At 32.6% G+C, this 72,089-nt stretch overlaps 6 protein-coding genes across 6 annotated transcripts; 2 read left to right on the top strand and 4 right to left on the bottom strand.

Moving 5' to 3' along the window:
* Positions 1–1,211: 1,211 nt before the first annotated feature.
* LOC122606899 (probable disease resistance protein At4g33300) lies at positions 1,212–4,924 on the bottom strand. The gene is made up of 5 exons (XM_043779785.1): positions 4,183–4,924; positions 3,578–3,981; positions 3,105–3,460; positions 2,817–3,022; positions 1,212–2,221 (listed from the first exon to the last, which is right to left on the bottom strand). Exons 1-5 carry the CDS (start codon positions 4,856–4,858, stop codon positions 1,389–1,391), a joined length of 2,475 nt encoding a protein of 824 aa, XP_043635720.1. The 5' UTR covers positions 4,859–4,924; the 3' UTR covers positions 1,212–1,388.
* Positions 4,925–25,753: 20,829 nt separating this feature from the next.
* LOC122608069 (protein OSB1, mitochondrial-like) lies at positions 25,754–30,790 on the bottom strand. Its single transcript, XM_043781155.1, has 4 exons — positions 30,383–30,790; positions 28,723–28,861; positions 27,437–27,497; positions 25,754–26,352 (listed from the first exon to the last, which is right to left on the bottom strand). The coding sequence occupies exons 1-4, from the start codon at positions 30,673–30,675 to the stop codon at positions 26,072–26,074; spliced, it is 774 nt and encodes a 257-aa protein (XP_043637090.1). The 5' UTR covers positions 30,676–30,790; the 3' UTR covers positions 25,754–26,071.
* Positions 30,791–34,879: 4,089 nt separating this feature from the next.
* On the top strand, positions 34,880–38,342 carry LOC122608910. Its single transcript, XM_043781981.1, has 4 exons — positions 34,880–35,583; positions 35,694–35,963; positions 36,028–36,458; positions 36,562–38,342. Exons 1-4 carry the CDS (start codon positions 34,880–34,882, stop codon positions 38,340–38,342), a joined length of 3,186 nt encoding a protein of 1,061 aa, XP_043637916.1.
* A 32-nt stretch (positions 38,343–38,374) lies between these two features.
* LOC122608909 lies at positions 38,375–38,764 on the top strand. The gene has a single exon (XM_043781980.1). The coding sequence runs from the start codon at positions 38,375–38,377 to the stop codon at positions 38,762–38,764; it is 390 nt and encodes a 129-aa protein (XP_043637915.1).
* Positions 38,765–49,831: 11,067 nt separating this feature from the next.
* Positions 49,832–50,633, bottom strand: LOC122608423 (transcription factor MYB77-like). The gene is made up of 2 exons (XM_043781530.1): positions 50,606–50,633; positions 49,832–50,570 (listed from the first exon to the last, which is right to left on the bottom strand). Exon 2 carries the CDS (start codon positions 50,543–50,545, stop codon positions 49,832–49,834), a length of 714 nt encoding a protein of 237 aa, XP_043637465.1. The 5' UTR covers positions 50,546–50,570; positions 50,606–50,633.
* A 14,868-nt stretch (positions 50,634–65,501) lies between these two features.
* LOC122606538 (UPF0481 protein At3g47200-like) lies at positions 65,502–67,002 on the bottom strand. The gene has a single exon (XM_043779386.1). The coding sequence runs from the start codon at positions 66,983–66,985 to the stop codon at positions 65,555–65,557; it is 1,431 nt and encodes a 476-aa protein (XP_043635321.1). The 5' UTR covers positions 66,986–67,002; the 3' UTR covers positions 65,502–65,554.
* Between the last annotated feature and the right edge of the window lie 5,087 nt (positions 67,003–72,089).

Below are 72,089 nucleotides of genomic sequence, written 5' to 3'. Positions count from 1 at the left end.
ACCTTTTGAATATCTAGATAAATAATTTTTCTTTACTATTGTATGTGTCTAGAAGTTCTCTTGTGGCCATGTGGTCCAAGTGTGAAAAGGAAAACTATACTTTGCCCAAAGAAAAAAAATCCAAAATCTTTTTTCTCACTTACGAAATTATATTAAAAAGACCAACATCTTTATACAATGTCTCTATATTGCTCAAATTCTTTTTTATGAGGATATTATCGAGTTGCATGTTACTATCATATGAGACCAAATTTCATGGTCAAACCATGTAACGCGTTTTCTTGTGCTTTCATTAAACATCATTCAACAAAAGAAATTCTATCACATATATATTTCTAATACATATTGATATCGATTGATAATATAAGATCTATATATACTTGAGTGGTATTCTTGCTATTCAACATGTTACTCTATCTACGCAATATGTGTGCGTGAATGAGTTTCTATCTTTTAAAGTTAAATATAAATCTGGATTTGCGGTAAATAAATACGACTAAATGTGAAGTGGATGAGGATCGTGAGTTATGTATCAACTTGATAGATGAAGTTGTGGTTATTGTGAAATATATGGGGTCTCTAAACTGGGTTTAGACCGTATAGTTTTTTTTCTATCTTATTAGTTTACCGTCTCTCACAAAATTACTTGACCTATTAAGTATTATCTTTTTATTCTCAAAATAGCTTATTTTATTATGACTCGTTATACATTAACAAACCTACCATAATTTTGTTGTTTTTATGATTTTGAATTTTAAGACTAATTGCTTTATAAAATAACAAGATAGTAAAAATCCGACAAATAAAATATTTAGGCATATAATTATCAATTGTTTCACCTTTTTCTAAGTTTGATGTTTTTTATTAATCGAATTTTTAGTTATTGCTATCTCTATCAAATAGTTAAACTTTTTAGCATGACAGCTACATGAAATGATACGTTATATTTGATGTGAACAAAATCAATGCCACATCAGTGTTTTACAACTCACATTATGACAACTACATATAACAAGAAGGCTTGATATATACGATACAAGCTTGACATTTTGGTTAACGAACTTAATGTAAAACTAACAGTCCTTAAAAGATCCCCACAAAAAAGATTCGGAAAGGTGATTTTAACCCTGTTTTTTGGGCACTAACTTATCTTTCTTAAGACTAGTGTCAAGCAATGTGCACTTTAAGTCCGGATTTGATCCTGTGACCTATTTTCACAAAAGTTCGTTATAATGATCTAACACCAAAAGGCTCTATCCTTACAAGATCCAAACACCAAAACAAGAGTGCTTAGAAAACCACTTTTATTTCTATAACTATTTCATCTACCTAACTATCTACTTAAAATATTTACAAAAGTAATAAAAATTAAACTAACAAAACATTATTTACTCTTTAAGCCAGTCAAGACCAAAACATTGCTCTGCTACTTGAACACACAAACCAGACAACTCTTTTTCCATCTGTTTCCACAGCCAAAAAATCTCTTCATCACATCTAACCCGTCTCAAAGATCTCAAACCCGATACAGATCGTGGCAACCTTTTAATTTGAGGACATTCGCGCATGTCAATCACTTTTAAACTCAAACAACCACTAATTTCTTCATTAAGACAATGAAGATTAACACATTGAGAAATATCAATATGTTCTAACCACATAAGGTTCTTAATCCCAAATGGTAGTGTTTTCAGCTTCGGACACGCGCAAACTCTCAAAATTCTTAAAAAAATAAGTTTACCAAAATCAAATGGGAGTTCTTCAAGACTTTCACAATTGGTGATGCTTAGACTCTTTAAACTTTTAACTTGGCAAATACTTGATGGCAGTTTGGTCATTTCAATGCAGTGGTCCATTGTGAGCTCTTCAAGGCGAGGGAATAGTTGAGAGAGGTCTAGTTCGGATTGGTCGTTAAGGTTTATCTTGCAAAGTAGTAACGAGATTTTACGAAGGTTTGTGAGGGGTAAAATGGCTTTTTCGGGTAGTTGAGGAATGGTCACTTTTTCAAACCAAAGGCTTGTCAAATTGGTTAAACTACTCAAGATAGATAAGTTGTGAAGCACTGCGGTTTTATTGTTGTAGTTTATTAACACTAAGGCTCTAAGTCTAGGCATGTTTTCAATGAAATTAGGCAAAAAATACTCAGTTGAATCGAAATTTAAGATGAGCACTTCAGCTTTAGGAAATTCCATCTTCAACCAATTCATTTCTCTCATTTCACCTGACATAATAAAAGTTCAAGAATTTATTTCCTAGGAACATACACAGTATACATTAGAGGTAGCAATTTAGAGTCAGACACTTACAAATGGGAAGTGATAAACCTACTACCATTTTTGGTTAACTCTATATATAAAGAGTCAGTAATACATATATGTGGTATATGTCTCAAATCTAATGGTAAGAATATCATTTCCCAATATTAAAGGGTCGATTTGGGTTGTATTATTTTAAGCATGTCATATCAAAACACACTCGAGTCTAATAGAGAAAATGGTCAAACGGGCCGAACAGATTAAAGTCAAGTAAAATTTATTCTAAATGCATATGATTTCCTATATCTTCTGATTTAAAAGATCTATTTTTATAAAATTGTTTTGGTTCTAATGCATGTTTAACTATGAAAATAAATGCAAAGAACAATTAAATGTTAAATAATCAGCATGAACCTAACTGTTCAGTGTGTATAGTAAATAATGAACAGTTTAAATCCAAACCCATTTTGACTCATTACCCAACCCACCCATCCTACCACATCTTGTAAACCTTCACTAATTAAAATAATAAAGATTGAAATCCAAAGGTTTGAGTTCTACCTGTATGAATAGAAACAATTCGTGCAAGAAATGGCTGATCGGCGTTCCTCTCCCATTCTTTAGGTACCCCATTTTCTCTCCTCGCCATAACCAACCTTTTCCTCTTATTTACGCTCCCGACACTACTCATATGAATAGCAAGATCTCTCAACACATCATGTTGAGAGACCGAGATCTCACAGTAGCTACTATACGAATCACCGTCCCTGAAAAGTTTAAGCATAAAGATCAATTCAAGAACCAAAGTACATACATAAAGTATAACGAAATTCGTTTATAGATACATACTTTGAATCTTTCACAAGTGTGAGAAGATTCTTGTTTGATAGCTCCACAAGAATAGCATAAACCTCTTCTTCATCAATGTCATGAAGCTCTGTCCATATATTCACAAGTACATCTAAAGGTATCCTTTTGTCTTCTGGGAAAGAACCCAAATCCAAAAAGCAATCCCTCACCTTTTCAGAAAGGTAATCAATACTTAGTTTCATTCGGTTAAGTAACTCGCTTTCGTGTGAGTCACTTATCGGTTGTGCCCGTGATAACCGGCTCTTTGCCCCTATCCAGTACTTTTCAGAATGGTCTCTAAGTGAAGCCCCAATCACTTTTAGAGCCAAAGGTAGCCCTTTACATTTCTCCACAATCTATCATTAAAACAATGATTAAATATTACTAACTTTATATACAATAGTTCATATAATTATAGACTTATAATACTTTCTATATTTAGATTTACCAAATTAGAAATAAGTAAAACTTACCTGTTTTACTAGATCCTCATCAAAACCAGGAGGAATTGAGTTTCTGCCAAAAGCAGTGTGACAAAAAAGTGAGACTGCATCTTCTTCCCTTAACAATTCCAACTCATAACTCGAGTTAAGCAAAGACGGAAACTTTATACGCGAAACGACAAGTGTTTTGCAACCCGGAACTTTAAAGATTAGTTGTTGAAGTACTTCAAGTGACCAAACATCATCCAATACAACAAGAGTAGGAACCACTGTGTCCCAATTGTTATACTGAATTGCCCATTGAGAAGTCATGTTTATATCCGGATACCCATTATATTTACTTTCCGAAAGAAACACCCCAATCCTTTGCCTTATTTGTTCCACATTCGGAGATTGTGACACTGTCAGCACCAGAATCTTGTTGTTATAATAACCTAATTAAAACAACACAAAAACATTTCATCATGATACATCAAACCAAAAATTACATTAAAAAAACATCGTAAGCAAACTGATTCACTAATTCAGAATCATCATCGATTTTCACAATTTTTGAAATTAGTGAATCAGTTTGTTTATCAGCGTGTATTTCAATGAGAAACACGCGCAAATATAAATATCTATTTGTAACTTACTTTTGACATCATCATCTCTACAAACTTCTTTAACCAAAGTAGTTTTCCCACTTCCCCCAATTCCATTAATCCCAATAACAACCAAACTATCATCCAAAACCATATCCTTAACTTTCCTTTTTCCAACTTCCATCCCCATATTTACCAAATTACCATCATACATCTCTTGATCATCTTCTTCCATGCACCACTTTTGATAATTATCATCAAAATAATCGATTTTCATTGACCCGAGTCTTTGTTCAAGCCTACGAGCCGATCCTTCAAGCCTATCAAACCTTTCCATCGTGTCGAATCGAGCATGGTGCACGTCAGCAAGTACATGAGCTTGAAGTGGTCCTTGAACAAATCTACTTATTTTTTTTTCAACTTTTTCCATCTTTCGTGAAAGTTGTAGGTTTTTGTACACGTTCCAACGACTCGAATGAAGGACTTTGTTAGCGAGTTCATGGCCGTCGTTAAGTGCACGTGAAATCGTGTCGAGTTGCATTTGACGTATGGATGTTAACTCTACACCAGAGTACTTAATTTCGTTTATAATTGGAAGAAGTTCATTTATGGTGACAATTAGTTGCTCTGCACTTGGTTTGCATAGACAAGCTTTTCGGGTTATGGTTATAAGCATTTTTAGAAGCTCCGTCGCGATTTCTCCAGCGAAGAAATCGGTGACGGCCATTTTATTTTTTTTGTTTGTGTGTTTTGGGTCACCGTGTTTGTGATTTGTAAAGGAGACGTTGGGTAATTGTGTTGTTATAGAAGTCAGTGTAGATATTGGGTTGTTTTGTTAATGTCAACATATGAGGTATATTACGGTTTTACCCTTTTTGTTGCTTTGCTTTGCGTTTGGTTTTATTTGATCTACGGTTTCCTACCCACCTATTTGATTTAATTGATTTAATATCGTTACCAAATGCTTGCTATAACAGTGTTTGTATATCTATATCTATAAACCTTTATAAAGGTATTGGTTTTAAGAAATTAAGCAACTTTTTTATTCTCATGATACTTTTCTTACTTTTATTGTTTTTTACACCTCCTCAAGTATCTACCGAAAGTACCCTTATCAAAAATTTAAACCCACAAAACACACAACATCTTTCTCCTTCGCATTTTTCGATCACCACCACCGCCTTCATTTTATATTGTCCTCATCTTCTAACCGCTGCAACGCGCGGGTACTATGCTCGTTTGTAAAAAGAAGGTTATAGTGTCAATTTTTACCGATTGGTAAGTTTTCGCACCAATTTCCAGCCAATGAAATATCGACACATGGCTATATCAAAATTACCAAAAAATGTCAATATAATAGGACCAAAGTACCATAAGTTACCAATAAAAGGACAAACAAAAATAAGATCTATTTTATTCCATTATGCTATAAAGAAATTGATTACTTTCTTTGCCATTCCTTTTACAGTAAAATTGTGAAGCGAAACTAGGATGAAGCACTAGGGTAAAAATAAAAAAAATTACAATGCATCAAACAGTAAATGAGAGTGTCATTGATTTGAGTGGAATAATCCCTGGTTTCTATAAGGAAGATAGAAGTTCGAATTCCTCGATCTTACCGTTTTTTATTCTGCTTGGGAAATTCAGCATCCACTAGAAAATTACTCGTACTTTTTAGTTATCTTAAGTGTTTAAGCATCTGCCTTATAAACAAAAGGTTTTGGATTTAAGGCTTGGAAAGTACATAGGAAGTCCTTCTATGAAGGTTTGACTTGGGTATACTCAGGTTCAAGTCTGAGAGGCAGTATTTACCCCTATTGATCATCGTGCCTTTGGGCGGATTAGTAAGAGTTTTCCCCTCATCGGTTATTTGAAATAGGCATTTCTACTTCATGTGAGCTCTCTAACACAAACCCGGTTAAGACAACATATGTTAGACCCCCGTTATTAAATCACGACATGAAGTTCTCAAGCGAAATTCACCTATAAAAAAAACTAGAAAATTACTCACCCTTTTATTTTTCTTTTGGGCCAGTAACAAAAGTAAGACAACAGTCCATTTGAGCCTTCTCATTTTTTATTTTTTGGATTTTCTTGCTTTTTACTTATTTTATCTTATAATATATTTTAGTTTTTAATCTTTAGTTCACTTGAATACAGTAAATGAATAAACATATTGTAAACTAGATTATACCTCATGCGATGCATGATAATTACACATTATATTAAATTGATTGCAAATATAATATTTTAAGTAATATTACTTGAAAACAATGATTACCATATATACATCAAAAGTATTAATAAACTTTGTATGATTACAATAATTAAAAAGGATTTTTAATAATATTATACTTTTATTAGGCATTTAAATCTGAAATGAACATACATAAAGTAGAATAAAGCAAGAAAAAAAATATATAAAGGTGAAAATAGAAAAAAATCAAATATAAAACAAATATCAAAAATATGTGTGTGAAATTAATAAAGTAAATATTTAATTTAACATTGATGATATAATCAGAAAGTAAAATTTTAGATAAAATATAATCTAGTTTTTTAATATTGAAGTAAATTATATTTCACGTATAAAGATATTTAAATAAAATGAAAATAGAAAGTAATAAGTTACAAAGATTGAAATTATATTATCATTGTCTGTTAATTAAGTTTAATATTCAATAAATATCTATCGTAGTTTGCAAAAAAATAAACAAATATTAAGTTAGATCAAGTGGTTTATGCATAATATTAAAAGTTAGAGGTCATGAGTTCTAATCTTATATTTGACTTTTTTATGACGTGACAAATTAATTGTCACATAAAAAATAAAAATATAGATTTAAATGTTAATATATCTAAAAAACAATAAAATTATCAAAAAATATACCAAAGCAAAAAAACTTAGTTGGCATGGGAAAAAAATGTGTCACCTATGATAAAAAAAAAAAAAAAAAAAAAAAAAAAAAAAAAAAAAAAAAAAAAACTATTCTCTCGTAGAGAGAATGAGAGATTTTTCAACATGGTTGTAATACTCATAAATAAATATTCTTTAGCAAATATAATTATGATGTAGTGTGTTTTTATTAATCGATTTTTAATTCAATTTGATTAATGTACACAATAACTGATGTCTTGCAACGCTGGATTTGTATCCCTAATTTACACAATATGAGTAAAAGAATGACATAAAATAAATTCTCTTCATTGACAAGATATTATAAGAAAAAATAAAGAGAAAAGATATTATTTGTTGTAACGATAGTATCATAGTAACATATTCGACATGAAATATAAAAAAGAACAGTTTATTGATGCCATTTACGGGTTTTGGCCCCTATACTTTGATGGTATATGAGAGACATTAGGATGTAGACAGATTTTTTCTTTACTTAACATAGAGAGATTATTTTCAGGTTGGACCTAAATGGTTTTACTTCTACCTTTTGCATAAGATGTGGATCAAACCACCTACCTCTATTTTCAAAAGACAAAGTGTTTAGTACTCGTACTAATCCAAACCACTTTAATTTTTATTTGGCATAAAATATCTGTATGTTTATCAAATGGGATTCAACGGCTATCCAAGACAGGTAGCAGATATACATACAATACAATATTGAACTCGTATTATGTGGCTACATTTTGTTATGACATTCTCCCTTACGTCCTCTTGATTTCGTCATATATATTGATTCATGGCTCATCACCAACAAATACATTCTCATTCGTCCCAACTATAATGCCCATCAATACAAACCACTTTATTAAAAACATTCGAAATGTAATGAAGCGACAGAAAAATAAACAAATGTTGTTCATCGATCTTAAATTCTTAATTGGTATTAATTATTAGGGTATTTGAATAAATATCTAAAATAATATTATTAATCTCAATGAATTGATCACTCTCAAACAAATTAACTCAACCCAATCTCAATTGGATTGAATAAAAAAATCAAATATCCACCACTTCTACTCCGGTGGATCACTAAACTTATTTGTTGAATGTTCTATTACAATTTCTATAAATCTCTAGCCCTAATCTAAATATTGATCAAGAACAATATGATCGAGAGAGAAATAGTGAAGAGAAAGAAAATATGTATGAGTTAATTACCAAATAAGTAAATAAATCGTTTATACAAGTATATTTTACTAAACCAACTTTCTCCTCAAACTACATAACTGGCCCTTCCGCTATCTTATTTCCCAAATCAGCCCTTGAGTTTTTCATGATTTACTCTCGTGACAGCTGTTGACCATTCTTTGTATAAAAAAAAACTCAAAAAAAATAAAATAAAAATAAAATAAAATAAAATTGGCTAATAAAGTGATTATTTGTGTTTTAATAAATAGAAAATGCAGTGTTAGAAAAACAGATATAGATATGCTTTTTTCAAAGTATAATTTTAAAAAAACTAAAAATTCATTTAAACTTTTTAAAAACGTAACTTGTACACTTCCTTAAAATATTTACCATACTCCACTTTGCTACATTTGCGATTTTTTTTTTTTTTTAATCGTGAAAGACAATACATATTTTTCTTTTATATGATATATTTTTATCGTTTTTGAATGTAAAGTATGGTTTTTAAATTATATTACTTTATTAGTCAGTGCCCTTTCCGATGTTTTGACTTTTGGTCAAAGTAAACTTAAAACACCCCAGTACCCCATTCCACGTTTTAAACTTTTAATTTCTCTGGAAGACTTTGAAAAAATAAAAAGAAAAAAAACACTTTAATTGGATAAAAATTTAAGCTATTAAAAAAAAGTCTATCAATTCTTGGATCAGAGGATACTTTATTTAAACATATATATATATAACACTAGCATTGTACCCGCGTAATACGGCGGCGGTGACGGCGACGGTGGTTTAGTGGTGTCGGTGACGAGTGGTGATCGATGACATCGACAATTGGTGTCGAGTGGTTTAACCGTGTAAGTTAATACAATGGTGATAATGATAATTTAGAAGATAAGGGTTTAAAGTGTAAATTAATTCATTAAGGGTAATTTTGGTAATATCTAATAACCCTTTCCATAAGGGTTGTTTATTAAGGACAATCTAGTAATTTCCCATCTAATTATTTTCTAACTCTTTCTTAAAATAGGGGGTGAATAATCATTATAAAGAAGTAGTAGATAAAAATTTAAGCTATTAAAAAAAAGTCTCTATCAATTCTTGGATCAGAGGATACTTTATTAAATATATATATAACACTAGTGCTCAGACCTGTCGAATAGACGGGGTAGTCTCAAAATATATTAATCAAAGCTAATATGATTCGACAGTCATCAATGTGACCAATATCACAACTTAATCAATATGAAAGCTAAAGAAGAAACATATGAAAATTAACTCCAAATAAATATTGATTCCAGTTTACTTTTCTTTCTTTTTTTCAAATTTAGTTAAATAAAAAATGTGCTACAAAGTATAAAATTTAAAAAATACATATCAATTCATCAACAAAGACCATCTCAAATGTTTGATATTCTTCGGGTTGTTCCACTCCGAAATAGTCCATATATGCACAGTACGGAGTCGTATATGATGGTTAACATGTGTTCGCTTAAGATTTTCAAGATGAACTAATGTAGTCTTATTTTTTTTTGTTAAAGAAGAAGCCATAACGAACCTATTATAGAAAACAAACTAAATTAAAAGATATAATAACAACAAAAACAATAAAATAAGAATTAAATGTTAAATAATAATAATAATGATTAAATATGAACAAAGTATATAAATAAAAAAAACCTTTTTGTTAGTCAATCGTAGTTTTTTTTTTTGGCCGTAGGTTTTTTTTTTTTTTTTTTTTGAGAATATGTGAGGGTTTTTCTAGGTTGTATATCTATAACTACCTATAAAGCATTTTGGATTTCTAATTTCGGAATGTCTTAAAAATTCAGACTTTCCATATTACCACTCTTACATAATTATAATATATATCATTTATATTTTAATATACTTATATTATCACCCTTTACATCAGTTATATTTACATCAATCACATATACTACTCGACACCGACACCACCACCACACTGCTGTTGAAAACAATGCTAAAATGTGTAGTGAACCTTTAAGGTGAAATGGAAAGTAGGTATTCAAGAGGGGATGTAGGTATTTGAGACAATAATTAATTATGGCCAAAAGGTTAATTTCATTACATGTGGAGGGGTTTATATAGGCAAACTAATTGCAATAAAACCCCTCCTCAGTTACAAACAAGTACATGAATATTTACAAGTCAAACCCTTAGTTTAAACATGATTAATGACAAGGACAATACAAAATCTTATTTACAAAACATGCACTAATATTATTAAAAGCTAACAGTTGTCACCGCCGCATTGTGCGGGCACCCCTCTAGTATTGATAAATAATTTTGGGAGACTTTTATGGATAAAAACAATTTTTAATTAATAATAATGTCGGTCATTTATTAAATTAAATTAAATATTAAAAAATAGAGAATTAATAAGGAGAGGATTGGACTCAAAGAGGGAGATTATGGGTGCAAAGTGTACCCCCAATTTCATATTTTAGTTATTTTATAGATAGTACCCACACGTTGTAGCAGATATCATTGACGGGTTGTTGTTGTTGCTGTAATGTGTACACAAGAGATTGAAGATCCATGAATCTCCTCCATCGTGTAATGGTGTGCAGATGACAAAAAAAGAGGGGGAAGAAGTTGTTGGAGCAGACAAAGAGAGAGGTAGAAGGGAGGGAGTTGTATATATTGGAGGAACGTGCTTGATATTTTGGTGTGTATAAAAAGATAATGAGTAGGGTAAAAGTAAAAACGTAATATTCAATTTCTTAAATTTTCTAAACTTTCAACATATGCCTAATAATCTTTATAAGAGTATATAGATAATGAATATTATATATATATTTGTGTTTGCAAATCCTTATACTTAATAACATTAACATATGACAAATTAAAAAGATAAAATAAAATGAGAAAAAACTATTTTGAAATTGATATTCGAATCACATTATTTGATAAATCTATCATACTATATCCATCTAATAACAAATTATATAAGTATTTAATATATTGTTTGATAAATTTATCAAATTGTATGGTAAGAATATCATTTCACAAAATAAATATATAAATTTATATCATGAAATGTACGTGTAAAAAGATAAATCATACTAATTTAATTCTTATTATCGATTTCCATTAAAATCTAACTCAAAACTAGTTAATAAATTCGGGTTTAACCTGGATTAACTTATTAGTGCTTTGCAAATAAATTGAATGGTATACCAGGTAACTTTAAAATATATTGTCATATTAATTAAAATATATAATAACAAAGTTAAATAATTAAGTTAAAAAGTTGTGAAAAGCTATTATGTAAATAACAAAAACAAAATGGATACAAAAGTTGTGTGGTTGTAGACACACGTTGAAACACATACGTTTGGTAAAAACAAAAAGTAAAACCACTATCCGCAAAAAAAAACCAAATTTTTGGCCTATTATAACGAAAAGTTAAGGAAATTAAAATCTTACTTAATAATGTGAACATTTAATAATAATAAGGGATTAATCACGGGAAAAACAACGTACTTTCCCATTTGTACACAGTTGCCATTATACTTTTTTATTGATGAGGTTTACCCACATACTTTTTTTTTTGTACACGGTTGACCAATATTACCGACTATCACAGGTAAACCGGTCAACTTTGGGTCAACCATGTACAAAAAAAAAGTATGTGGGTTAACCTCATCAATAAAAAGTATGAAGGGCAACCGTGCACAAATGAAAAAGTATGCTGGTCTTTTCGTGATTAATCAAAAAAAAAAACAAGTAGTAATGTATGGCTAAAAAAATATCTTATGGATGATCCCGCATACCTAATACATGCAAATCTTTCTTACTAAAAAGGACTAACAACCAAGTATTTCATACGAAACCCAAAATACAAAAATTTTGAACATTTTGACGTTGTGGATGTTGCATATCATTGCAACCCAATAATAATGAATGTTGGTGCCCGACCTCAAAACATGTTTTTTCTTTGTAAGGAGGTCTTAAGACCGGTGCGTTGTACGTCCGGGATGAATTATATTATTTTCATTTTTAACTTATGGTTTAAAAATGATCTATGTTAGAACGATGTTGAGTTGTGTGTAAGAGTATAGTTAAAATATGGACATAATTATAAAGATAGAATGTAAGGAATTAATTGACAATATAATATATAGTTGTGTTGATTAAAAAGTACATGTTTACGAACGTTGATTAAAATTGGATTAATCACGAGAAGACCAACGTACTTTACCATTTGTACACGGTTGCCCATTATACTTTTTTATTGATAAGGTTTACCCACATACTTTTTTTTTGTACACGGTTGACCCAAAGTTGACCTGTTTTCATGTGAGAGTCAGTAATATTGGTCAACCGTGTACAAAAAAAAAGTATGTGGGTAATCCTCATCAATAAAAAAGTATAATGGGCAACCGTGTACAAATGGGAAAGTACATTATTCTTCCCGTGATTAATCCCTAATAATAATAATATACTAATGATATATATTTAGAAAAGGAATGATATTTTAAATTTTAAATTAATATAATAGGATCATGTCATAATTAATGGTGTGTATAAGTATCACATGAGACAATTTTTATAAAATCTTATATTATTACAACTTTTCTTTTTTTATATAATAGAATAGATACTTTCTGCTACTTTTTTAATTTAATATTACACACAATTTAACACTTATAAAGTTAATATAACTTTTAATTTACTTACAACTCAATTATAATGAAAAGTAGTTGCCATTTTATGCTTTGAATGAAAAGTAGTTGTCATTTTATGTTTCATTCACAGTTCACAATGGCAACTTTGTAAAATTGTGTAACTTTGTGATTATTTCGATAACATGTTTTAAATATTAATGTATACTTTTATACGTTTTTGTTTAACTGTGGTTACTATGACATTGTTCGTTTAGGATTGTGCGCCCGTAATGTTTATTTAATTAACGTAACCTTTATAATTATTTTAATACTATATATTGAAAAATAGCGGATACTTTTATACGTTGTTATTTTGCTATGGTTCATATGTTATGATTCGTGCTAAATAGTATAACATATTTGTAAATCACTTTTTTAATTATCTTAATATCATGTATTATATAATAATAGTTTTTTATGCGATGTTATTTCACTTACAATTATTGTAATATTATTCGTTTGGCCATGTTATCCAGTGTGTTTCTGTAATCAGCGTCATTTTTGTTGCTACTTTAACCACATGTTAAATAGCATATACTATTATACGTTGTTATTTTACTGTATATGTTATAGTTCGTTCTTAATAACATGATATATTTATATGTCGGTTTTTGTAATCCGGTTTTCTTTAACTAAACAAAAACTTATAGTTTGTCAAAAACTAATATACGTAAAGATTTTATTACATATTCCAACATAATAATAGCAAAAAAATTGTTATTGGTTATTTATATTTGATAAGATATATATTCAGATCAAATAGTAAATAATTTGTTTTTTTTCTTAAAATTATGTTTACGGTAAGCTGTTGACGAAATTTAAATATCCGCAACGAAGTGTCAGTAATTACACTAGTTGTAATATCATTATTGATCAAGCTTATGAATACTGCCCTTCGCACACAAAATGTGACAAGTGGCACTATTCATAATCATACACATAGGCGCTTGCGTGACGACATTTGATTGGTGTTACGTTTCAAATTACGTGGTGAGTTACGATTGGTTCATATCTCATCCCATATCACTACTTGAAATTTGCCACATCGTATCCTATTCGGGGTTTTTTTTTATTATTTTTATATCACGGGTTACATCTTTATTTCTTGCACAATTTTTCATTTTGGGTTTGAATACATTTAAATGCTTCCCACATTTTTATCTTTTTGTATTTTCAGCAATATCATTATTGATCAAGCTTATGAATAGTGCCCTGTCACACAAATTGCGACAAGTGGCACTATTCATAATCACACACAGGCGCTTGCGTGACGACATTTGATTGGTGTTACGTTTCAAGTTACGTGGTAAGTTACGATTCGTCCATATCTCATCCCATATCACTACTTGAATTTTGCCACATCGTATCCTGTTCGGTTTTTTTTTTTTATTACGGGTAACATCTTTATTTCTTGCACAATTTTTCATTTTGGGTTTGAATACATTTAAATACTTCCCACATTTTTTTCTTTTTGTGTTTTCAGTTAATATATTAAAAACTTATATTCTAACTTTTTTGTGGCCGAACCCCGTAGCACTATTAGGATTTTGCACATAGCGTCACGTTTGGGTTCCCAACTAATATATTGAAAACTTTTGTACAACTTTTTTGCGATCACAACCCATATCACTAGATTTTCACACATCGCATCCCGCTGTTATTTCTTATAGTCTTATTTTTCTTTCTTTTAGTTTTTCAATTAGTTTATTGGCAAGCTTTCATTTCATTTTTGATTTTTCATTTATTGCACGTATATGTATTTGATATTTCAAAATTTAAATGTTTGTAGGATCTGTTTTAATAAATATTTATTTCATATGTCAATGTTTAAATTAAACGATTAAAGATTCAATGTAAGTAACACTAAAATAACCCAACAATTCAACATGACAATTGAAGCTGCTAGCGGGTCTAAAATTTTCTAGTTTGAACTATGTATATGAAATTAAAAAAAAACAACTTTGACAAATTTTAACTTTTTTTTGTTTATTTAAAAATGATAAAATTCTTAAGGTAATTGTCACTTCTGATTTCAACACAGATGTGACTCATAAAAACTTAAAATCACTATGTGATGTATCATTAAACTAGGAAAAAAATAAGAATCTGTTTGGTTGGAGTGAATGAGATAATGACGAAATTGAATGAATGTGATAATGGAATTAACATTGTAATTGATTGAGTCATTACTGTTCCTCGTAATGTTTGGTTGTTATAATAGAATGGATTGAGGTTGACAAGACCAAAATACCGAATGTATATAATAAAAAGGTTGTAGGTTAATTAGTGAAGAAGTTTGAAGACTATGTATTTATAATCTCATTAAATTCCATGATGAAATGAGAAAAAAGAATGACCTCCTTAGAATGATAATGGTAGTTATACATGAGATTATATTCGCTAAGCAATGAACAATTTCATTTCAAATAAAGTAAACAAACAAGTTTTTTTTATTCAATCGTAATCGTGTATTGCATTCCCCTTTTCATTATGACATAACCAAACGCAACCAAAAAATTCACAAGTAATAACGACTATAATGTAAATTGGAAAAAAAGTAATTCTAGGAAAAAGATCTTCAAAATTTCTTCAACCGACAAACCATCACTGAACTATTCCATGCTATGATTCATCCAGCCGAATATTATAGATCATATTCTTTTTGCAAGTTACCTAAAAGATGAGACTAGTACTTGAAGCTATTTTTCGACTTTGTGATGGGCGACATCAGAATAAAATCTATACTATATTATAAAGTAGATTCTCCATGTCTAAAATTTTAAGTTTTAACATTTACTTCTCAAAATGCTCCTTATATCATAACTATATTTACCAAAGACTATTTCTCTCTACTCAAATTTCAACCAATCATCTTTTTTTTTTTTCTCTCTTCCATAAATCATTTATTCCTCCAATTCATTCAAAATCTTTTATCTCACAAACCGTACATCGATAAATTATAAAATTTATATGGGTGTTCTTAAAATTTCATGCTCTTTCATTATAGATGTCATTCGATATACTTTTGACGAATTTTTAAATCCGATGGCGAAACCCGTACGGTTAAGGCATTTGGCTTTCACATTCTATGACCTATCACACTTTATGACCTATCACTCCCACCATCTCACCGCTGCAACGCGCGGGTACTTACTCTCGTTGTTTTTAAAGGAGGAACTGAGCGGAGCATTGAAATTTTTCATAGCATTGTATCTCAATCATTTCTTTGGATTAATTGTCGTTACAAGAATGATAAATTAGTTTGGCTTCTATGGCAGACTAGTGCGAATTATTTGATGTAACTTTAGGATCTAAACTTTTTGATTTCTGCTTAATACAACTTGTTGTTCAAAAGAAAAAAATATTATAAATCATATTTGATTTAAAACCGTAAAATTTTAAAAATTAAAGAATAAAAATTTGTCAGAACCTATATCGAATGAGCACTCTATAAAAAGGGATGACTGTTTGTTCTTATGGTGTAAAACTTGTTTGATCGTTACATTAACCGTTGAGATAGAACTTGTTTGATCGTTACATTAACCGTTGAGATAGAACTTGTTTGATTGATACATGCATTAACCGTTGAGATATTTATAATTTGAGTAAGTAGCATGATTGGAAAAAGTGGTTAACAAATCTGCTTCTAATGACCGAGGTTGCAAACGCTGGAGGTCTATATATATATATATAAACGTGAAGCAGCCTTTTAGATCACCTCATATTAATAATTTGAGTCAAGTTAAACTTCTAAGATGGAAGTCTACCATACGACCAACTTATTCTTTTCGCACATAGCAACCGGATTCGCTAAACCAATTATTTTTTGATTGATATTATACGAAGTATATATGGTGGCACTGGCAAGTCAATGACTCAATGGACACATAAAACTGGAAGATGCACCTAATAAGTGTCATACTTTGATTCAATGGTTTGTCGAATGTAGATCTAAGACTAAAGCTTTGCAACAAGTGTCTGTCTAGTAAGAAAGGAACACGCGAGTGTTTCAAAAGGTGGATTTACCAAACGAAAAGCTACTTGAATAGATCGTAAATGTAATGATCAGACTTAGGGTTATTTGACTCTGAAATACAAGGCTTGTTTACTTATGATGGATTCAAAGAAATATGAAGACTTCAATTTCTTAATAGTTACGTGATAATGTAGACTTGACTTAGATACAATGGAAACATGTATTTTAATGGTACTAAGAACACTCTTAACAAACCACTGGCTTAAACTTGGTGACTAAAGGTATCTTCTAAATCAACTATGTAGAATCCGGGGGTGAGTTTACCTAAGGTCTCGGGTTCGAGTCTAAAGGTTCTAATCACAAAAGTATTTTTCACGAGGAAGGAGTTGAAGGTCCAGGAATTTTTAATTAAATTTGCCTCTAACATGTCTAAATCAAAACCCACTTTGCTAAAAAAAAAAAAAAAACTATTAACAGTCACTGGATGAAGATTTTCTTAACTAGGAAAACAATTTATCTTATCGAAGGTGTGATGTTGTAACATATCGAAAACTACTAAATAGTAAATCCGACTCATGTTAAAGATACTAAATACTTTCTATACTCACAAAACACAACTTAATATGTCAAGTTACTTAAAATAACTTTCATCGTAGTCACTTAGCCTCATAGTTGTTAAACTTGTACGAGTCACGAGTCGACTCGTACGAGTCGAGTCAAAATAAAGGGAAAACGAGGCGACTCGATGGAATGACTCGTTTTACCCCAGACTCGTAACATGACTCGTGTTTTGTGGTGCGAGTCGGTCCGAGTCATGTACGAGTCACGAGTCACAAAATAATTCTTAAAATTTTTTTATTTTTTTATTTTTTTTTAAATATAACTCTTTTATTTGCTTTTAAATTTACTTTGATTTTAATAGTATTTTTATTTTTAGCTTATCATATTAATAAATTACAATATTTTTACAATAAATAATTACACATAATTACAAAAATATACATTTTCAAATATCCTGACTCTTACGATTCGAGTCACGTTTCGAGTCACGAGCCGAAAAATCAGATTTCGAGTCGAGTCGAAATTTACGAGTCGACAACTATGCTTAGCCCTATCACTTCGTTGATTACTATCTCGTAAACACAACACATCTTTACTGATGCACTAGTATCAATGAACATCATACTTTTTTCATTTTTATATTATTATCAGCCGTCATGTGATAAAAAAAACTATCATATTGGAGTTAGGGATGAGCATATGACCCAAAACCCGTGACCCGACTCAGATCTGCTCACCCACCCGAACCTACCGATAGGATAACGGGACAGGTCACGGATTTTATCTTGTAGCTCCGTTGGTTTCCGGGCCCGGTTAGGCCGGGTTTCGGCAAATGAACAACAAATGTCCTTTAAACCCGAGAATCGAGCTAAACCCGTCCGAACCCTCCCTGCCCGAAAAGGATAACGGGCCGGGTCACGGGTTCGATTTTGTTGCTTTGTTGGTCACAAGTTTGCATGGGTTTGGCCGGTTTTTGAACCATGCTCATGCCTAAGATCTACTGTCCAATCGAGCAACGTTTTTTATTTACGGGCCGGGTTGGCATTGCAAGTCATGCCGTGTCATTTAAGTTAGGCTTGCAAGAGTTGCACCCAATCTTCCCTCTTACTTTTTACAACCTATAATCAATTTTTAAGCCCTTATTTTGTTGGCATTGCAAGCCACAATATTGCTTCACTAAAGCCACACTACACACATATATACCACATAATTATAACTAGTATAATTTGAGTCCCGGGACTTCAATTTTGTTTTCAAATGATTACATTGTTTTCGAGTATCTGTGTTGAACCTCCAACTGCTTAATTAAAACCATTTTGTTATAGATAAGTTTGTTTAAACATATATTTATATAATGACAAAACCACATTAGTTTCTATCTGAGTGTTGTGGAGTGTCAATTATTGTAATTAAAATTTATCTGTAACAATACCACAAACGTATCTAAAAGTTTATAATATCAAATACATATATTTAATATGCTAAAAAAAAGTCGTATGAAAGTTTTCAATATATTAGTTGAAACCTCAAAGAAGAAAGTGTGCAAAAGCCAAATAAGGGTACATAACGTTACATAATATAACCATAAAAAAGTTGCAATATACTGTTTGGAAACCCAAACGGAAAAAAAAGTGCGAAAAAACCAATAAGTAGCCCGTAATAGAAAGCCCAAACGAAATGCGATGTTACAAAATCTGAATAATGGTAATGGTACGAGATACATGCATTAAAAAGTTGCAATATATTGTTTGTGAACCCAAAAGAAAAAAGAGTGCAAAAAACCAATAAATAAGCCGTAATAAAAAAATTTAGACGGAATACGACTTGGCAAAATTTTACAGGATGTTATTTAAATGAATAGTAAGGCGAGTTACTATTCATGTTTTCATTCCCTTTAATAATATATATAATCATTACGATCATATACACAATTATGGTAAGCAATGTATGGCTTCCGAAGTCGTGACCCTCCAAACCGTGCCCACACCATTATTAGATTCATTAACCGTGTTACTTGGGAGAAACCATGATCTCAAGCATCCTGTGATGCCAACCCCGGCCCTAGGTATTCAACCCCGGCCCTAAGTATTCAACAAGGCATTTACTTCATTTCATTGAGAGACCAAATAACAGATCCGATCAACAATTTTGTACGCAAAACGTTTAATACTTGAATGTTTAGGATCTGTAAAATAGTAATTAAACTATAGGAAAATAATTTATCCTCCTAACATTTTAGCCTAATAATCCTTTTAATAGTGTAAAACTTAATCCATTAATTATCTTTTCTCATCATCCCCATTTTTTTCACATGGCTTGATACTATAATTAGGAGGATTATTAGATTCATTAATTAGGAATATCCATCATTCCCCTAAACTATAATATGTTTCAAGACTTTGTTTACTAATTTTTATTTCTTTGATTATTCATTAACAGCATAATTTTTTCAACCTTTTGTTATAATTCTAAAGAATTGAAACTTGGGGGGCGTACTCCATGACTACATGTGAAAGTTACAAATTACATGCCATTACACTGAAAATATTCGTAAAGTTAATTATGAAAATTATGTAACATCTAAAGATTAAAGGAACATATTACATCCTAGCTTCAAAGTTTTTAGATTTACGTTTCTTAGATATGTGATGACATCACAAGTGAAGATCGCATCGCTTACTTATATTGTGATAATGGGTTTCGATCATCAACTAAGTGACCAACAATTCTTATAAAATCGGATCACATGCTTTGTTTAATGGAACTCATGATTCTCATCTCATCATGGATATAGTTTTTTTATTAGATTAATCCCACTAAAAACCCACTCTATATTATAGACTTATAGTGGTGGTGGGTTGTATGTCAATCTATCTATAATTAATATCCGGATAAAAATATATACTTTTTAGAAAATGTTATTGTAATAAATCTACTTTGTGAAAATCTGTTGAATAAACATTCCCCATAATGTACTCGGTATAAATATAAAACATTGCAACTTTGCAAGCTTATTTTTTTTCATGAGCCATTATGTTAGTTCTAATTAAAAAAATGAAAGAAATTTAAGAATCCCTTAATCATTGGTTATTTGGTTATATATGTTTGTTAAAGTTAACTTTACCTAATAATAGTATGATAAAACTATATAAAGAAAAGTAATTCAGGTAATATAACAAATTTCGATATTGCATTTTTAGTACAAACTTTTCAAGTCTTTGGTGGTGATGTTATCATTAGTACCGTAAATGAAACAGTGATGACAATATGACATACGAAAGGAATAATATTGCTAGAATAATATTTAGCCATCTATAACAATACTTGCGTTATACAATTATACAATGTATAATAAAATTTGTACATTTGTTATAGATGGTTAATTTATATTGTAGCAATATCACTCCCCATTTTTATATTAAGTTTTGGTTTGGAGTAGTGTATTAGACGAAATTCACATAGTTTTTTTCAGAAACAGTCAAGTTAACAAGACTTGTCTCTACGCCGTGAGTTGTGTCTTGTGTGTTCCAGGCTTTCGCCCATGGGATATATAGTTAAAAGGGATTAGTACGACATTTTGATGTTTTAAGGTTTATATTTTTTGTACAGTATTTATTAATTATGACACTTTTTATGCTTAAAAACTAGTTATGATTTATTTCATAATCAAATTTGGGTCTCATAATAATTACACATTTTCGCAAAGCAATATCAATTAAACATATATAAGATATAAAATTAGACAAAATCAGAAGAACAAAAATGTTACAGGGTTTAATCGTTAAACCCTGTGATGTGACCAAACCATGTAGACTTTGTTATAGATTTGATAAATTAAAGAGCATTCATAAAAGATGTTATGAAATATGTTTTTTACTTGATTTTTTTTAAAAACTAGACGAATACATGCTTGCAGCGGTGTAGGCGGCGGCGTGTTAGTGGTGGCAGTGGCGACTTGTAGTGGCAACGACAGCAAGTAAGATAGATAAATGATGTAAAATAATTAAGTGATTTAAGAAGTTAATGAAAGTAATTTAGTAAATATAAAATGTATGTTATAAATGTTTTAAAAGACTAGCACGATACCCGTGCTATGCGGCGGTGTTCGTGGCAGCGACGGTGTTAGTGGGTGACGACTATTCGTAGTAGAGGCGGCGTCGAGTGATATAGATAATTGATGTAAAACTTATTAATGTAAAGATTTAATTGAGATATTTTAAAAGATTAAGGACTAATAGTGTAATATATAATTAAGGGTATTTTAGACATTTTCTCCCATGTAACTTTCAATATGGGGCTATTCTTTTTATAATATAGTATAGATTAAAAGATTTTCAAAAATAGAATATCTAGTTTGTTTTATAAGTAATTATAGATTGATATAGTCATATACATGTTTCCGTTAATAAGGCTAACTAATTAAGTTTGTTCCTATCCAATTTATACAATGTTTTTGACCTCTAATTTGTCATATGGTTTATTTTAATGAATGATTCGGATCTTTCTACTATTATTTAATGAATGAATGACGAGTGTTCATTCCGGAACTAATTAACGGAGAAAGCTTCGTAAATGACAACAAGAGAAGGGAAAATGAATATTTTTGCTTATAAAAAATGCTGTAAAAAGCAAAATCAAACAAACTTAGAGGGCTTGAGTGATTTGATGGGTGTGTTCAAGTTCGTTGAATTTAGGCTTTAGAAATTGATTGAAGTCGACATGTTCACATGTTTAATTCGAAGTTTAGAACTAGAGTTAATTAGTGTTATTATTTTTGTGGTTTGGTGGCCAGTTTTACTTGTGTGCTTTTAAGTATTCGACCTCACACAAATAATACTACGAGTATTTGTTTATAAAACTTATACTAAAAGTTATGGTACCACAGTTTAGAAGTGTTTAGTATATGAACTCTGAGCGTAAGAAATTGAAAATCAAATTAAATAGTATCTGAAAATGTTTTGGTTTTCTTTTTGATATTTGGTTTTGCTTGAGACCAAATTAAATTCTCAGTATGGTCTATGATTTTTGAATTTACATAATGGGTTGATGTCTCATTTACGGAAAAATATCTGTACTGCAGACTTTACTTAAGTTTAGGTATTGTCACTTTAAAAAAAGTTACAAATTAAACTTTTGAATTTGATAACATACATAGCCCTTAAATTTTACATAACCTCCCTTAAATTTTATATAATCTTCCATGCTTTACTTAAAATAAGTACTGCATGTTTTACCTAATATTTTTTCTTTATTTATAAGGTTTTTAGACCTTCAGAAAAACAAAATTTGAATCTCACATTCTCACACTTTCTACATTTATAAAAGTGAATTACTTTGGGAGTTTGGGTTTAAGGAACACATCCAAAAACGAGAGCACTAACATAAATAAAAATACTTGACTATTGAATAAAATACCTCTTCTTTGTAGGGATGAAAATTGTATCATTACGGTACCTCCAATATGCTCTAAACCGTATTAATAATAATCATCTCAACAAATCTCTTACCCTTCAAGTTTCCGGTCACTGAATTAAGATGTGGCACCAGGTCAGAGTTATATATGTAGGGTGGGTAAAATCGAGCTACTTAGGAATCAAAGGGCAAACCATCTTAGGAAGGTCGTAACCTGCCATTACATGTTGACTAGTTCCGAAATTTTCTTCACACAATGGGCAGAAAATGGTTGGGACGTCGATGGATAGACTATAGAAATCACCTCAACTTATTTTTAAGATTTGATCTTTGATTTTAATTCAAATGTCAAAATCTAAATGCAATGACGTATTAGTGACAACCATAATTGATGTGTTCAAAACTTATAAAATAACACTCTCTCCGTCCCATATTAAATGTCCAATTTTGACTTGTCAAGTCTTCTCCTAAAAACTTTGACCGTGAAAATATTTGTCTATATTATACAACATTTCATATAAGATATATGGATGGGTTGAGTTTTCAATGTACTTTTCATTGGTATAAATTTTGTACACTATTATATAACACAAAAAAAAAAATATTTATGGTCAAAGTTGCAAACACAAGACTTGACAAGTCAAAATTGGACATTTAATATGGGACGGAAAAAGTAATTGACATAAACTGAACAAATTTTTTATATACTTTCTTAACCAACTTACACGATCTTTGCATTGATAGGCGTCTAAATTAATCTGAATTGTATTATTGTACATTCGTTTTTATGTTATACAGTGCAAAATGATTAACTCAACAAAAAGCTTAAGGCCTCTCCCTAAGGGGTCATCGACCAATTCATCGACGGGTCTTCGACAAAGAAGACATAGGGACTGACCTCATCGATGGCTTCTTCCTTCGTGAGGTTTCGATCGGTCGAAGCATGTTGACGAGGAGAAAGTAGGGCAGCCTTTTCTTTTTCTTCTTTTTTTTTTATTTGATTTTTTATGTGAAAGTCGAATAACTTCTTTTTTTTTTTTTTTTTTTTTTTTGATTTTTATGTGTGTGTAAGGCTGTATGTGCAGGTGAACAAAAAAGAAAGAAGATAAATTTTTATATATTAACATTATTAGTCCCTCATGTTTTACATATATTTATATATATATTTATATAAATTTCAGTTTAGACCTTAAAGTATTATTTTATTGGGATTTGTTAGTGACAACCCTTAGGGTTGTCAGTAAAAATTAATTAGGTGCATTAAAATTTATATCTTGCTGTTAGGAAAATCAGGGAGCAGTTTTTAATATATAATGTACAAGTTTTTAAGCATGTAATAAGTTGTTATGGCTGTCATTATCATTTTCCTATTTTATTTATAATTTAGTTTTGAAAGTTTTCAAATGTTTTAAGGTTAATTATATTATGTGAAAATTAATATAATATTTTTTTTATTAATAAAAATGTTTAATTTATTGTTTGGATAAATTTAAAATAAAATAAATAAAAGTTGTGGAAGAGGTGTGGAAGAGGGGTTATAGGAAGTAAGTGTGGAAGAGGTTGATAAAAGAGGTGTGGTTAGGGAGAGGCCTACTAGGAAACCTTTTGTAAAGGTAATTTGAGGAGAGTCAAAAGTCATTTGAACCCAATGTGAAGGAGACAAAAAAAAAATATATATATATATCTACGTTTTATATCCGGAACCGAAGCAGCCGTTCTTCGACGACTATAGTGACTTATATCATTCACCTAATATTCATTATTCAACCTCTTAGAATTAAATAATTGAAGGCCTACAATAGACTCGTGTCTTCCAAAAGTTACCTATTATGTTCCTATTTGGTCATGCTCAATTAGCATAAACCAGTTTAGTTAACTTTAATGTCATGATCTGGAGAAACATTAATGTTGTGTTTGTGAGTTTAGATTGGGAGGGAAAGACGATTACCCACAAATGGAGTGGTAAAACATTCAAGTTTTTACTCATGAGTTGAGGGGTTCAAACTTTGACGGGACCTCATGGGGTTTTTCCTATAATAGAGTTATATGGTGGGTTTAGGCTACCCAACATTGTTTGCGTTTGTGGGTGTTTGGGGTTGCCTTTCACCATTGAGTTACCCTGGTTAACACTTAACAGGAATTTATTCGATGATTGTTATAAAAAGTTGAGAGATATAGAAAAGAAAAACAAAAAACGAAAAACAGAAATTAATGAAAAATAAACTGATTTAGTTAATTTTCAGATAGTAAAATATAGTTAAAAAAGAAGTTGTTTCTTTTCGATTATTTCATACATGCAAGGAAATTATTTAAATCAGAACACCACATAACTCTCATCTGATCTATCTTATGTTTCTTCCTTGCCATAACACCACATAAGTCCCATCCATATTCCTTTTTGCCTTGCCCTACCTTCATTAAAAGAGCTTGAGAAGATGACTCATGAAGACGATATAATTCAGGATATAGATTTAGCAAAGGTTTAGAATATTACTTGAATTACAAACTGAGTAAATTAGTCTCAATAAGGCTTTGGGTTGTCGAAACCCTATTTTTCAAGCCTAAAAAGTGGTTCATTAAAAAAAATGACTATCGCAAATAGCTGTACTTTGATTACAATTAAAGAAGCCTAAAGTATAACATTAAAATCATGATGATTATAATCAAATTCAAAACTCAAATCCATATAAATGATGATAAACTGTGATCGAATAAAAAATATTTGGATTTTTCTAATAACTGTATAAAAAACTTATAATTTCCATATTAAAAGCCCATAGACTATCATTAACAAAACTCAAAATATTTAAGTGAAATAGTACGACCATGTTTTATCAATATAAAAACAATTCATTGTTTTGATAGATAAATATGAAAGGCCAGCCAAACATGTGTAATAACTCGTTTCAATATCTTAACTCCTACTAATTGTCAATTAAGATTTGAAAGCTCCAATATTAGCCCAGGTGCCTCCTCATCTGTTATGATCCAAACCAGGATCGCAAAGCAACCAAGATACCGATAATTCGAATAACTGGTTGAGTTTACAGAAAATGTATAGTTTATGTACATATTTAACTCCAAACGATATCTTTTCTATAGAGGCTTATACCATGTATTGCTTACTTTGCACTTAAGCCCATGACCAATTCAAGGCGCTCTTTGAGTCTTTGTGACTACTATCCAGTTCAGTTAACTATTCAAATGTCATTATAACACTGACGCAAAAGATTTAAATGGTTCATCTGATGCGAAAGAGTGAGAACCCATGCTACACATTCTAGAATCCTGCAGTTCTAGCTGTCTTTTAACCCATGGTGGATCATGTGGGTTAAGCCAAAGGGCTTCACCACTACCTTTGTGCCTGAAATCGGGTTCTCTTGGATTAGCCTTACACTTTCTTAAATCCTTCCACTCGTATGGATTTGCAAAGAACACTTGCCATAGATAAAGACGCTTTCTTTGTCTTTCTAAAGCTGATTCTCTTTGATCTGCAACATCAGGTAGTGCACCAGATAAGAAATAAGAACTTGAATAAAAGAAATTGAGCTCATGACAACCCATTGCTAAATAATAAATCTATTCAGGTTATATGTTATCACTAATGAATTGAATAAAAAACAGTTAAAAAAAAAGGATGCATGCCAACTTCTTATTATTGCATACAACCTAAATTGCATTGTTTGAAAAATTAGACTTTCATGGTAGTTATGTAGTTTTTGTAATCAAATGTAACACACAATAGTTACAGTATTTTAAAGTATTGAGGACAGAAAGTTTTGGGTCAACCGGGACTTGAGCCAGCTCATTTTGCACTAGGTAAAAAAAAAATCAGGATTAGAGGGGTAAGCTGAGAATCAACAAAAGATATTAGAGGCATATTTAACAATCCAAATGCAAGTAGAAGCTCAAAATTTTCCCAAGTACTTCATTTGATTAGATATTCATCCCCAAGGTTCGTAAATATGCTCTATTTGTTTTGTATATCCACATTAACTAATGCACTAACTCTACGGACAACGATATATTTCCACAATCAACGAGACGCTGATACTTGATAGTTAGTTATAATAGAGTAGGTAACTATGTTATGTCTATATTGAAGTCAGTCTAAAAAGGGGATCATGAATAATCAATAACTCGGTATCATGCTTGATTTTACTAGCCACCTAAAGCTAAATTGAACACCATCCATCATGAGAGAACCTGCCTCTTGGATTGATGGCTGGATCACGAAAGTACACAGATTATGTGTTTTGTTAACATACACAAACAGATAGTATAAAACCATTTTTAGAATCGCGAGCCTTTTTTATAAAACCTGTTTTTAATTCAACACACATAATAGCCCTTTATAGACACGCAAATTAACAGTTTATTAGCATTGCAACAGCTGCAAATTGTCAATTCAGCAGAAACTATTCTACATGCATGCGGATGGAGTCAGTGTATCAAAATACTTTGACTGAAACAGGCCAATAAAACAAATCAAAGTGAGAGGCCGTGGTCGGGTGGGGGTGGGGATGGGGAGATGATGTTTAAACTGAACTATATTCATCAAGACATGGAACTTACCTTCTATGTTCTGACACTGTTGATTGTTATTTGCAACATAGTTGATTTCTTTCACTATAACCTGCAATGGGAGTTGGGAAAACAACCACCAAAAAATTATAAAATAGAGAAATAATATTCAACAGTTCTGACAAACAAGGTTTTCAAATGTATTCGGATAAGTTCCAATAACTTCTCAGAATTAAAAACAGTAAAACACGAGACAAGAAGAATTGAGATATAGAAAAGTCTTTAGGAGATTTTTTCAGTTTTGACGAGAAAGTTACTGACATACTCAGATGATTATTAGGATAACGTTCTGTTTTCTTTTAAAATTTCCCCCTTTTAAGATTTTGCTCGTCATATTCTGTTTTTTTTATTAAAACAAAAACGAAAGAACATTTTAAACCAATATTCTCTTATTTTAATGTCATAGTTTAGACAATGTTTAATTATTTCCCAATTAAGTATCCGAAGTTCTGAACAGCAAGTAAATATTTGAAGAGTATAATCTATTTCCTTTCATTTAGAAGAGCATAAAATTAATGATACTATGGAAATATGAACCTAAGGCACTTATTAAAGCCTAAAGGTAATTTTGGTGTTCTCAACCAATAACAATGGAAATGCCCACCAAAAAAGCACATAGAATACATAACTGAAAGTGATAAGACCTGACTCAATAACAGAATGCATACAAACACAAAGTAGCATTTAGGAATAGGATAGATAGATTAATCGACTAATGGAGATTGATCAGCTCTCTAACTGTTTAATTTAACAAGGTAAACCTAAAATCCCAATGAATCAAAAGTCGATTCTTACTAACCATAACCCTAAACCCCTATATTTTCTTATAATCCCCAAAATCCCAACTAAATAAGATTCTGGCAGTACTGTCTAACTAACAGTAAGATGTCTCTGATAATAGTATCATATCCTTAATTATAACACCTAAATGATACTGTAAAAGTTAATGCAGGATGTTGTGCTACGTCACCTAACAGAATGTCCAAAACAGAGCTAAAAGAGTCACATCTTGACGCTACATACTGGCGTAACACTACACTCAGGAAGATGCAGACTCCTTAAAACTAGGCATTTAAGTTAAAGTGTTAAACATATCCAGACGTAAAGGTAGGAAGCACCATGTCTTTTATTACTTAAAGATAAAAATTTTTCCAAAGTTTCCTTAAGAATATAACTCAAACATTCCAAGCGTTTTCAAGTTAGTTGTAAAGTTGTTTTAACAAAATAGAAGTTCAGGAACTCACACGTTTTTTTTTTAAAGATATATAGTAACAAACCTTGTTTTTCAGTTTGGTGCTTCCATCGTCACAAGTTATAGTGGATGACCTTAAATACCCTGAAACATATATACAATCATTTGGTTTTATATGTTGTATAGATAACTCCGCCATATCATCCCACATGTCCAAAAATATCCTGCAGGAATGAAAAAACATATGTTTGCTTACTAACAACTCACAAAAGAAAATAAAAACATACAACTTTAAAATTATTTACAATGCCATTGAGAATTTATTTTCATCCCAATTGGTGTAAACTGCAAAAGAACATGTACATATTGACTTTTCCAACTACTGACAACGTGAAACGCTTCAAGTTTCAAAATATGACTCCCCATTTGCAGCTTAAGTGGATATTTAATCTTACAGCTATTTCTCTCAATGAAGAATCCTAAAAATCCTAATAAAGAAGTAGCATATGATGCAAGCGTAAGCACAAAAAGAAGATGAATTTATCCATTATCATACGGTACACCCAAAAAAAGATGATCACCGCAGCCATTGATAATGTAATATATGTTAATCTGATGTGACTGAGAGTTGGTTACGAACTACTATATATCGTCTTTTCTTAGCCATGATCTTGCCGCCACTAATTCACGAAGATAAATTTCTCCATAAAGCGATTGGTGTTGCCACCGAAAAACTGTTTTTATTTAGCATGGTTTTAAAGGGCGTCACTTGTCAGACACTCATAGACTATGGCATCTCACAGGATCATGGGTTATGCATCTCAAAGGATCATGGATAGCATCTTACGACGAAATCGTTTTTTAAGTGGCCTAAAAATAACCCACACCTTTTGTATGTTACCCATTGTAAATACAGAACCGTACATGAGATTTTCATCCAACAAAAGAATCCTCTAAAATACTTGTTATACGTGATACCAGTGGTGAATCAAAGCTAAGTTTGACACTCATCATGCTCTGCTTTAAAGGTCGAGGCATTAGACGCTCGACAAATCCCCTTCATTCTTATACCAAAATTCTAACAAACTTAATCACTCCTCCATAACATTTCCACCAATTAAATAACAGTACTTAAATCGACGTTTTACATTTCTACATGACAACATACAAAATCTTTGAGGTTGCCTTTGAACTGCCTTCTATAATTCGTATCCTAGAGTAACTAATACGTTTTAAAGATAATCTCTTCGGTGTTCACTAGAAATTCTATTTTTCTCTTAAAAGTCCAAACTTTCCATAAAAACATTGGATTTTATGAATAATAAACATGTGCATAAAACATAACCGTCTCTAGAAATAAGAGTAAACAAACATTTTGATACAATAGTTTTATCTGTATCCTAACTTATTAACCATAATTAGCAAAATCCTGAAATATTTATTAAAACCAATATGTACAACATTTTATTAATGGGGAAATGTTAGGTAAAACATGCAGTACTTATTTTACGTAAAGCATGCAGTACCTATCTTAGGTAAAGCATGCAGTACCTATCTTAGGTAAAGCACGGAGGTTATGTAAAATTCAGGGCTATGTATGTTTATCAAATTCAAAGATTTAATTTGTAATTTTTTTTAAGTGGCCGTAACTAAGTTTAGGTAAAGTAGGAAAAGTTTGCGGTACGGTCATTTTCACTTTATTAATATACGGAAAAAAAAAAAAAGAGAGAGAAGCATAAACCTACGTGAGAAATTTATTGGGCCCATCTGGTGACTGGACTTTGAGCTGGGTATGAGCAACAAGGGCACCGCCTTCTCTAGTGTAGGATTTAATTGGAGATATAATTGTCCCGATAAAAGAGACGGAATTTAATAATTTTTTTTGAAATTGGATTGTGAGTGGGCGTTGTGTTTTTAGAGTTTGTTGATATATTAAACTACTTTTTTCAACGGATGATGATGATGACGATGAAATGAAACGACTGATGTTTTTGGGTTGTAAAAGTGATCGGAGACGACTGATGGTTGTTGTTGACATGGCGGAATTTGGGGGTTTTGTTTTTCCGGACGTGGTGGTTTTTCGTGGGTTTGTATGTATATGTATATTTATGGGCTTATTGAAGTTTTTAGTTGGATTAAGCCATTTGTTTACAATGTCCAACAAAAAAATATTGTAACAAAAGAATGAAAGATCAAAATAAATGGAAAGTGATATTCCTGTCTTTTAACCATCCGCAAGACTAGCTATAGCCCAGTGATATCAGGTTTTGATTCTTATCAGGGTTTTCTTCTTCTCAAATTTATTTAGGTTTCTTTTTAAGCAAATGCTAAATATAGCCCTAAGAGCTGTATTTAACGTGCATAAAAAAATTTGTACCTTCCATATTAAAAATTCGCCCCTGATTTTCATGGTAAATGTATAAATAATCTATGCACCTTAAACATAGCCCTAAAGGCTGTATATAGCAAACCCCTTCTCTTTAAAGGTATTAGGTATATGATTGTTTCGAAATCACTGAGTGCAATAGATGACGTTGTCGTGAGCAATCATAATTGTATTTTTTTATAAAAAAAAAAATTAACCATCCGCAACAATTAATAATGTTTAACATTTTCTTATATTATCGGTAACAATTAAGTGCATTTCAAACATTTTTTTTTATCTCGAATTAAATTAGATATGTATTTGGATTTTATTTCTTCTTTGAATAGTAAATTTTGGGTCTAACGATATTGTATTTTCACATGTTCATTTTCAATTTTAACAGAAATCTGAATATTTCCAGGAAAATTTATGTTGTTTAGCATGAAAAGCATTTTGCCCACACTCATATTGATATAATAATATAACAACCCTTGTTTCTTTCTTTCGTTTCTCCATAATATATTGCATTCTTTCTTATTAGTATATCAGGTGACTAATCAACCTAAAAGTTATTGATCCAGTTCAAAGATAAAGAAAAAAAAAAAAAACTGTAAATACTAATTCAATTGTATAAAACACACATGGAGTATTTTTTTATATGGATGTATATATGTAACTTGTGCATTTGGACATTTATAAATACAGTGAGTAAAATTAAGGTAATAGATTACGGGAACTAAAATTAACGGGAACAAAAAATAACACTAAGAATAATATTCAGTGGACAGAAAGTTACGGGACCCAAAAATAACATTAAACAATATAACTTTCGAGCGCATTACAGATAAGTTTATACGAATATGTCATTCCTATCAATATGTAACATCTCTTTAAAGAAAAAAATAAACGAACATATCAACATCAAAATAATGTATCTTAGTAGCTACGAATGTATATCAACAAAAGCAAAAGATAATTTAACCATGACCCGATGCAAACCTTAGGCAGAACTAGATTCGAACATATGTCCAATGCCTCTAAGAATCGACACGAAAACGCCGTCATCATTATCACCTCCCGAACTATGAGATCTACTTGAATGAACTTCATAAACATTCGATGCATTCGAAGTACCAAAAGGGAAGGAATCACCTCCCACTATATTGTGACCGTTTGAATCACTTGAAGGAACATCGTAAACATCTGGTGTATTTGAAGTACCAAAACGAGATGTGTCACCATTTTTGGTTACTTTTTCATTAGCCAAATCTATTGCCAATTGGCCTAATTCAACCACGTTGTTTGGGTCAATAAGTTTGGAATCCAAACTAGAATTTTTCACACCATCATGACCCGTTCCTGACCCACTAGATACACAAAGAGGATGAACCATGAAGTTGCATCCTTTGCATTGGTAAGCAAGACCCTTAATCGGGTTATGACAAATTTGACAAGGCGATGTTTGGTTAAATTTTGGTTTCATAACAAAAAGTCTCAATTGGTGAGGGTGTTTGGCTGTAGATATGAGCCATCTTGTAGGACATTTCGCACAATATTCGTGCAAGTTAAACTTACATGTGGTGCAAGTGAACCTTGTCCCTGTTCCTATGACCTTGCAGCCATCACAATGGTAGGTTGTATTGGACGCGAGTCGGGTTAGTCTGTGAGGCGGATGCATGAAGTGTGCGAGCGATGTGGCGGATGGTTGAGCCATCTTGATTGATCTTCTTATTGGTAATGTTTAACCGTGTGATATGATCAAGAGTGTAAGTTCTAATTGGTATTTATAGTTCTCGGTAGTAAAATACTAAAATGTTTGAACAAGTGAAATACTACATAGATTTGAATTGTTCTCTTGGGAATTAGTCTAATTTATCACTCCTCTTGCAAGTGGTTATATAAATTAGTAGTATAAAACAAAAAGAGCATGCCTTAGAAGAATAGTCATTAGGATGATTTATACGGATTTGGTCTTAATTATTATTTAATTACTATATATGTTAATTATCTTCGAGAAATTGTTTTGACTACTTAAAACAAAAGCTTTTTAAGTCATTATCCCCTTAAAACCAAAGGTTTTTACTTAACTATAATTCATTTGTTAGTGTGTTGTGTCGTGATGATATGTGCACTATCATAATTTATCACATATCACTAATAATAATAATAATAATAATAATAATAATAATAATAATAATAATAAATAATAATAATAATAATAATAATAATAATAATAATAATTAGTATATACGTAGTAGAAAATATTCAGTAGTATGTTTGATGGTGTATGGAAAGGAAAACTTAAATGGAATGTATCCCCACCTTTTATAAATATCGTATAACTTGTTATTTTAAGGTTAAGATGATCTTTTATTATTATTATTATTATTATTTATTTAGAACCCACATCCTCTTGTTTAACATATAATCCTGGTGAACGCTAAACCAGAGTCCTTTGATAATATCGTACTTTTTTAGAAGTGTCTTTCATTAGCAAAAGGATACTATCACCGGTCAAAACGTTTACAACAAGGGTCGACAAGAGCTTCTTTGACACTGATAAGTAAGAAAGTATTTGGTGACTTTGAAATATTTAAACTGATGAAATCTTGTGAAAATGAGCAAAAAGTTCACGAAATCGGTTCTTGTTAATCTGTCATATTACATTACATAAAACTTTATAGTCATATTACATTACATAAAACTTTATAGGACTATAAGTCTATAACAAAGAGACCTGGAGAGGTGCACAAAAGTTTACTTGCCTTGCCAATGGCTTGGCAGTTTGACCACATTGTAATCTCATTAATGACAATGTTTATTAATGACAAGGTTTATGAACAGTAACTGCTCTTAACCATCATTTATATAAGCTCATGCAATTATTAAACAAATCAACATTTGGCTGAATTGGTTTCGGCTATTGCCTTTAGATTTGTTGTTCGCGGGTTCGACCCCCATAGTCCTCTTATTTTTATAAGTATATGACTGAAAGTTTACAACCTTCTTTATTATTGCCACGTGTATTTTTTTTGGGGTATACGTGTTCTTCTTCGATATATTATGAACAAAATACATAGCAGGTGCCATTACTTTAGTGTATCTTCCTATCCTTTCTTGCTTCCATACATTTGGATTTAAAAGGCTGTAATTGGTATGTTGTTTATCATTCATTTTAACAATTAAATTAGATATTATCTTTGAATAACTCTGATTGTTAGTTTAAGGGGAATTTTTTTAATTATAAAAATCTTTTACTAAAGGTTTTATTTAATTTCGATTTGTGACAAATTTGTCTTATGAAACTTTGAGCATTAGATAAAAAAGAATGGAATTATTCATATTTTTGGGTTTCTTAGGTTCATCTAGATGATGTAACCTAACTATATGGTAACCACATAAAAGGATTAATCTTTTCAAATATTAATATCATTAATTAAACATTATGTAATCTCATATCTGAGTGAATTATTGTTGGTATATCAAGTATGATGATCAATAATGCATTTGCCCCTGTTTCTTCTTGCCAGCTTCTTCATCTACGAGGAACAGGTTTTTCAACATTTTCCACTGTAAGTGATTGCTTAGTCTTTCAGATTTGCAATGTTTTTCTAGCAATTAAATTTCAACCTAATTTTTACATTTTAGTTGAATCTTTGCAATTCTCATCAACGATGCTACCCAACGTGTTTGTTGTTTCTCAGTCTACTTTATTGTGCTAAAATATTTTAAACTTCTATTCCAAATACGAATACACAAGTTCACAAATGTTGATAGAACAATATGAAAATGCAAATACACCTATATGAATACTGTTTTAAATGTTATTAGTCTTTATTTCTATTAGCTGCGCAGAATCTTATTTGTTAATTCCAATATGCAGTCAGCCACACGTTGTAACAACAAGCGTACACGTGAAATTTCTAAACAAACTACCGGCCCATCTACTTCTAGAAATGTTGCTTATACCGGTGAACAATCACGTCGTCAAGCCTCTCGACGTGCATCTATCTTAAATAACAACTTCAGGGTCAGTTCATCTGAACAAGAAAGTTCCTCATCAAATCCCTTGGGCCTCAATGTAGGCTTACACTCTCAGTCTACAGACCAATATCTTCTTTCTCCTGAATATATTGATATTGGAGACTGCACAAATGTTTGTCAATATTGTGGAGCTTTGTTTTGGTTTGACAAGCGAGCTTTGTCTACACCTTCTGGGCAGTGCCCCGTATACATAGTTTGTTGTAAACGTGGAGCTGTGTCAACTCAGTTTCCAGTAGACCCACCTGATACAATACGCCGTTTGTTTCAAGACAACCATTTTATGAACAATATACGTGCATATAACTCCATGTTTTCAATGACTTCATTTGGAGCAAAAGTAGATGAGTCAGTCAATCAAGGAAATGGGCCATACGTGTTTAAAGTTACAGGCCAGATTTCTCATTGGCTAGGTTCCCTTTGTCCTCTACCTGGTGAACGTCCTAGGTTACTGCAGATGTATATTTTTGGTTCCGAGAATGAAGTATCAAATCGTCTCAGTGCTTTTTCACTACATCACGCCATGAGCTATCTCCTGAGGTTGTTTCTGCTTTAGCATCTACACTGAACCAAACTAATGAATACATCCGTCTTTTTAAAAGTGCTAAAGATTACTGCCTAATGCCCAAAATTCCTGATTTCGTTATTAGGCTTCATGACTATGATAGGCTGAAGAACTACGGCCTTCCCACTCCTGGAACCTTAGGTGCAATAGTTACCGACGAAGGTTCAGCTTCTGAAGATTTTGATATTGTTGTGCGTAGCAAAGATAACACACCCCATAGAGTTAGCAAACTACATCCTGCATACATGCCATTACAATATCCACTTCTATTCCCACATGCTGAACAGGGCTGGTCACCAACACTTCGACTTGCTGATACATTAGAAACGTCTAACCGCAACTTGACAATGAACATGTTCTATAAATTTCAAATTCACGAAAGGGCAAATCTATACACACATTTGCTACATTGCTGGTAGGTTGTACCAACAGTATTTAGTTGACGCTTACGTTTCTATAGAACATGAACGATTGGACTACGTTCGACGCAACCAGAATGATCTTCGTTGCGAATTCTTACAAGGGGTGTATGATGCTTTATCTACGGGAGATGTTGAAGGTCGTGAAATTGGAAAGCGGGTTATTCTTCCAGCGTCATTTACTGGTGGCCCGAGATACATGTATCAACACTATCAGGACGCACTAGCTATATGTAGAGTTCACAAAAACCCTCAGTACTTTATTACATTCACATGCAATGTCAAATGGCGAGAGATTCAGCGTAAACTTTCAAAAACCAATGCAACACCCCTGGATAGACCAAATATTGTCGTTCGGGTCTTCCAGTTGAAAGTGAAGTCTTTTATGAACTACTTAAAGACTTCCCAACTTTTTGGCGCCGTTACCGCAGGTTGTTATACAAGTTTCTAACTCTTTGTATACCATAATTTTTTTTTCCTACTTCTTCCTGTTATATTATTATATCTTTATCACTAAAAAGTTGTTTCTTGCAGAGGTTTATACTATAGAATTTCAAAAACGTGGCCTGCCACATTGCCACATACTTTTGTGGGTCTCATCAGAATATATTATTCGAGATGCAACAGATTTGGATAAGTACATATGTGCGGAGTTGCCAAATCAATCTATAGACCCTGTTCTCTATAGAATTGTAACAGATAGTATGTTACACGGACCTTGCGGTTTAGCCAAAACGAATGCTTCATGCATGTTTGAAGGTCATTGCTCAAAGTCATTCCCGAAGCCTTATGAATCTGTTACACGATTCGATTCTCATGGTTATGTTCATTACAAAAGACGACGTACAGGTGATCACTTCATCAAAGCAGGTATTCCCTTAGACAATGGTTTCGTTGTCCCTTACAATGAAGACCTTTGTAGACACTTCGATGCACACATTAACGTTGAGTATTGCGGATGGAGCATGCTTATTAAATACCTGTTCAAATATATCTCAAAAGGAGTTAATCGAGTTAAATATCAAATTTCCAGCCACTCAGCTTCTACTTCATCAGAAAATCCTGAACGGTCTTCTAATGTAGTCAATGAAATTGATAACTTTCTGGATGGTCGTTTCGTTTGTCCTCATGAGGCAGTATGGCGCATTCTCAACTTCCCTATTCATCATAGACATCCACCTGTTCAGATACTTGTTGTACATCTAGAAGGAAAGCAAACAGTAAGCTTTAGAGCTTCACAGAAGCTTTCTAACGTGGTCAGAAATCCAGCTCTCGCACGCACTACATTAACTGAATGGCTAGCAAATAATCGGCGCGAACTAGCCTCTAACATTCCTCGCGAACAGACCGGCTTGGATTTGAAGTACACACAATACCCATCTCAATACACCTGGCATGGGAACACAAAAAGTTGGATTCGTAGAGCTACAAATAGAGTTGCCAGTGTTAGTCGGCTGGTCTACGTCTACCCAACCTGTGGTAACCTCTTCTATCTTAGATTACTTCTAACTCATCAAGTAGGATGCACTTCCTTTGAAGATATACGTACTGTCGCAGGCGTCACATATGACAGTTACCGTCTAGCCTGTGAAAAATTGGGCCTCATTGGAGACGATCGAGAATGGTCACAAACACTCTCAGAGGCATCTAATTGGGCAACTTCACCTGAGCTCAGGTCTTTGTTCATTCATATGTTGCTGTTCTGTGAAATCTCAAATCCTTTAGCTTTATGGACCGACCATTGGCAAAACATGGGAGAAGACATTATTTATCAACTATCTCATGTTTCATCTGCATCTTCTTCTATAGCTTTGAGTTGCGACATACGTGAATACATTCTTTACGAGCTCGAACTCTTACTGAAATCCAACTCTGAATCAAACTCTCTGTCAGATTTTGGACTACCTTTGCCAACAAAGTCATCGCTTTCACCGTTAACAAATCGTCTTCTACTTGAAGAAAAAACATACGACAGAGAGGCATTGTGCATCGAACACACAACTCTTCATTCTGCATTAAACTCGGAACAATTACACATCTACAACCACGTTTGCAATAACCTTAACAATTCTTCACAGATACTTCTCTTCATATACGGCCATGGGGGCTCGGGGAAAACATTTCTTTGGAAAACAATAATTTCAGCTCTGAGATCTACAGGAAAAATTGTCCTGGCTGTGGCTGCCTCTGGAATCGCGTCATTACTACTGCCAGGAGGCAGAACAGCCCATTCAAGATTCAAGATACCTTTGGACTTAACTGAAGAATCCACCTGCCACATAAAAAAAACACTCAACTTTCGAAACTTCTTTTAGAAACCTACCTCATAATTTGGGATGAGGCAGCAATGAATGATCGCAGGTGTTTCGAGTCACTAGATAAAGCTCTTCGAGATATTACAAACAACAAACACTCACCTTTTGGCGGTAAATCAATCTTGCTAGGAGGCGACTTTAGACAGACATTACCTATAAAACCGAAGGCATCAAAATCTGAAATCATAGCCTTATGCATTACAAGATCTTATCTTTGGCGATTTTTCAAGATATTCACGCTTACCCAAAATATGCGTCTCGCATTCGCAGCTGAAGACACCTCATGGTTCTGTAAATGGTTGTTGGATATTGGTGATGGAAAAGTCGGAAAAGTGAAAGAACAATGCAACGATGTCAAGATAATTGATATTTCTGACCAACTGATTATCCGCCAGTCCCATCTGCACTATCTGAACTCATAGATTTTGTATATAGCAAAGATATACTTCATTCTCCTACAGCAATTGATTTGGCAAACCGAGCAATAATTTGCCCCAAAAATGAAACTGTAGATGAAGTGAATGACCTGATATTGAAAACGTCTCCAGGTGCATTCCATACATATCTCAGTACCGACTCTATGGTACCACACTCAAAAAACGGAGGTGTTACTGATCTTTTGTATCCTACAGACTACCTAAATCTATTGAAGTTCCCAGGAATACCAAACCACTCTTTTTTTTTTGAAAAAACACACTCCTGTTATGCTGCTGCGCAACATCGATCCAAAAAATGGTTTGTGTAATGGTACTAGACTTTTAATATCTCAGCTGCTACCTACTATAATAGAAGCTAACATAATAACAGGTACATCAATAAATCGTAGAGTATATATACCTAGAATAACATTTATCTACAATAGCAAAGAACTACCTTTTGTATTTAAGCGGCGTCAATTCCCACTAAGACCTTGCTATGCAATGACAATAAATAAAAGCCAAGGCCAATCGTTAAATACAATAGGAATTTATTTACGCGAACCAGTTTTTGGTCATGGTCAACTTTATGTTGCCGTTTCTAGAACTACATCGCCAACAGGAGTAAAAGTTTTGATTGAACATGAACAATATGAAAAACCAAATACCACTCTGAATGTAGTATATTCTGATTGTTTGTATGATATTCAAACCCAACAGGTATCCAGCCTTATTTGTTATGCATATCTGCACATATATATAATATCAATTATCTTTGATGGTTTGCAAACAACTGTTTTCTTTACTATATCTGCATATGTAACACTAATATTCTATGTTACTACTACTTACTTCATATTTCTCTAATTTCATTATCTTAATCTCACAAACAGTAATCTCACAATGGAAGATGAGAGCTTGGCATTGCTGAAATTAGGGGTAGTAGGAAAGCCGATCAACGTCAGAGCAGTGAGAAAATGGAGTCCGCGTTATGGAAAATACACAACCTTCTACATCTTTGTTGATAAATTTGTAAGTAACCATTAACCTGCACAACACAGTACAACCTCTAACAAATCATTTTAGATTTCGATAACTCCTTTATCTTACACTGCCCTCTATACATAAACATAATAAAGGGAGCTGGAATTCAAGCAATAGTACAAGGCCCCCAGGATCACAACTCTGTAGTGCCACTAATTGAAGTCAGCAACTGCAACGAGCTATCTCAATACACTTGCAGTATACCAGCAAAATTTATCAATGGTCTATCACACAAAGTCAACATGAGGATTGGTCTCTCAACATCAATCACTGCTATAGAAGACATTCCAGAAATACCAAACCGTTATTTCAACTTCGGAAACTATGAAAGGTTGATAGCAATATGCCACAATGAAGATGAAGTAACAAGTACCGAAATTTGCCAAAAAATTATTTATGTTACTACTATTACTTTACAACATTCCAGTTAATAACCGTATTCAACAGATTATTGTGGAGTACTACAAGGAAGAATAGAAGACAAAACTAAAAAAATTGGCGAACCATTCCTTTCGTTCAATCTCATTGACATCAGGTACAAATACAAATAAAATCCCAAATATTTCTTATTACACTTACTAAAGATCCTATGTACACAACAATGAAAAAGTTCAGGTAACCTTATGGGATGAAATAATAACAAACGAAACAAGATTTGACAAAACAGCTATTGAAAACGCAAACCTGCCAGTTACCATTGTTGTCACCTCTGCGAAAGTCACTACCTTCGCACGTAAGTAAATAACAACTCTAATAATTACATCATCATCTTGCATCTAAAGACGCTCATTTTATGTTTATTTTGTTATTTTTTACAAGTTATTAGAGATAACCTATTCTTACGCCAGTAATTTTGTACTCGGATGCAGAAAAACCGAGCCTGCAGTCAACAAGCAGCACATTCGTGTTCGTCAACCCAAAAATACCTGAGACTGTCCCACTTCTAAACAGGTCACAAAACCTTCTCTTTGCTTCCAGCTTATTAACTTTCTTTCACATCAACCTTTATACAAATATACTTTATCGTCCAACCTCTGTCAAAAAAGGTTGGAAGCTGCAGATTATGAACAGATCAATCAGGCATTACAATCATGCACAATATCTGAAATCATTGAAAAACAGCCTCGCGAATTACAAGTAAGCAAACAAACCTATCATCTATTTTCCTTTTAGAATTACATGTAACCACTTCCATCTTACTCATTACCAAATCATACCATATTCAGGGAGCCACACTTTTATGCCATGCCAAAATTCAACAAATCACATCAACTGTAACCTGGTATACAAACATCTGCCCCACATGCTCACGTGAGATCTACCCATACGGAAAAAACTGGATGTGCCCAACACATGGACCATTCGACCATGCCGTCTACATGTAAGTCAAATTTATATAATATCAAATATCTGATAATTTGTTACTCTATGTTTCAATTACAACATGATCTGTTAATACTGTGTTAGCACAGTCATCCTATTAATTTACAAAAACACGAAAATTTGTCACAAGTTCAAATATAGTAGAATAAATGAACAGTGAATTGTGCGACGACTCAACTCAACAATTGATTATATAGATAGATAAGTAGATACATTGTATACCTCACCTTAGTGGCTAACATCATGAGGATCTAACTACAAGTTTCACTTTCGAATCCCCTTAGATACAATTTTGGAGATGGATGTCTTCTTGGTAACCTGAATACAAAAAGTATGCTTCATTTACCACCTATAAGTAGATAAATTATATCTATATATGCAAGGCTTAAATATATTTAAGTGAGCAGAGCTTCAATTAAGGTTTCATACAATCTCATTAGCTATTTTATTAATTGTGTTCAATCAACCCGTTTCCAGTATATCACAGCTCAAAAGATACTAGATAAAAAATATGTGAACTCTCATTAGTAGCAGGTGGAAGGATCGGATAATTCAATGCCATTTGCCTTGCAAACTGGTTGACTTTACATGGTCTTAGGTAGCTATCCATAGGTTTATTTGTTGGCAAAAATATACAATGATTAGTAATCTCATTGTTTTATTTGTTGGCAAACACACGGACCTGTTTTGTCATCTCCACATTAACATGCCTGATGCATAATCAAAACGAACACAGATGGTCACCAAGAGTCTGCCACACTTTATACTTATTAACCACAATCGGAATGCATTAAAGCTCTTGAGATTCATGGAGAACATGGTTTTGTCTTTTAGAACGACTTGGGTTAACCTGTAAACTATTTATTTTGAGCAAGTTGACCTCAGTGCTACCCCAACCTGTAATTCTCAAAAGAATTACGTATGAAAGTAAAAAAGCGGTCCTGTTCTTGCTTAATTTTAGAAGGGTCTTTGCAATACCTTTATCGAAACAACTTTATGAGCTTTAGTTGTCTTAAGCGCTCAGACCATCAAGCTTTAGTGACTTTAGATTATATTGATGACCTCTATTTGTGTTTCTAAGTCATAAAACTCAAACAAGATCATAAATTTTACTCTCCTCTCCCTTTTTCTTTTTGTAGTTGTTTCTTTTTTTTTTTTTTTTTTTAATAATTAGCGATCTAAATTGTAAATCATTAATTGCAGGTACCAACTCTCAGCAAAAATTGAAGACGAAACTGGAGAACTGAATATTACCATCAACCATAACTCAGCAACAACAATGATAGGCGTTGAATGCCACCAGTTAATGATAACGGACGCCTGCAGGCCTGGCCATGCAATACCCGCAGAAATCACATCACTTGAAGGAAAATCAATGACGTTTCATATACAAGCATATCGAGAGCGAAGATCACAAAGAATAAAGGCAACAATTCACAAAGTAACTAACATGCAAACGCAGCCTGCTTCATCATCAACACAACATACCCTATCTCCAACAACACCAAAAACAACTAAAACACGTTTTGCATCATCTAGGAGATTGGAATTTACCCCCGAAAGTAAACAACTAAACTTTCATCTTCCACAGCTATTATACATACTACTAACATATCTATTTAATCATCTTTAATGCAATACAATGCAGGTACCCCAACAGAACAGTCAAAAAGACGCAAGCTGGATCATTAAACCATCAACGATCAAAAACTTCCGTACAAAGCAAGATGCCATATAAAACCAAACTTTTGCAACGGCTATCTTTTGTCTCCAGTAGCGTATATATAGTTTAGAAGTAGCCAGTGGCATTGTAACTTCAATCTTTTGTCTCCAAAAACGTATATATAGTTTAGAAGTAACCAGTGGCATCTTTAACTTTTTGTAATATGAAAGCCCCACTATATATGGGCATATGTAACTAAAACCTCTGTACTATTAGACAAAAATATTAACTACGTTTACAACACAAAAGCGTTCGCCGATAAAACACAAAAGCCACGCTCTTCGCTGCCGCCCATCGGGCGGCCCAACTTTCCTAGTAAATAACAATGAGCGTGCTTATGAACAGTGCACTTTTTGTTCTTTTCCGAGATTTTAATATATATACAATATATGTCATATTCTAAACAAGAAAGAAAGTTGGTGTAATGGTTGAGGTGCACTCCTGTGGGATTAAAAGTCTTGTGTTCAAAACCCCTCATGAATTTGTGTAATGGTTTTTTTCATTTTCTTCCCTTCCTCTTTCTCCTTTTTCTTTCCAGACCCCCTGCCCCCCCCCCCCCCCCCCCATTTTTGTTTTTTAATCTTTCTACCCCCAAAGTTATATTAGTTGATTTTTTCATATATAACATTTGAAATTGCTACAAGAACTTTCAACATTTTCAAAAATTTTTGCCACCAAACTTTATATGTCTTCACATTTGACACCTTTCTTCTACTTTACATATTTGCAAGCAACATGTACAAATACTTCTTGCTAAATAAACTTTGAATACTATCGCCACATCAACACCACCCCTTACGGCCTTACCAAAAATACCGACTCTTCATTAAACAAATCCGGGAATAATCCCACCAGAAAAACGTACTCCTTCGTCTTTTCCTCCATATCGTTACATTATTCAGCGGAGTTTTACTTATCACATCTTTCAAATACCCGCATACGCAATCTATGACATCCCCTTGCCAGAAATTCTTAATGTCTTTTTACACAACCTTAACAAAAAACGTTCGTCATCTTTTTTGTTATGATGTTGTACAATATTCTAACTCTCCAAGTAGAACATTCAACACCAAAGACCTGAATGCGAAGAAAAGGGGGTATTATATTACTCCCTACAACTTAAACAACGACAAGAAACATATAAGAAAAAGAGCCCACCTTTCACATACATAAAGTCGCATCAAACGTTAAAGCCTTTCCGACATCTTTTCCGGTGAGATATTAATAAGACCAAAAACAATTTAAAAAGTGATACATGGAAAGAAAAAGAGTAGAAAACATATATGGATATGAAAAACAAAAGAGAAAATTACATTTTTCGTCCCTCAATTTGGCAAATTTCACAGTTTTGACCCTAAAGTGAATTAATTACAAAAAAACCCCTAAAGTTGGTCATTTTTTTCATTTTACACTCCGCGACCTAACGGAGTTAAATTTTGGCCGTTAACCCTTACACGTGCCAAGCACGTGAGGGCATTTCTATCATTTTCTCCTTTAAGACCAAAAATGAAAAAATATGCAACTTCAGGGACCAAAAGTGAAAACATATACAACTTTAGAGACCAAAAACGTAAAAAACATTGATCTGGAAAAATGAGCTTTTATATTACACATGTCTTTTCCAATTCTCATCTTTTTCTTCCTTCATCATCCTCATTCATCCAAAAATCCAAAATTTACAACTCCCATCTTTTTCTTCCTTCATTATCCTCATTCAACCCAAAACCTAAAATTTACATCCAATCTTAATAAAACTCATTTAAAACAACGATAATCCTACAAATGCTAACAAACATCAACTATATAAATATGTATATATTAGTTTTATATATTTACAGATTAAAAAAAAATACAAAAACTCAAACATACACTACAACCACCACCAAACTCCGGCCACCATTACCACCACCAAATTCTGGCCGCCGTGAGCACAACAGCCATCATTATGCTCATCCTTCATCGCCACCATATCCACCTATTACCACCATTACTATATACAGTGGCGGATGTATAGCTTAGGCAGGGTATACATTTGCATACCCTTTGACTATCCAAATTAGTGTAAAAAATTTAAATTGAGTTTTCTTTTGTAAGTTTTTCATATAGAATGTATATCCAATGAAAATGAGGTACATACCCAATAAAGTTGATGAAATTAAGTTTAAGACATCACCACTTCATGAGTCATGCACCACGTTCCCGCTCTGTTTCATTATTGTAGTCTGAAGTTTCCAACTATATATATTTTCATATTTTATATATATATTTATCAATTTAGGAGTTCTGATAGTTAGGATTTTAGTTTCAATTTTCAACTAAAAATAGATTTGAAGGTTTATATTTATTTACAAGTTGTTTAATTGGAATGTGTTATCACCTTTTAAAGTTAAACTGTTGTTACATTTTTTATCCCTAAAGTTGTATATGTTTTCACTTTTGGTCCTTAAAGTTGTATATATATATTTTTTTGGTCTTAAAGGAGAAAATGACGGAAATGCCCTTACGTGTTTGGCACGTGTAAGGGTTAACGGCCAAAATTTAACTCCGTTAGGTTGCGGAGTGTAAAATGAAAAAAACGACCAACTTTAGGGGTTTTTTTGTAATTAATTCACTTTAGGGTTAAAACTATGAAATTTGCCAAGTTAAGGGAAAAAAAATGTAATTTTCTCAAAACAAAACCTTTCAATTAAAGGATGGAGAAATGAAATATGAAAAGAAACATGGAAATGAAAAAAAAGAAAGGATGGAGAAAGGATGACTTTATTAAATGACGGAAAAAACTATGAGGTGAAGTTTTGATTTTTGAGGCCACGTGTAACATCACTACCTAGCTGGCTCTTTCTTTTCCTTTTTAATTTGTTTTCAGTAAACAACCCAAATATGCACTGCCCCCCTTTTTTTTAGTTAACAACATGATAATGAAACATTAGTATTTTTATGCTAACTCCTATTTTAGGTCGATCTAATGATTGTTTGAATTCAGAACTTAAATCATCACCATTGGTTGCAATATATACAATTTACTACAAGCCCAAATAATACAAAAAGGTTAGTTATCTTTTATGGTATTTTAATGAAAATATACATATATACATTTAATTTTATGGCTTTTCTACTTTGAAATGGCTCTCTAGCGTACACTTGAATAACAAAACGTCCTGTTCTAAAATTGACTTTTTAAGAAATATGGTGTTTAAAACTATATATTTAAAATACAACAATGACTAAAGATATGTAGTTTAAGGTATGAGTGAATGTGCTTGAATATATCACCTTTCATAAAACTATACATTTAAATTTTGTTATGCATATTTGAAGGGAAAGTAGATATTTGACGAGCTAAGACTAAATACTAGATTAGCCACCCTATATCTTATGATTATGAAAAAAGTAAACAATTATCATTACAAAATTAGATTATTTAGTGATATCAAAAAATGAACACGTTTGATGTAGCGTGAGTCGTGAGTGTCTTGAACACATGGTTTCTATTGAACAACGTAGAAGAAATGGTTACCACTTTAAATTGGTCATTAGATGGATTTTAGAATATAGAAGGGGCTGAGTAAACATCAAAAAATTATATTGCTAATGGAAAATATAGATTATAAATATAAATATTATTATATAAAACTTAAAAAAAAAATTTTGAAAGGTGAATTTAGTTGAAAACTTCGTGTCGCGATTCGACAGCGAGAGGTCTAGCATACGTTGTCTTAACCGGATCCGCGCTAGAGAGCTCCCTCGAAATAGAAATGCCTAAACTTAAAATTTGATAACAAAAAATAAAGCCACCGCAGCGAAGCGCAGGTGGACCACCTAGTTACAAATTGGGCATTAACTATTAAGCCCTATCCTTTTTAACCCAGTAGTGGAATGGGCTTAGTGGGCTCTGTCTCATTTCTTTTTGGTTGTTAACGTGCTATGTTTCATACTTCCATTATTGGTTATGCAGTATTACTATATAATTTTTTACAGATTTTGAGTTTTATTATGATATTTCTTTACTATTTTATGTGATCTAAGTAAACTCTTAACTGATGAACTATTGCAATCTTTTTGTAAATATCATTAACCATTTCAAAGAATAATACAATATAATGAGGCCTAAGCCCAACTCAGTTTCTTACGCTTATTTGGGCTGGCCCTACTTTTGGGTTCTGGCTTTGCATCTCTCATATCTGCTATAAAATACGAGCATGGTACCTGCGCAATGCGGTGGTAAGTCGGCGATGAGCCGATGATGGTGGTGGCGATATCTATTGGTGTAGGTAAAATATTTGAGTTAAAGGAGTTAGTTATTTTCTAATATAATTGACTAATGGTGTAATTTAATATTAAGGTTGATGGTGATTTAATTCATTGAGGGTATTTTGGTCAATTTGCATCTCCCATTTATGTAAACTTTCAACATATGGGTTATAATTTTTATATAGTATTATAGATAGGGTAATTTTGTCAATTTACATGTCTCATTGTTGTAAACTTTCAACATAAGGGGATAATTATTATATAGTAGTATAGATAACTGCATAAATCCTGTTAAAAAAAAAAAGTACAACCGTAAATAGATAACTGTATAAATCCTGTTAAAAAAAAAAGTACAACCGTAAAAATAAATTACATTGACTAAATATTATATATTTTGTGAACCTGACGGTATTAACTATTACGACTTGTAACTATTTGGATCTTACCTTGTTAAATTATGATGTGTCGTCATGAAGTCAGGATTAATAGCGTATACACGGATCCATTCTAAACCATAATGCCAGTTCGTTAATGTGCAGTGAATTCTCGTCTTATAAATTTATATATCAAGCCCTTCAATCCATCAAATTATTGCCGTTGGGACATTTAACGTACATGCCCCGCCAGAATATATTAGCTCAACGCATCACTTGACGTTTTTTTCCCTTTATATGTTTTTAGACACCTTGAATTATTCCTCGAATGTTTGTCGTAGACTCGTAGACTATGAGAATCGTAGATGGGATTTCAGATTTTCGTCTTCATGTACTTCCATTAGTCCCTCGAATAAATTAACCCATGATCCATAAATTTGATCAAGCTAATCAAATTTTGAGAATACTTAAAACAGTTCATAAGAAACTAATTTGAACATGCGTCAATAAATAATCTAAGATGAAAAGTTGACATAAATTTATCGAAAATAACCGTACTCTTGACTATAAAGTTCATAAAGAAAGTAAAAAAGAAACTGCTCAATGCCGCTTTTTATGGGTTTTGAGCCCCAATACCTCGACGGTATATGAGGAAAGTTATAATGTAGGCAGATCTTATCTCTACCTAAGTAGAGAGATTGCTTTCAGTTTCTACCTAAATGGTAGAAAAGGCCCACCAACCTTTGCATAAGATGAGGATCGAACCCATAACCTCTGACTTCAGAGACCATAGTGTTTACCACTATAAACTTCATAGAGTTGTGTTGAAATATTTAGTCTATGACACTAGAAATCCACACTTCTTGAAATATTTGAGTCTAACTTTAACTATGACCACTTATTTAACACCAAGAACTAGTTATACCGCCTTCAATTTTTAACAAATACGTAATAATGAATAATCTATATATGTTACGATAGATTCATTGTTTAGCTATTATCAAATCACATACTTTTACATTTTTTTTAAAGCTATATGTAAGGATCATAGACACATATATATGAATCAGATAAACAGTTGGAATAACTTTTTAGCAAGTAAGTTGAGACACAACACGTTTATAATATGTAGAAGTAGGAGTAAGTATGTCAAAAGGGGCCCCGTTGAGCCAAAAAGCGACAGTGTCACTACTCACGTTGCCCTCCTTTTTTCCGCTACCTTTCCGTAAAGCAAATTACTTAATTCGCTCTATTCTACACTTTTCATCATTTTTTTGGGTAATATTTTTGTTTCATTCACCTTCACTTCACTATTATATATATATGGTAATAAAAGGTTCATATGTACGAACAAAAAAGCGTCTGAACCTTTTATTCGTACATATAAAACCAATCTATGCTTCTATGGGATACTGAGGACGTAAAATGGAGACAGTTTTACCTATATCAAAACGTAAAATATAAAAATACTGTTTTTATATCGAAATTCGATTAAATGGAGGAAGAAATTTAATTTTGGCACATTATATGAATACAATTCTATAATATATACATATATATATATATATATATAAGGATTTGCTAACTAGTGCCCCAGGTGCATTATTGATGAAATATATATTTTCTAAATTATCAATATGATATAATTACTATTTTTATATAAATTATAAATACATAGTTATATATTTAAGGAAAATTTGACTTTATTTAATACACCGTAAGACACTAGTTATTAAATCCGTTGATATATACAATTAGTCAATCTGATTTTGGCACAATTCTTTTGAAAGCGAATATTGACAAACCATGCATGTTAACCGACAAAAATCATTTTCATTTTAAAGCCTTATGCGCTTTGCTAGCTGTACTAAACAATACCCGATATCTACTCTTTTTCTTTCTTTTTCTTTTCGATTTTTTATTTGAATCTAAACTCGATTAGTATTAAAGCTGATAGTTATTTACATCAATTCCAACAACAATATTTTAAAGCACTAAAAACATCTCTAATTAATCGCGTTTGGCGGTATGATAATAACAAATGATACAAATGTAAATTTTGTTTTATATCTAATAAACTAAATATTAATTTTTTTTATAAATTAATCATGTAAATTGATACATATATACTACACATTATTATGTTATTTTTAGCATAACATTAATAAACATGCATGCATCACTAACTAAAATTAACACGAGAATATATAAGAACTTCTTAATGAATTAACAGTTATATATAGATATCAAATAATCAATATTGAAAAAATAACAAATAATCATAAAACCAAAAAAATGTTATCGAAATCCAGTAATCTCATGAAACGACGTCGTCACATACTCCTTAACTTCCCTTGCAATAACCCCTCTCATAACATCCCAAAACCCTTCCACATTCTCCATCCTCTTTTCGGGCAACCCATATCCTCCACCCATACCCGGTGGCGCCAACGTAAGTACCGTCATCGGGTCATCCACATCCGCCACGACGTCATCATTCTCACTTTTCACCATTCCATATGATGTATTACAAGCATTATTATTATTATTACTATTATCAAAGCTTGTAGTAATTGTAGTACTACTGTCAATTCGACGTTTCTTTAACGTCGAATTCCAATGATTCTTCACCGCGTTATCGGTCCGTCCAGGAAGTAATCTAGCAATAGTGGCCCATTTATTACCATGTTGTAAATGGGCCGCTAATATTGTATTATCTTCTTCTATTGAAAAGGGCCTATGTTGTACATTTGGGCTAAGTTGATTGCACCATCTTAGTCTACATGATTTACCTGACCTACCCTTAATGTATTTGCTAATTAGTGACCAATTTCGGGCACCGTATGAGTCAACTAATCGGGTTAGGATTCTATCCTCCTCGGTGCTCCATGGACCTTTAAGGATTTTATCGGGTTTGTTACGAGTAACGTGTTTTTGACCCGAATGTGACGAGTCTGAGGATTCTGATGAAGAAGAGGAAGTAGAAGAGCACATGTTATTAAGTTCTTCCATAAAAGGCTTGTGTTGCTTTAAATGGAAAGCTACCAAGAACTGTATAGATATGAGTTGTGTGGAGGTTTGGATATTTTTTTGAAGTGAATTTGAGTGTGAGTGTGTGTGGGGGGATTATATATACAGAAAGTTTGAAAACAATGGTTCATGAACATATGAAAAGGGAAGGGAAGGGGGGCAAAGGGGTAGGTTCTTGGAAATTGGCTTTTGTAAAGTTGGTTCAAAGTTCTTTTAACTAATTTAATGATCTATATATATCTAAAAGTTCTATGATGGTGGTGAAAAAATTGACGCATTCTTAACGCTTTATCGATTGTACTTAATAAGGTTAATTAGGGTACTTAATAGGGTTTTAGCACAATAATTATAATGAAATATACAGGAAGAGTAATTAACTTATTACTTTCATTCATTTTTGTAGTATCTAATCTATATATAGTAAATGGGGTTAAGTAGGAGCATAATTGAATTTGTTTAGTTACTATGGTAATATGTTTGTAATACCATATCATCATAAACGAATGAGGTTAGTGGGGTTAATTATGTGGTTAATGCATTTGTTTTACTGCTATAATTGATAATTGATCATTGTGAGAGATTTATTGAGTGTCCATCCATTCACATATCTTTTGATTCTCCCTGGGCAGAAGAAAGGTCGAGCATTTATTCTGGTTGCTAATAATGATAAAATTAATGCAATTATATATACAACAAGCCAAAAACAATTTGATGGGCTTACACCTACGGGATTTTTTTACTTCTCGCTCCATCCAACCGACTCTCCACTATTCTTTCTCTCTTCTCCTCTTTTCTTCATCTGCTGGTCTACATATGTGCCCTAATTTTTGATCGTTTCTCCCATGTATTTAGGTGTGTTTGAAGTGAATCTTTATATATTTTCTCTTTGGAGGAATTTTGAATTTTTTTTTTTTAAATTTTAATCCATTGTTGTTGTTGGTTGTTGTTTTTTGTGGATTAAATTTGTAGGTGCGAATCAGTATTAAGTTTTGCAGCTTCCATCGAAGAAATAAAATATCAGAGTAAAAAGCCAACGGTTGAAAGGCTATATGTAAGTTTCTTTTCTTTTATATGTTATGCAACTGTTATTATTTTTTATTTTTTTTGAGGTACTATTTATTTTACATGTAAATGATAAGGCCAAAAGTTATACGGAGTATGCAATACAAAGATCCTATGCTATGTCTAAATTGCCTCTTATTTTTGGTAATTTCGACTTTTAGTATTCTGCTATATAGCCATCAAACAAAACTGATGACTAGGCAGGCTTGCTGGTAATCTATAACTTTCTAACTTGGACCATTGCACAAATCGACTCATTTATGAGTCCATGTATCGAGTTTTCCATCTATAATCATATATATAGTTATTGAAGCCAACTAAACTAATATAATGATTTTGGTAGTACGTGTCTAAGCATGCATAGTCACAAGATGATTTAACCAAAAACATCTCCCCTCCCATTCTAATGTTGGCTATTTCAAGTATGAAAAATTAGAAACTCTAGAAACGAACTGGCGGCTTGCAGTTTCAAATGGATTAGAAATTTAGAACAGAGCGCCATTCTTAAGACATCCCAAACGTAAACCATTATTATGAATGTCTATAGGTTTAATTCCTACCAGAGCAAAATATGCTTGTACCTGTCTCTACGGATGGGTAGAAGTTCATGTGACCAGCACAATCTTTAACAAGATCGAGACGCTGAAAGATCACAGTAACTTGTAGCTGCATGTACTTTTAAATGACCAAAATATATTGATTATGGGTGTAATATTGTTGTGTATAATTACATTTTGTAGACCTTGCTGGATCCGAGAGAGCAGGTTCGAAGAGGTTCGCTTGAAAGAAGGTAAGTGCAAATGTGAACAATGTACCATTCAGTTTTGAATAATCACCTTACACCTTTCATTGATAACTATGGCACTTCTCTCTCTTGGTTTCATCTTCGGTTGGAAACATGTATTCAAATCAATATGGGTCTCCTGCACTCGGGAATTTCATCAGTGCACTCAGGGATGATAAAAATAAAAAGAGGGACTGCATATCCCACAACGAGACAGTAAACTTACTCGCCTATCGCAGGTTTGTTAAATACTGTTAATTTTTTAAAGGATCTGTTGTGGCCGGTGGGAAAGTGTTCTTGCTATAAAAAATCTTTAGCATGCTTTTAATTTGTTTATTTTCTTAATGCATATCTTCTATATAAAATGGTGTAGGTATTAGTTCTCAGGTTTAACGCTGAAAACAAAGGTAAAATCATATCAATATATAATAAGTCAAGCTGAAAATGGCATTCTATTAGATATATGGATGTATGGATGTATGAATGTATATATTTGACATCACTACAACAAATATGTCATTTGCTCACATTTGTTTTTTCATATATTTAAAAAGTGTGAAAAAATAGGTTAATTTAATCACATTTAAAAGTGTCTAAAAATAATTTACATTTAAAAATGTGAAGAATTTTAAAAAATCACAATATTTACACACTTATATATATGGAAAATAAAAGTTCACACTTTTAAATGTGTAAAAATATACCAATTGTTCACACTTAAGAGTGTGAAAGTTAATTTGCAACACCCAATTTCTTCACACATGGAGAGTATGAAGAAATTATGTGTTACAAGTTGACTTTCACACTTTTAACTGTGAAAATATTTGACAATTGTTCACACTTTTAAGTGTTAACATTTTGTTTACACATTTATAAGTGTGAAAAAATAATGATGTTTAAAATTTATTCACACTTTTAAATGTAACTTTTTTTTCCACACATTTTTAGATGCGATTAAATTAATAAATTTTTTTACATTTTCTATAACCAAGCGTGAACAAAGGATTTTTTTTGTAGGCATGTATATATAGTATTAAAAGTTTAATTTAGCTGATATGCGACCTGTTTCCAACACTTTTGAGATAAATTATAGCCTGAATTCATCCATTTGTAAATAAATGGGTTGACCTTGCAACCTTACAATCTACATTTTTAGTATCCTTAGTTTCATAACATAGCAAGATCCATGTGCATGCAGCTGCCCGGCCAATCATGGTTTAGTCTCTTACCCCCTTCTTAGTTTAATATTAGCCCTAACTGTAATAGTTTTTCTGTCGAGGTGACAAGATGGGTGGGCTAGATAATGGTTAAAACTGGAATGGGTAGGAACAAGTCATTTTAGAATTGGTCAAAATCAACTGGGTTGGTTTGGATTAACCAACACACACCTTATTTTTCCATTTTATTTTTTTAGATAGCTAAATATTGCTACAAACAATAGTTACTACCATAATCAAATATATAATGTAAGTTGATTCGTCACATTGTCTACATTAAAAATAGACTTTTGGAGATTTTAAAAGATTTTAACCCGGTTCCTCTTAGTTGACCTGTTAGACATAATATACAACTTATAATGACACATTTAGAAGTAAATGGGTTGAAAATGTCACCTCTAGATTTACATCATATACCTTTGTTCTTTCAGACTTTGTCCTCATGGGATGCTTCAAGTGTCGAGGAGACTGCTTCAACTGGTCCGGTGTTTGCTTTTTTCAACTCTATGTGAGTCCATGTATCCTTATTCAAAGAATATCCACAATTGTCACATTAAACAATTTTTGATCGTGATGTGTTCTATTTTTTTTTTTTTTTGATATTAATGAGAATTGATCATGCGTATGTCGCAAAGTTGTATTAGTAGAAGACAAAACCAGTATGATTTTTAAGTGCGTAACCATTGGTGCATGTGATTACTTGGAGGTTTTTCAGGTGTTATTGCAACATGTTGCGTGCAAGGAGTTTCTTCGTTTACGCTCTTGAAACAGATCGATAATGCGCGACAGATGAACCAAGTTGATAAGGTGGACAATAAAGAACTGGTTGGAGTAATTCTGATGAAGAAAAAGAGGTATGCAGAAGCTTGGATGGTGCTCCAGTGGATCATGAGGGGAACGATAAAGAGGATGAGCAAGAAAAGATCCAAGGTAAAAAGCAACGCTTGGTTTGGACTCACGAGCTTCATCTAATATTTGTCAAAGCTATGAAACCATTGGAATTAATACTATGGACTATATTATTGAGCCGACAGTGATTATTCCATGACATATTTAAAAACATAGGCTACATATTTATAACATTTTTCAAAAAAAAAAAGGGATTACGTCTCAATATTGGTGCATGTAAACTACAAACATGCCATTATATATCAACTACTTCATCATACATGTTTTGCGTACCGACCATTCCAACCCCATGGTTGATGTGAATATGCATCTCTAAAACTGCATTGTAAAACCTCAATACATAACTAAAAAACCGCACAAAACGCATATACGAAACAACCTACCAGGTTGTGCATCGGGCCTTTCACTAATAAATAAAAAATTATGTATGTTCTCTTTCTATATTTTATACTATCGATCTCATTATTAATCCTTAAAAGAGAAACAAAAAATGCCCACCTTTATTCTCACATCTGATCTAAAAACGAAGAAATCACCAATTGGCCCAATAACGTGCTCTCTTGCCAGCATACCACGACACCCGAAAATAGACGTAAATCCAAATCACTTACCTAGCCGTGCAACGCACGGGTCTTCACTCTAGTTAGTTAAATAGTTTGTGATTATATCTAGATAATATATGATATAAAAGGTAATTATTCGCTATTAATTAACTTGTATCATTTTGATTACTAATTGCATGCATTTACATGTGACTACAAGAATAATTTGGTCCATTGCAATGTGACATTGGGCAACGACACAAAATTTGTCGTTGAAAATCGGGAAGGGATTTTCTTAATCAAGTTGGAAACATCTTAACCCGACCTTGAATTGAATTAAAGAGTCAAGATTTAAAGATAAACTTTAAATTTTGACAATTGATTTTAATATAAGGGTTAAGATTTGATTAACATGACTAGTCATGTTAGACAACTTAAAGAAATCCCCCTCAAAAGTCCGTTTCTACTCCATAAATAGTCTCAAGCAGCTTCAACACATGCATACATTATTAAACTAAAGGGTAAGAGCCTCAGAGTCTGTGTAGCCTCCAAATCCACAGTTCATTCCCGAATTGAGTGAGGACTCGACCTCAAACGATTAAAATGATCTGTTTTTAACTCTGGAAGTCAATTTTCATATTTACTAGAGAATTTCTCAATTTCTTTTAGATTTAGATGTTTGATATATAGTACAAAGATTATCAACCGGTTATGTCATATAGGAGATGAACTTTCGGAGAGCAGGCTCTAACTTTATAAAAAAGCCAAAAATCTTGTAATGTGTATGGCATATATTACCCTAAAATTAATTTCTCTCTATAATTTTAAAACATGGTCATGATTCAAATATTTCTAAGCTATCTAAAACTATCCACAATTTATAATACTTTATAAAAAGGAACCATTTCAAAAAAATTTCAAATAAAAATTAAACTATCTAAAATATCATTCTCGTTTATTTATTAATTTAAACTTCATCAACTAATATACCTATAATACCTTATTGAAATAATTTACAACATAAATATCTTAATACTTAAAGTAAGTATACTACCTTCTTTAATATTAATTATTTTTATATTCACTATCATTGTCACCTCAAACAACCGTCATCACCTATCGCCGCCGCCGCCACCATCCCATATGTTTCTACCAAGATCGTTGTCGATTGTGTGGACATATTACTCGTATGAATAAATACATTTTATCCACAATTTCACATTTATATTAAAGCACTTGTTAAATGATAGAAGAGTGTATAGTATGTTGGCTAATGCATATAGTTTATGTTTTACAACACACGAATTATATATGTGGTCCGTTGGTCGGAAGATTTTTGTTTTGTTTAGTTTAGGTGTTATAAAAAAATGCCTACTTTGTATTCTATTCTCTCGCATTTCGTGGCTCTTTCCTTTCCACGTCAGTTGTTTGTTTCTATTATTGTTGGTTAGATATTCAAATATAATATTTGATTTCCTTAGATTTATATATGACATTCTGAAGATGGTTGGTAACTTGGTATACGTGAACACAATGGTACAAATAACATGCCGGGTATGCTTAAACAAAATGTAATAAGGACTTTTTCGTTCAATGAACAGTTGAAGCTTTTAAATCTATATAAGTTGTTTAGTTGGTTTTTGTCTTTTAGATTTGGAATTTTAATGTTTCTTTTAATTAGTGTTCACGTAAATGATAAAGTTAATTATCTTTTCATTTATTTATTGGTTTGTATAATTAATCGTGTAATAATTCATATGTTTTCATTTGTTTATTGGTTTGTATAATTAATTGTGTTATTGTGTAATTTTACTACCTTGTATAATCAATATTATTGGTTTGTATAATTAATTGTGTAATTTTAGTGTAATGCACTTAAAGCATAACAACCATATTTGCTTTTTTATTTATTTATTTATTTTTTTCATAACCACTATATTAGACACTTATTATATTATAATTTTGAACTAAATTTGCACGGTATAACCGCATAAAATATAAAACATGTAATGTTGTTTTTATAAACTAGAGGCTTAAAAAGCAGTGAAGTAGGCATGACTTTAATATGTTTGTGGACTATTTGTGCCCCCTTTACAGCTGTTTTTAGTTTGATAACTTCCTCAAATAAATCGAATGTCTCAGCTGTTTTTGATGATATTCAAAATAGTTGGTTAGGACCGAACCTTGAAATACAAATTACAATTAAAATTACATAAAAGGTGCTTTTAAAAATCATAACAAAGTCACTAAAAATAAAATTTCACAAATAAGTAAAATTCATAACAATTTTTGTTTTTGCTCACAATTGGGTATATGTGGATGAAATATGTATCACAATTTGTTCTTAAAGTGTATGAAAGCGTATATAACTTGCTTATACTTTTCAAAACATGTCTTTGTAATTCGGAAATTAGTAACCTGTTAAATTTAACTGACTATATGGCATTTGTCATGTAGTTAACTAATATAATAATTTTTACTCATAAACTCAACTAGCTTTCAGTTTTGTCTTTAATAGTTCATTGTTCAACTGATGAAAGATGGGCCAATTTACAGGCTGTAAGAATCTCACCTGGATTTTAATTTTGTATATCTTGGACTTTTTGACACTAAGACCTGCTGCCTTATGTTCCCCACCTTAATTATTTTAAGGGCACAAGTGTCCCAAATACCGACTTGCCCTACCCCAAAACAAAATGTTCTTTACTTCTTTCCGTCCAATTAAACCAATCTTTGACTTAAAAGCTTCTTGGAATGTGTGTATCATATGCTATTTGTTGTAGATGTTAAGATGATATGATTTTTGTATGGAATAACTATATGTATGAATATGAATATATTCCGGGTAAAGAAGATAGAATGATTTTTTGTAAAAAAAAAGGTAAAATGACATAAATGTGTTCATGTGCAAGTCACGCCAAGGCCATTAACGAATGGGTAGTGAACTAGTGATATGCGTATTACTCTTTTTTATACATCTACCACACCACATTATTATATTAATAACTTGGACAGTCTGTTGTATAAATTGAGCATTGTCGTATGTGTATAAAAAATTATGTTACGAACTCTTAGTGAATAGGCTATAATGGCAGGGATTGAAAAATGACCACATGGACGATTTAGGTAGTGACTTCGCTAGAGGGACGGAAACTATGATTTTTGAAGTACTACATGCACGATTTTCGTACTAACAAAAATATACTAATTGCAACAACAAAAAAAACCATAATCCATGATTCTCCTTCTTATTTATAATTTACATATACTAAGTCCACAAAATAAGTAATATTCGAGTAAAATGATTCATTTGTAGACAAGCACATTAACTAATTTTCGTTCTAAACGTTAAATGTTATACTCACACGAAGTCCGCAACAATTATATTAAGCGACCTCAAAATCTAATCGGAAAATAATTATTGTTATACCTTTTAGTCCACAAGACACCAGCTATTTTAGCCCAAGCCTACATACAAAGATTTTTATGGACCTTGTTAATTGTTATTGCTTCTAGATATACAAGTAAAAGACAAAATGGACCACTTCCTTTAATGGGCCATCGTTCTTATTTTCGCATAGCCTTTGATGTAAATCATGTAATGTTGAGAGTATCACTGATGCGAGCTTTCAAGGATCGAAGGAACAAGTAATTTATTGCAATCGTGTTTTATGTTTTTATTTTTCATTTTGTTTTAACTCGTATTTTTCATTTTTGATAAATTGATTGAAGTGTGCAGAAGTATTTTCCTTAGTAGTCTGAAGGAAACATGCACTTGGCCAAAAGCTAAGTGTGGGGAAGTTCGAGCATCAAATCGCTGAAGAAATCAGATTTCAAGACAAGTATAGGAGCCACGAGCGCCGCTAGTTAAACCACCAGCGCCGCTGGGGCTGCATCAGGGCAGCCCAGCGCCGCTGGCCACACCACCAGCGCCGCTGGACCTGCACCTGTGCAGACCTAGCGCCGCTACCCATTTCACGAGCGCCGCTACCTGCTCAGAATACCCACCAGCGCCGCTGGCACCACCACCAGTACCACTTTTCGCCAATCAGCGTCGTTTGCAACTTCGTTTTGCGCACCAGATCACCAAAAATACAAAAAAATCAGAAAAACCCAAAAATCCAAAAAAAATAATTAAAAAATCAGAAAATACCAAAAAGGAAAAGAAGATGGAGAAGCAACCATGGATCGCCATCAAAGGAGACGATTGAAGTTATCAAAAAGCTCATCATGTTCAACTCGCTCCGCAAAAATGCCATCTTCAACCAATTATCATGCAATTTTAGACTCGGGAAGTTTCGTTAATCCTTTTACTTTTTAATTTTACGTGTTTTTCCTATTACCCTTTGATTTTAAACAAGTTTTCTACTACTTATTTCATGCAAATTTCAAGTTTTAAGTGTCTGAAAACTATTTTGAGAATATAAGCTTTGTAAGTAGACAAAAGATGACGATAATTAAGCAACATTAGCTTGGTAAGATGAACGGTTAGTTAGAATTGGTAGCTTAACTACAGATTTGTGGCTGTTCATGCTTCCAACTGGATTAGAGCTTAGACTGAAACTGTATGTGATTATGTTTGCCATAGCACATTTAACCGGACTTTAATATACCTAGCAATTTAGAGCCTTCTAGTCATTAGCATAGGTGTATTAATTGGACTTAATTTACGTGCTTGTGTAGGAACTCATTTAGATGTATGGTTTACCTTAAATCTTACACTATTTAAGGTGAACTAGTTGCATGCGGAGTAGGATTATGAGTCATCTGGGATCTCTGATAATGTCTATTGCATGAATAATGTAGTAAATCTAAAAGAAAAGGCAATCAGTAGATTAAATAAAAGTTCAAAGAACTATTAACGAGTAAAATCCATAAAAATGCATCAAGTTATGTCGTTCTGCGCGTGGGGAACCACTGACCTGTCACCGCTGTCTTGATGTAGAACTTTTAGTTGAGTTATGTCGCTCTGCGCGTGAGGAATCACCGACCTGTCACCGCTGTCTCAACTATTAAAGATGATAATATTGTATGACTGCTTTTGTATCTAGCTAGCAAACGTGACTGTAGTGTAGGAGTATATCTAAGTAGTGACTCACGAGTACACACACTTTTGAAATATAAATGCCTTGCTAGTAGCTAGTAGTTCTGATTGCTAAATAAACTTGGATTAAGTGCTTAACTAGTCTGCAAATGGTAGTAAGATTGAGCTGTGAGACATGTGGAAGTATAGAATTGTTTTAGAGGTATTAGCACAAATAAAAAGTTAGCTTTTAGTTTTGATTGACTAATTATCTAGCCTCTAGCTATAACTTACTGATTTTGTCTAAAGCTTTCTCAAATCATTTTGCATGACTATCCTTTGAACGAATTTGATATAGTAGATTACTTTTACACTTAAAATGTCCACTCATCAATTGGTTTATTTTTCTGGGACAATTTTGCTTGAGGGCAAGCAAAAGCTTAATTGTGGGGGTATATGATGAGCGTCCATTTTGTGATAAACCCATAAAGAAAGGCTTCATTTCTATGCTTAAATGAGTTATTATTCCGGAACTATTGATACTTAATGAATGATACGATTTTCCAAGTTCCCGGAAGATGTGAGAGAGGGTAAATGACATGAAAGAACCCGACTCGATAAACCGAAAGTACAAGGATTTTTTTTTTTTACCCCCACTACGACTCAGTGGGAAATCTCTGATCTGCAAGTGAAAAACCTCCCACTGCGTCTTAGTGGGGTTAGGACACCTCCCACTACGACTCAGTGGGAAATCTCTGATCTGCAAGTGAAAAACCTCCCACTGCGACTCAGTGGGGTTAGGACACCTCCCACTGCGACTCAGTGGGAACTTTCTGACCTGCAAGTGAAAAACCTCCCACTGCGACTCAGTGGGGTTAGGACACCTCCCACTGCAACTCACTGGGAACTTTCTGACCTGCAAGTGAAAAACCTCCCACTACGACTCAGTGGGGTTAGGACACCTCCCACTGCGACTCAGTGGGAACTTTCTGACCTGCACCTGATGCAAAAACCAACCATTTGACATACAAAACAACTCCAAACTATAATATTCATTTGCCCAACTTCCACAAACTAAATTTCAAATATTCCAACAACTATAAAGATACATTTCAAACACATTTACAACATCAACGAGTACACAAATCAAGATTTCCATCAAACGGGTCATTTACCCACTTTGACACCTTTTTGACCGAAATTATGAATTCACAACTATCCAAAAACTTTACAACTGGAACATTTACAGAAATTTACCCAAAAGCATGACCCCAGACTAAAATGTACCATGAGCCAAGAAATGAGGGACAACTAAGCTTCTATACCAAAAGATCGTCATTCGCCCGGGAATGACCTAATTACCTTCAAGACGTCCAAAAATCGCTTCAAACTCTAAATCAACTATCTTCAAACAACACTCACTAGTTCATTCCTCCGGAACAACCTATATAAGAGGGTAAACATCTAAAATATAAGCAAAGGCTTAGTGAATATACTTGCATACATTTACGAATACGAATGAGGGCATAGTACAAGGACTTTCACATGTAACCTATGGCATCGTCATGTCACATTTACATATTCACCTTGCACACAAACAATACATATATGGATCCATATAAGCTAAACAATCATAACAAATCATATCTATCGGGATTCTTAGGCCCCGCAGGTTCTTAGGCCTCATATCACATCAACTATCGGGATTCTTAGGCCCCGGAGGTTCTTAGGCCTCATAAACAATGCCCCACATGGGCTTAACGCCGAACCAATTACCATGCTTGGAACATTCACATCTCATGGTAATTGGCCCAACGTATACATATAGGTATGCAAGAATACTCACCTCCTCCGCAACAAAGATAATAACGCTAAATGAACAAGCACAAGCAATCTTCAACCTATGATCATATTGTAAAAATGCATAAGCTTACATTCACAACTATGACTAGCTCAACCTAGTCATACTCAATCACTAGCCTTCCTAGACCCAAAACCCAACCCATTTGTCATTGAGTTTCATTTTCTTTAACAAACACACTAGGTAGCTCAATCTACCATTTTCATCAATAATTCCACAACTAGTCAAAACTCATCTTTTCTCAAGAACTCAAATTTATCACATGCACTCATTATTTTCATAATCAAACATATCATATAACTCAATGACAACTAGGTTAACTAAGGAATTGGGGAAAAATTAACCATAAATCATTTTTCTAGTAAAACCCCCAAATTGGTTCACTCATGAACCCTAATTTTCAAGAGAATTGACAAAGCTAGATTGGGGAAATTCATTACCTCACAATGGAAGACAATTACTTGAGATTTTAAATTCACAAATCCTTCCTTTTTTTTTCTTCTCAATTTTCGGCCACCCCCACCAAAATCACCAAACCCTAGCTTTTAAATTCTTGAATGAAGACTAAAGTTGGTGATGATTGTTATTGTGATTTCTATTCTTGAATTAAAGAGGATTACTTTGATTTTGAAGAAACAAGATTAGTCTTGCATGAAGAAATTAGAAGAGAATGGAAAAGAGTGAGTGGAAGGAGGTTTCTAACAACAAAAGGGATGTCTGGCACATCCAGAAGGTGCCACGACCCATTCCAAATTTTGAGGGTAATTTTCCCGCTATCCGCTAAAGTTCCAACTAAATTAACCCCATATTCAAAAATAAAATACTAGGAAATTACTTTAATGTCAAAACTATAAGAAGGGGTTAATTTCTTTTACCTTTAAAATCTTTGGGGTGTTACATGACATCAAGTGACTCAAGAAGGAAGCCTATGAAGTTACAAGACACAAGGAAGTGGTTCAGGAGCCAAACGAAGACTCAAGTGCAAGACAGCAGCCATCAGCGTCGCTGGCCACATACTCAGCGCCGCTGGCCACATACCCAGCGCCGCTGGTGCTCACCAGCGACCGCTCCTCAAGCCACCAGCGCTGCTACTCATCATCCAGCGGCCGCTCGAAATCCAACCAGCACCGCTAGCCCATCAGCCAGCGTCGCTGGCAAGCCCACCAACGCCGCTGGTCGGCCCAGATCAGTAACCGACTTAAACACCTATTTAAGTCGAACTAACCCTCAAAACCCTAAGAGAGAGCCGATTCAGCAGCCCTAGCCGCCCAGGAATACCCTAGATCGAAATTGCAGATTCCAAGAAGGTTTTGGAGCATCGAAACACCTTCCGATCTTCACTCTTGGTCTAGATCTTTCATCTTTATTTACTCTTTGTTATTAAACTATGTCGTTTATCTTCTCAGACTTTGTTATTCCTTTAATAATTCTAGGCTAGTAGGCTGAATACTTGTTTGGATCAATGTGATCATGTAGACGCTTATTGTTTTACTGTGTTTGTTTAGATTCTGTTGGAGTGTGCTTTACTGTTTATCATAGATCCATGTTTATTAGTAATTCATGTTGCTATTTGGTTTTATATCTGAACATATTAGTTTAATTCTGATGATTGTCTATGATCATGTACTAGGACTAATATGCTAGGACAGAAAACAACTAGTCGGTCTATAACTTGAAGTAAAAAGTGATTCACTTGTAACTGAGAGATCTAGAACCATGGTAACTATGATGAATTGAACATGAAGCTTAACAATACCAGACGCGATCCTTTGACTTGGAAACGAGCACTGTGGTCACCGGAGGGAATTATATCTGGTCATGGCTTAAGAGCCAGGTAATTAAAAGATGGATTAGTAACACAAACTTTAGGTCATAATGCTTAAAACAATGAATCTAGCGAGAATTTGTTTTAAAGGTTAATGTGAGTCTAGCGACAGCACTACTACTTAGGTAAAGTGAATCTAACGAGAATCTGAACCGTGATTAAGTTTCCAACAGGCTAACAAACCAGTAGGATAGTATTTGGTCGTACCATGAGATCGGAGATGCCAAACAAGTATTTTAATTTAATTACTGATATTTGCTTTTTCAAAACTATTTTCAGAGTAGCCTTTCGCTGCAAAGCGTTTGGTTATATTTTCTTTAATAATTGCTAAAAGTATTAGTTTATTAGGAGTTAGTGACAAACCCCCAAACAAACTAGAATTACACATATTACTAGATTAGGTAACGCAACGCGTCCCTGCGAACAATCCTGTAACTTACCACTAGGCTATACTCGGTTGACCGGGTTCGCTGCTCGTTAAAGAGTGTGTTAGTTTAGATAGTTACTTGTACAACATAAATTTTAAAGACTAGGAAATAACACGCCCATCAGAGTAAAAAAATAACTAAGAAAATGTGTAGTTTGACTTTTTATTTCTATCTATAAACTAATATCTATGTTAAGTAATTGATAAACGAAGTGTAGCACATAAAGAGTATTAAACAAAAAGCTATAAATTTAAAGTTATTCTAATAAATAGAACAAACTTAAAGTGATTCTAATAAATATATATAGTTTTTTGCAGTTCGGATATGAGGATCGGGGATTTATGGTTTCTCATCCCCATCCCCATCCTTATTGAGGAATAAATTACATCCTCATCCCATCCCCGGTAAAACCAGGTTTAGATATCGAATTCCTCATCGGTCGCATATATTTTTGTCTTGCCACTATGTTTGGGATTTCTTGAAGATCATATGGTAATATCAAGCTTTTAGCCTTATCTATAATCTACAATACTCATTAAGAGGAGCCCATCCCCCCTCCCCTCCCAGCATCCAAATATCAACGGAAAAAAAATAGAGTTGTATTTACTATTTTGTCCTTCAACAATCCACCAAATATTTTTATAACAAAAACTTAATAAAATAAATTACAACAAAAGTTCCCCAATCAAATAACTACACTACTCCTTTTACATTAATAATTATTACATTAATAATCACCCCACCATCGTCACCGCCACCATCACTACACCGTCGCCGCCACCAACACATCTCACCGCTACCGTCATTGCTGCCACATCACACGCGCTGTCTAGTCACTCAAAACATAAGAAGATATAGGAACATATAACCTTTTAACGTTTAATAACGCTAGTTAGATATACATGAAGTACTTCCAATGCAAATAAATAATTACATACTAACATAGATAGAAATTTGATTAAAAGATCAGGAGAGCACACACTGCAGGCTTTGATCTTACTCCGGTACGATAGTTTAAACATCCATGTAAAGAGTTTCCAAACTCTTATTCATAGATTTTACAGTATCAACTACTATTATATAACATAAGGAAAATTATTATGATCAAAGTTGAAAAAAAAAAATTCAAAAAGTCAAACTAGAACATTGAAATTGGGATCGAGGTAGTAGAATCTCTACCCTCGCCCGCCACTAGCAACATCGTATCAGCTTCACACCACACTTCTATAATTGATTTGGGAAAGGGTTCAACTTTGTTGATAAATTTCTCTATTTGGCTGGCTTCGGGTTTGATCTGCTAATAACATATGTGTTTTATTTGCCAGTACTTGTGATGGGTGTCAATTTGAGGCGGGTTTTGGGAGAGGATTGATTGTGAAGTAAGTCTGCAGGGCGGTAATTAACAGTATGGAAACAGCAGCTAATGAGGCTATCGTCTTCCATGGACTGCTAAAATAGACGTCAAATACCTCTGCCCACCCTGTTTTGTACTTGTTACTGCAATGCTTCTCAATCCCACTCCTGAGATTGTTAAACATGTAAAGGTTAACTGCTGCTGCTTCAATATCGGCGTACATCTTGACCACTTGTTTATCTCCACCGAGACTATGAACTAGTACATCGTTGTTTCGTAGCTCCCTCACATCATCAATGTGAACAACTAATGATTTCATGATTCTGATATATGTTGAAACACGGAAATCATTTGGGTTATGAGGACACATCTCGTAAGCAATCATGTTCATGTATAAAACTTTTGAACTTGAGTACACCGCTCTACGCAGAAGCTTAAGCACACCGTAGCAACCACGCGAGTGAAACTTGATGTCTTCATTTGATGAACTGGGTTTCAAAAAAATCCCTTTACTTTTAAGTTCCTTAACTGAAAGAAACGCCCGATTTCGCTCTACATAGTTTTTTATTTTATTTATTTTAACAGCTCGCTTTACATTGTTATTATCATCCAAATGCACATTGGCCATTTTGTTAGCCCATATTTGCCATTTGGAATAAGACTTGTTAGTTGTTGAAACAGGATTATTAGGAGTAGAAGTCGAAAGTGAGATGAAATATGACCTATAAAGTTCAAGAAGATGAAGGGGTGGTTGCTTGTTCTCGAGTACTTTTTCCTCTGGCCTCATCATCACCTCGCCACAGTTTAAGTAGTTAAAGAACCTGTTTAGTATCCCTTCACCTTTATCTGCCGGGTGCGCAAAATCCAACAGAACTTTAAGAATTACAAAAGGGATTTGGTTCTCGAGCAAGAACATGTCACGCACTATATTGGCGAACCCCAATGCACCCAAAAACTCGTTATTCAACAACAGCATATTTCTTTCCATGGATATGCACTCTATAAAGAACAAAATGAAGCAACCGTCAAGTGTCATCATCTGAATAAACACCTCATCGTTGTAATCATCAGTTGAACCGGGAATATAACATTCCCTAGCAAACTGTGCCGCCCAAGACACCTTGTTGTGAAGCGAGTCAACGGACAAATTCCGGGTTAACCGAAACACGTCGAGTGTTGTGAGCTTGTATTTCTCCGCTTGAGCTAGTTCAGCTCGGTTATGATGATACGGGCCAAGTGAAACCACTTTAGGCTCATAGTACTCACGGTTTATTCGACCCTTTTCACCTTTTAAGAGCAAGGGTGGGACTTTTCCAATATGCCGTTTGCGTTCTTTATAGTGTACTTGTCGTCCTATAAAGCAGTCTACCCACTCCTTGACCAGGGCATTGTAGTCCTCATTTCCAGACATTTCCATCTCCACGGGGTTGGAGTACGGCTTTCTGTCAGATCATATATGGGTGAAACAAGTAATGCCAATAGTACGTACTTCATATATTATTTTAACTAGACTACGTGGTACAAATAAAAAATATATATATATATATATCCTTACATTATATAAATCTCACTTCAAAATTTGTTAGTTATTGCCTATGTGGCATGCTTAAAAATGCAAGAAAGCCCAAAAATCATCTAAATATTACTCCTTGGAAGGTCTACGGATTAGTTATTTTATAAGAAGTTCAAATTTTTGAAAACGGATTAGTTATGCTTTATACAAGTTCAAATTTTCGAAAATTTGAATATGTAACCGTTCGTGTATTACTTGTGGCGGTTACTTCCTTAGAAGGTCTACGGATTAGTTATTTTTATAAGAAGTTCAAATTTTCGAAAACATATTAGTTATGCTTTCAAGAAATTCAAATTTTGAAAAATTTGAATATGTAACCGTTCGTGTATTGCTTGTGGCGGTTACTTCCTTGCATGTCTATGTCTATATAAGGCCACTTCCATTCAGTTTTAAGGCATTTTAAAACGTAAACACATAACAGATCAATTTTAGCATGGCTTCACTAAACCATGTTTCAATTAGAAATTTGCGTCCAAATAATAAGCAATATACGATAACGGTTAGAATTTGCGGCTATGGAAGCAACCTCTATACGGAGATGTTAATAACATAGGTAGTATTGAGATGATCCTGATGGACGAACATGTAAGTATTCATTGTTTGTGAATTTTTCTTTTTTGATTAGATTACTTTTTAACATAGCTTTCTTTCGAATTTATAACTAGCTTTTTAACATTCTAATGTATAAACATTTTCATTTTAACAGTTTGATAAAGTGGTTGTTGTTGCAACAATCGGTTTTATTCCAACCGACCAGTTATGGTATTCAATGGAATGTGTGAACTATTCTCAAGAAGTTAAGTTGACCGATCTCTACATGGATGCAGTTGACATTATTGATGCTTTAAGGGACAACAAAATGTGGATTTGTTGTTCATGTAACAAGGAAGGAGTTCTCATCAATCCTAGGTATATATTTATATTTCATATTAAAACTTTATAATCATTAAGTTGTGTGGTAAAATTGTATCTCTGTTTTTTTTTTTGGTAGGTTTAATGTGCAAGTTAGGATTGTAGATGCCACTGGTGCTATTGGAGTTAAAATGAATGATCAACAAATTTCAAATCTTATACAAAGAACAGTCTATCAAATTTGTGATGAAAATTATGAGGTATATATGGTTTATTTCAGTGCTAAATAAGACTTTTCTATGCATTTTAAGTCATTAATTTTTTTTTAAATGGTCATTAGTGGTAATAGGAGTACTTTTACTTCGCTACATGCATGCTTGAACTGGTGTTAAAGAAATTATTTAAGGTTATAGTGCATCCACGTGGGTCTATATATCAAAGTGGGGGAAAATTCATAATACCTATCACATCTAGGTAACCAACATAATCCTTCTTATATGCACCTACTATGGGCAATCCATTTTATAATTTCTCTCCAGCGTGCAATGTACGCGTTTTAAGCCCTCGTGTATCATTAATAAATCCCAAGGTATATCTAGCATTCTTCTTCTTTAAATTAATCAACTCATAAGAATATTTTTATTATGTCCAACTCAGTTATATTTATTCATTGATACAATCTTAAAATAAAGTTTAAAAAAAATTATTTAGGGTTGTCCGTGCATCACACGAGGTCTAAGCACTAGTATATATATATAACTAAAATAATCATCGGCTAAAAATGGAATGTACGTAATAATAATTGAGGATATGTGTTTATATTTGAAATTTATACAAAATCAATAAAATAAAAAACTCATGACAAATATTTTTTTTTTATTAATTTTAATTCTACAAATTTACCAATAAACTAAAACACGATTGAAATGTTTTTGAAACGACCCGTGTCGTAATCCTTGATCGACACGTGTCCTTTTAATTAATTTATTTTATTAAATTAGTTTTTTTAATTGTATATAAATTCAATTTCCCAATTAGACTTAGAATTAAACTCTAACGGTTGGTTTATTACTACAAAAGACATTATAACCTTATTTGATTGATTTTTTTCTCATTAATTAATTATCTTTTTTTTCTTTCTCAATTCTTTAACTCCTATTACTTATATTACTTATAATAATAAGTTATTAATATGAAGACTTTAAAATTTTGAGTTTACGATCCGAAATCACAAGACTATTTGCCGTCATCCACTATGCTTACAAGTTTCTATTTTGATGTGGTTTCCAAAAATTTAAGGTAAATCTAAAACTCTAACTAACATATATTATATTTATCATTAATGTTTATTATATTTTTGCTTCGATAATCGACTTTTACTTTAAACACATTTTATTTTATACTCACGAATCATGTATGAGGCATATTCAAATTTATTTATGATACAATTTATATAACTATCTTATATCATACGGGTATTAAGATTGGTTATATATATAACAAAGCATCAAATTTGGCTTATGATCTATATTACTGCATGCAGCTAAACCTTCCAATAAGCCTTGCCATGTTACTTACATTGACTTTAAATATTGATGATACATTGATACGTGGCTTTTAACTAATATAAATAAATCTAATAATTAACCTAACCATTAACATATCTACATTTGTACATATAATCACTAATTAATACAAAACATTGATAAGTCTCTTTCCACCTTACCTCTAATTATTTTACGTCACTTTCCTTTCCTTCTTTCTTTCTTTATTCTTTTATAATTAATTTATTCATTTAATTAACATCTTTTCCTATTTATATTTATATATATATACTATATTATAAAGTAAATAAGGTTTTAACTTTCAACAATGTATACATGCCAATGCATGATATACGATACATCAAAAACAACATTAAAATCAATAACCTACATAAATCGTCACCACCACCAATCGCCGCCGCCACCACCGCAGCTACCACTATCACCACCAATCGCCGTCGCCGCCACCACTGCTGCTACCACTATCACCATCAATCGCAGCCACCACCACCACCGTTGCGTGCAACCCACCACCTGTCACCGCCGCCGCCACCTCCACCATCGCCTCTACTGCGCCAACACAACCCATCATACCGCCACCGTCATTATACCGCTGCATCGCACATGTACCATTTTAATAATAATTAAATTATTATTAGAAAACAATATTATATTTAACATTCCGCCATACATACCATTAAGTAGAACACGACATCAAATCATTAGCAACTATAATCAAACAAGTAATAAAAACAAACTCGTTATATGTTAATAGGGAAAAGAAAAAGAAATCTGTGTCCATGACACTCTTGAATATAGATAATGTATCATATGTTTTATACAATGATCACATCACAGTAAATGGTTTCAATTTAATAATTGTATTTACAACATAAATAAATTCAAATATGTACTATCAGAGAGAAATAAAATATTGTACTAATTATTAATAAAACCTTTTGAATGATCATTAGTGTAAGAAGATCGACTATATATATATATACTAGAACGGTAGTCGCGCGATGCAGCGGTGTAATAGCGGTGACGGTGATGGATGGTGGTGGCGTGCGACGGTGGCAATGACGGTAACGGTGATGAGCAGTGACGAGTGGCGGCGGTCTTTGATCAGGTTTTGAAACAACAATAAACTAAGAGGCTTATAAATGAACGAGTTATAAAAAGTTCATCTTGCAAGTGTAAAAACGTTTAATTACTCATGAGGTTTTTGTTTAGCTTTTATAAGAAGTGAAGTTTTTAATCAAATCTTCAAAGATAATTTGTTTAAATGGACAAAATAGTTGTTCACAAAGGAGAGTTGTTATTTTTGGGATGTCGTAGTTTTAATATATGATTGGTGTTTTTAATCCATAACTAGTTATAAAAAGAAAAGAGTCCAATATTAATCTCAACTTATAAAATTGGAGGCCTGAGCTATTTGGGTTTCTAAAGTGATCGCCTAACCCTCTTTAACTATAAAGTCGGTTGTGTATATTAGGTACGTGGAGATATTTAAATTTGTGAACATAAAAGGGAAACATTTATCAACTTTTTAGTTGGAACCAATCAAATATACTTTATAACGTAGTTATAGATTATGGATTATTATTGATAAAAAGAAAAGTGCTGCAATTTAGTTGGAAACAATCATATATCACTCCTTAATTTATCTTTTCTACCATATAATAACTTCAATTTATTTGATCAAACTCCATTTCCCGACGGTATATATTGTTAACATTACAAATCTTATCCATAGATGATAGATGCATTATAATGACAATCTTGTACTGTAATGTTTTACTTTGCCAAATACGAATAAAAAAAAATATAGTTATTTACTGAAGTACTCAAATTATGAAATTAGATAGAAGTATAGGTACCTAGCTTTGTGGTGCCACTGAAGTCACGGCCGGGATGAATATAGCTTGCTTGATTTGGAGCGAGTCTTATGAGGAAATATTTAAGGTGGTCATAAAGAAAAGTTAGAGAGAATAAGTGATTTGCTTGTAACTTTGGGCAACACATTAATATTCTTTGGCTAGAGTGCTAGACTAGGTAAATAGGAATATATATATATATATATATATATATATTTATATTATTTATTTATGAATATATAAATGAATATTTATAGTGTAAAAAAATAAAATTATGTTTATTGTATATAATAAACTTTCGAATTTTGTGCATGTTTATATATTTGAGTATATGTGCTAACTATAAAATATCATTTATAAGTTTTTGATTAATCGAATACATACAATGTATAAAATTTGAAAGTTTACTTATACAATGAACACTACTTTAATTTTTTCAGACTATATTCGTCATACTTAAAAGGGTAATTGGATGGGAAACCCCCTGATTATTTCAAGTTTTCCTTTGACAAGACTCGAACCCATGACTTCTCCTAAAAAGTGACGGCTGGTGACCACTGAACTATTACCCAGTGGTTGTCATCTTCAATGGGAATCTCTGCTTGTTCAAGCACATTAGCTACCATAACAAACTAGTTAAACGTTGAACAAGTATATTGAGTTTATTTCGTCTTC

Source organism: Erigeron canadensis, chromosome 7 (genome assembly GCF_010389155.1).
Source record: "Erigeron canadensis isolate Cc75 chromosome 7, C_canadensis_v1, whole genome shotgun sequence".
Taxonomy (NCBI): domain Eukaryota; kingdom Viridiplantae; phylum Streptophyta; class Magnoliopsida; order Asterales; family Asteraceae; genus Erigeron; species Erigeron canadensis.
Note: the sequence above shows the minus strand (reverse complement) of the source record. Positions and strands in the feature narration are given on the sequence as shown.

Coding starts and splice junctions, on each gene's coding strand:
- LOC122608909 (XM_043781980.1), top strand. CDS start 38,375: ATGAATGATCGCAGGTGTTTCGAGTCACTAGATAAAGCTCTTCGAGAT.
- LOC122608423 (XM_043781530.1), bottom strand. CDS start 50,545: ATGGAAGAACTTAATAACATGTGCTCTTCTACTTCCTCTTCTTCATCA.
- LOC122606538 (XM_043779386.1), bottom strand. CDS start 66,985: ATGGAAATGTCTGGAAATGAGGACTACAATGCCCTGGTCAAGGAGTGG.
- LOC122608910 (XM_043781981.1), top strand. CDS start 34,880: ATGCAGTCAGCCACACGTTGTAACAACAAGCGTACACGTGAAATTTCT. Junction 35,584..35,693: donor GCCATGAGCTATCTCCTGAG/GTTGTTTCTGCT, acceptor TTTCGTTATTAG/GCTTCATGACTATGATAGGC. Junction 36,459..36,561: donor TTTTGGCGCCGTTACCGCAG/GTTGTTATACAA, acceptor TGTTTCTTGCAG/AGGTTTATACTATAGAATTT.
- LOC122606899 (XM_043779785.1), bottom strand. CDS start 4,858: ATGGCCGTCACCGATTTCTTCGCTGGAGAAATCGCGACGGAGCTTCTA. Junction 3,461..3,577: donor ATGAGGATCTAGTAAAACAG/GTAAGTTTTACT, acceptor TTTTAATGATAG/ATTGTGGAGAAATGTAAAGG. Junction 2,222..2,816: donor AATTGTTTCTATTCATACAG/GTAGAACTCAAA, acceptor TTATTATGTCAG/GTGAAATGAGAGAAATGAAT.
- LOC122608069 (XM_043781155.1), bottom strand. CDS start 30,675: ATGTCAACAACAACCATCAGTCGTCTCCGATCACTTTTACAACCCAAA. Junction 27,498..28,722: donor GCACCAAACTGAAAAACAAG/GTTTGTTACTAT, acceptor CTCCCATTGCAG/GTTATAGTGAAAGAAATCAA. Junction 26,353..27,436: donor ACAGTGTCAGAACATAGAAG/GTAAGTTCCATG, acceptor CTGATGTTGCAG/ATCAAAGAGAATCAGCTTTA.